The 72089-nt window shown below is 34.3% G+C and overlaps 3 protein-coding genes and 3 pseudogenes across 4 annotated transcripts; 5 read left to right on the top strand and 1 right to left on the bottom strand.

Annotated features, from left to right (window-relative positions):
• Positions 1-34459: 34459 nt before the first annotated feature.
• LOC116107728 lies at positions 34460-35584 on the top strand (annotated as a pseudogene).
• A 3152-nt stretch (positions 35585-38736) lies between these two features.
• Positions 38737-39858, top strand: LOC116107729 (annotated as a pseudogene).
• A 1557-nt stretch (positions 39859-41415) lies between these two features.
• Positions 41416-42674, top strand: LOC116107709. The gene is made up of 3 exons (XM_031393998.1): positions 41416-41511; positions 41618-41832; positions 42473-42674. Exons 1-3 carry the CDS (start codon positions 41416-41418, stop codon positions 42672-42674), a joined length of 513 nt encoding a protein of 170 aa, XP_031249858.1.
• Positions 42675-43677: 1003 nt separating this feature from the next.
• Positions 43678-44697, top strand: LOC116107727 (annotated as a pseudogene).
• Positions 44698-50443: 5746 nt separating this feature from the next.
• On the top strand, positions 50444-53710 carry LOC116107726 (probable rhamnogalacturonate lyase B). 2 transcript variants are annotated; one of them, XM_031394026.1, is made up of 14 exons: positions 50444-50565; positions 50654-50704; positions 50788-50907; positions 50999-51118; positions 51204-51339; positions 51474-51644; positions 51744-51902; positions 51997-52103; positions 52191-52281; positions 52389-52530; positions 52726-52885; positions 52980-53096; positions 53185-53311; positions 53400-53710. In XM_031394026.1, exons 1-14 carry the CDS (start codon positions 50450-50452, stop codon positions 53661-53663), a joined length of 1881 nt encoding a protein of 626 aa, XP_031249886.1. In that variant the 5' UTR covers positions 50444-50449; the 3' UTR covers positions 53664-53710. The 2 variants fall into 2 exon arrangements, with proteins under 2 accessions (XP_031249886.1, XP_031249888.1); XM_031394028.1 differs by lacking the exons at positions 50788-50907; positions 50999-51118.
• Positions 53711-58066: 4356 nt separating this feature from the next.
• On the bottom strand, positions 58067-62578 carry LOC116107725 (calcium/calmodulin-regulated receptor-like kinase 1). The gene is made up of 8 exons (XM_031394025.1): positions 62301-62578; positions 60818-61180; positions 60419-60572; positions 60125-60251; positions 59642-59727; positions 59454-59525; positions 58995-59198; positions 58067-58668 (listed from the first exon to the last, which is right to left on the bottom strand). The coding sequence occupies exons 2-8, from the start codon at positions 61129-61131 to the stop codon at positions 58336-58338; spliced, it is 1290 nt and encodes a 429-aa protein (XP_031249885.1). The 5' UTR covers positions 61132-61180; positions 62301-62578; the 3' UTR covers positions 58067-58335.
• Between the last annotated feature and the right edge of the window lie 9511 nt (positions 62579-72089).

Raw genomic sequence — 72089 nt, 5'->3', positions numbered from 1 at the left:
GACTAAAACTGATACGATGATGTTTAGCAAACTGACATGACTCACACTCTAATGTAGACACTTTATTAAACTGAGGACACAATCTCTTCAGTGAAGGAAGAGATGGATGGCCCAAACGATAATGTGCTTGAAACAAGGATGCAACACTAGAACAAGCGACAGGTGTAGATTTTGGTCTGTCGAGAATGTATAAACCTCCAAATTCATGTCCTGTACCAATAATCTTGTTCGTCGTAAGATCCTGAAACAAGCAATAATCGGGAAAGAATAAAACACAATAGTTAAGAGCATGAGTAAGTTGGCTAATAGAAATCAAATTGAAAGAAAAATCTGGTAAATGTAAGACATTTGACAAGGGAAGCTGTGGAGTAGGGGTAACTTTGCCAAACCCAAGAACGGAGGATGGTGACCCATCTGCTAAAGTCACATTCGAAAGGGTTTTTGATTGATAAGTAGCAAAGAGACTGGGATTACCTGACATGTGATCTGTTGCACTAAAGTCAATGACGAATTTGGAGGATGAAGAAAAAAGACATGTATTTGACTTACCTGAGTCAGCCATAGCCGTGACAGGAGTAGGTGAAGCCTTTAATGATTCCTGGTACAATGAAAACTTGGCAAATTCATCTGCAGAGATAAGAACTGACTAATCCGAAGTATCATTGGTGGATGCAACATGGGTAGAGGGATTTCTTCTATTTCTGTTCTAAAGCTTTCTACAATCACGCTTCATGTGTCCTGGCTTATGGTAATAGTGACACACAATTCCTCCCATATTACTGTTTGACCCTCCTCCTTTGTTGCCACTCCCAAATTGTGATTGCCCAGATTTATAGTCACTCTTTTGACTGACGAGAGCACTACTAAACTGAACCGGTGGGGTACCTTTTGTGCGAAATACCCTACTAAAGACATGCTACAATGAAGAGATCTCTGGACTGGCTAGAACCTGAGATTTAGCAGTCTCAAATTCAGAAGGAAGACCTGCAAAAAAACTCATTACTGCCATTTGCTCCCGTTGTTTTTGTTGAACTTTGACATTAGCATTGAAGGGTAACAACATGTTCAACACTTCATAAGTCTTCTTAAACTCCATAAAATAAGCTTTAATTGTCTTATCTTGTTTCTCTGCACGGTAGAATGCCTTACACACTTCATAAATATGAGAAACATTCCCTTTTCCAGAATACAGAAACTCCAAATAATCCATCAGTTCTTAAATAAACTCACAATGATTAATTAGGCCAAGTACCTCATCGTCAATAGAGTTTTGTATTTGTAGAATCAACCGAGCATCATCCCGGAGCCATGTCTTTTTCGAATCATCCTTAAGTGGATCATCAGTCATATGATCATCTTTATCAATACTCCGCAAATACAATATAATAGTTTTACGCCAATCATGGTAATTAGTTATACCAATGAGCTTATGTTCTGTAATTTTTGACATCGTCGATATCATTTCCATCACTGGCTTTGTATCAGACATGTCTTAAACAGAGGTTAATCCCAATGCACACCACCAAACGGTTAAAACAAAGCAAACTAACTAAATTTCAGTGACACACCAAATCAATCAACAGTCACCACCAATCAAAGGCCACATCAAGCAAAAAACCAATAACCAAATGAAAACAAAATGCCAAAAGATCACAACTAAGTCCTTAGAAATATCCAAACAAAGAACAGCAATGAACCAGTAAGAGATTACCCAATCCAATATGAAAATGTGCTGTAAAAGTACCGACGAAGCAAACGAAGAGAATCGGAGGAAAAGTCAGCTGTGTATGCACTCTCACGTGCCGGCGCGTGTTATTGTTCACCGGAGTTTTGAGTGGCGCGTGGAGCTCACGCGCGGTGATTCTGAAGGCCGGAACTCAGGGTTTTGCCGATCAGAGGCTTTTGAATCTCCCTTGGGTGGCGGTGTTGAACAAATCTCAATCTAAACATGTTTTCCCAATTTGAAACCCAAACCCCAATTTCCCAATTTTGAAACCTAAACCCTAATTTTCCAAATTTGAGACCCAAACCCTAATTATCTTTTAAGGCTCTGATACCATGTAAAATAAACGTAATGAATATTCATACTTCTTATTATTAGCTTAAAAGGATACATATTTATATACACTTGTAGTGTTCTAAACTAGGTAGGTGATCAATCTAAATTAGGATAGAAGTGATCCCTATAATCAAGGATTTTAATGTGATCCCCATCATCTAGGAAGTCATGTACATCTGTCACATATGTCTATGCATTGATGTTTATATAGTCATGAGATAAAATGATGAAAGACATATGAAATAGAAAGGGAAAAAAAAAAGGGAAAGTATCCCTCGATGTAAAAGATAAGTGGTGTGTTAACAAATATGTTTAAATGAGGGTCAAATAACCCATTTAGAATGCAATGGATCATTCCTTACTGAGTGATTAGCGCTCACCCTTTCATTATTGATTGCTTTGCAGGTAGACCATAAGCGAAGGATGTTAGAGACAGTGGGGCTACACGTGAGGGGAGATGATTTATTGTCATCTTGATGTAAATAATGTAAATAATAAATGTTTGTGAAACACCTTTAGAAGCTTCCACCCTATAAATATGTTTTGATTGTGTAATTTCCAGATAAATTCTTAAAGTTTCTAAATTATAAGTTTGGATCCTGCGTGACATTTTATATGCATGTTTTGGATATTATTATTATTATTATCCTTACATAGATTTTTTCTAAATACAACTTGTTCTCCAGACATGTATCCCCGAGATTCTCATTGAGGGATATTCAGAAGATACCTGACTGGAGGGGGGTTTTACATGTAATGTTTTTCTATATTAAATGTAATGTTTATTTGATTAAATTAGCATAATTTTCAAAGTAATTATTATTTAATAAAAATATCATTCCCAATATTTAATTAATATATACAAAAATAATGAATGAAATAGATTAATTGTTGATTATTACAATAAAAGAAAAAGAAAGAGAATATTCTAGAGAATATTCATTTTAGTGTAATACTTCGTACAATGGGTTAGAGATGCAATAATGTTTCATACCTAATATCACACCAATTTGGTGTGAAACTTGTACCCATTTGATGCAATGGGTTAGAGATGGTCTTATATAATATTGAGCTACCTCTCTGCTCTCTCTACAAGCGAGGACTTGGTGAAATAAGAGTTGACATTGATGGAAGATTTGGATGCAGTTTCTGAATCTCCCGCTCAAACAGAAAAACAAGATGATAAATCAAAGTCACCGGAGACAGAGTTACCACAACCTCCAGATTCTAATCCAACAGGTCAGCCTGCTGAAGCTTAGAAAAGTGGGCTATGTGCTTGCTGCAATAAGCCATGCAATGGTATGCTTACAATGATGTACATATAGCTAATCTACAATGAATTAAGGTTTAAGAGTTGTCATACATAAAGCAATGTTATGCTTACAATTGAATTGTACAATTAAGTCATACAAATGAACAAAAAACAAAGGATGTAATAATTATTTTATATAAATTTTGTGTAATTTTTTTCTGTTTTTATGACTTAATTGTAATTAAAATATTATTGGTCATATATATAACATACCAGATTAAGGTCTTGGGAGTTATCATATAAATGACGTATTAGTTTTTAAAGATGACCAATTCTTAAATTTAGGTCGCAACATGGAACTCAAAAGAGTTAATATCATTTTATAAATATTTAATTTTTTAAGGAGTCAAAAGAGTCAATTTTTTAAGTAATAAACAAAAAAATTGACAGATACCAAACTCTGGATGTATCAATACAACTAGCTGTCCTTATATAATACTGAGCTTCCTCTCTACTCTGTCAAAGTTACCAGAGAGAGTTACCGCAGCCTCCAGAGTCTAATCCAACAGGTCAGCCTGCTGAAGCTTGGAAAAGTGGGCTATGTGCTTGCTGCAATAATCCATGCAATGGTGATACTCTCTCTCTCTCNTTGTCTCTTAGAAGATGCTCCTTTCATCTTCAAAACAAAAACAAGAAAAATTAAATTGTTTTTTAATGTTTCTGAATATACCTCCATATCTCAGTTCAGCTTTGTTTCACAATTCTGAAATTCTGTCAAACACAAAAACAAAAAGACCCTCTTCTAAGATTTCATATATTCGAAATTTATCCTTTTTTCTTTTTTTTTGGGGAGTGGTCTGAAGGCACCGATTAATGGGATTCAAATAACTAGAACCAAACCATCCTTAATTTAGGCTTGGCTTTTATGATTTGGTGGATAATGGGCCAACAATAATAATGAAATCCAGACTCAAAAAAAAAAAAAACAAGTGGGTAATTGAAAAAAGAAGAGCTCATTATGAGCTTTGAACACTGATCTCCATGCAACTTTTGTATTCAACTTTGAGAACACAAAAGGTGGTGAAAAAGAGGCACTTGTTAATTTCATTTTATTTAATTGATTAAACTCATAAATCAAACATTATTATTTCGATACAATCATCCTTAAATTATAAATTCAATCATTTTTTTTTTTTTTAACTAGGGTATTTGAATCAGTTTACACGTAATTCAACTAATCTTTCAAAACCCTGAAACTACTTGTCGAGTAAAAACTCTAATGGTTATTCCCTATTAGCAATTGAGAAGAAACTCAAACTCAGGGCCTCTTAAATAATACACTCAAGAGTCTTATCGAACCACTAAACCACCTAGAAGTAGTTACGAATTCAATCCCTTACATTAACGTGTGCCCACAAATTAGTAAACTTAAATTAAAAAGAAACTATGAATGTAAAATATGACAATTTATGAATCTAAAATAAGGATATAATATTTGGTTTTGTTTTGTTGTCATTTTGTTGTTACACATAAGAAATTGATTAACAAATGAAGCTTATAATAAGAAGAGTGTTGGGATGAAGGCAGATTTAAGGGTGGGACATGTGTTGATGCACCCATTAAACGCAAGCACATGATGGCTTATAACTTGGGTTGCGTCTATCTAGTATGAGCTGGCCTATTAACATAATTCAAACTGAAATTTTTTTTTTTTTATCTTGAAATAAAATAATCAAGGGATTATATTTGGCCCAAATAATCTACAATGACAATCTACTTTCGGCCCAGTTGACTCTATCCTATTTGGGCCACCCCCACTCAAAGTATAAACTTGAATGCAACATCTTAAAATAGTTTTGGACTTTTATATCATTGCTGGGCCTCTCTTCAACTTTGGCTTTGCTTTGAGCTTCCTCTTTCCAGTCGACCTGCTATATTACACCTTACAATTGGGCCGAGCTCATATTACTAAGCCCAAATATTGAACAAAATCCAACTACTGTTCATATAATCACATAATTTATAAAGCTATTCTTTTATAACTTATTTGTCAATAATCTATTTTTCTATTAAAACTCCATAATATATATTCAAAATACTAAAATATCCTTTCAAAATAATACATACTATGTTTGGTACACCACGTTATATTGTATAAGAGCATTACATAGTGTTAAATTAATACAATGCTATGTTTGATTTTGAAATTAATACTGTATTAATTCATACAATGTACAACCTGTCAATGCTATATTATACTCTAAAATATCAAGTAAAAGGGTAGCTAAAGGTTGTATATTATTATTGTTAAAGTTTATAATTTATTTTTTTATCATTATATAGCAAATAATTCATAATTTATTATTTCGTTGATAGATATAATATATTTATTGGTTTATGAAAACTACGGTAGTAATTATATAGAAAACCGTTGATGTCGTTATTGAAAATTTTTTTACGACATTGATTGCGAACAGAGATGACATTGTTGGAACAAGAAAGATGCAACAAAATTGATGCAAGTGGTGGTGAATTTCACAATGCCACTGCCACCGTTTAACGAAGACGAGGTGGACGATTGAACATTCAAAGACACTTTCCCATAGGCACAAAAGAGTGTGTTTTTTATTGAATCCAATACGGTTTTTTTTCTTGCTCTGTCTAGAGCTATAGATAAGGATTCAGTCTTGCTCCTCACGTCGCAATCTTGGATCTGGATCCTTGGATCCCTAGATATAGATATGGCTATATTAGCTACTACAAAGCTTGCTCTCTTGCTTGGAAATCCCTCTAAACGGACTTAAAGCTTGCTGTCTGAGAAGCTCGCTTTTGCTTTTTCAAAAAATCCGAAGAACATAGGAACGAAAGAAAAGTGTCCCTTGTCTAATCTATAGGGCAAAGCAAAGGTCTTAGCTTCGAGACTTCAAACTCTTCTTCCTAGAATCAGCTTATACAAACATTTCAAAATACAACTTTACTACCCAAACAATATGTTTTATTAATAATTTTCATTAAATACAATTATATTCATTGTGAAGACAAAAATACCTCTACCAAAGATCAACCCCAATCGCTAGCAATCGCGAATCAAAGTTTCGCGTGCCTCAACCCAAATTTCCGTCGATTTCGGCATCGAAAATCGACCTTATCACCACCATTCAAATTACCAGCATCCCCCCACCAAAACTCTCTCACCCCCACCCACAATCACTCCCATCTTCTTTTTTTTCATCTCCCCTCCTCCAATCACGACTGCAGTTTTTGTGCCGCCGACTGATTCTGGCTTTATTGCGACTCTTTGTCACCACAATCTTGTTCCCCATGCCTCCCTCATCAAATCCATCTTCCACCATCCTTATCAAATCGTCAGCATCTGCAAGTTTTTTGTGGAAGCGTCGCCACTCTCTCTTGCATGATTCTGATTGACTCTGACCACCACAATCTGACATTCCACCACTAAATGAATCACTAACCATCTCTCTTCAATAGTCCCAACAATATGAATCGTGATAGCTCTCTGATCGCCGACAACCTCTCTTAGGGTTTCTTGTGCAATTTGTGTGTTTGGGTTTCAATTGGAGGTTTTTTTGGAGTGGTTGATTGGTTTGAAGTGTTGTTTTGCGTCGATTGATTGTTTTCTGGCCGTTTCTCCTACCGCCGATGACTCACCAATCGTGCCTACCGACATCACTAGAATCAGGTGTCATTTTTTTAATTAACCATCTTGCCCTCACGTATAATGGACTATTTTCTTATGGGGCATTTTATTAAAAGACCAAATCAAGTTCAAATTTAATTAAAAGGCCATATAGTTTTAAAGTGTTAAGTAAATAGCTTTATTATTGATTAAGGTTAATTAAACATGATTGGTGGTTAATTAAGATTAATGAAGTATTGTGTAACTATGTCCCCAAAAAGCCAAAATTCTTGCAAACAACTTCTCATCAAAAGATAAGGTCAGCACCCTAGCTAGATAGATGGAGACTCCCCACCACCACTACGAGTCTCTTAGATGTCAGAATTGTCTTATTGGCAACCTTTTTTATTCATTATGACATATGCAAGGGCGGAGCCAGTCCAGCCTGGGTGGTCAAATTTCCAAAAGAAAAAATATTTTTTTATAATTCTAAATTCTCTAATTCTCCATTTTTTTATATCAAATTTAGTAGACATTCTGCTTTGGGATATTATCAATTAGGGTACATACTTTTTAGTCTTTTACAGTGTGAGGATAAAAGTTACAAATTAATCAATTAAGGGACAAAAATAAAAAACAATAAAACTAAAAAAGCTAAAAACATCTTCTCCGCCAAAGACCCCCCTCCTCCTCCTTCTGATATTTCATCCAAGTATGTGTATCTCCTCTTTGTATTTTAAATTTTGATTTACAAAGATTTAATGATGGATTATGTTTAGGTTATGATTTTGATTTAGTTGTTTAGGTTGTTGGGTTGTGTTTGATGTAATGCAAGTTCAAAAGAGTGAAATTTGTTGAATATTTTCTTGCATTATGGGTAGTTGCGGGTGGTATCACCAATTATAGGTGGAGATGACTAAAAATGTGTTATTTATCTGATGGATCGCTTAGGCGATCTGGTATACCTGGTTTAATGCAGCAGATGGCAGCTCACTTAAGCTATCAGGTTTATGGCAAAAGATCGCTTAACTGATCTGCTATAAGTCTGGTATATGGCAGTAGATCACTTAAGCGATCAGGTATATGGCATAAAATCGCTTAAGCAATCAAGCTTATTTATACCAGATCGCTTAAGCGATCCAGTAGGCGATATACCAGATCGCTTAAGTGATACACCACATTGCTTAAGCGACTCTAAAGATGCTTTTTAAAATCTGTCAACCCTTAATATATTAGTTAATAATTTTTGTTTTCTTGCATTATAGGTACTTGGCTATTATTAGACATGGGACAAGTGGTTTTGGGTGTTGAATATTTGGTGAGTGGGTGGAGGAAGAAAGTTGCTGAAAGTGGATTGGGAAGAGCAAATAAGTTAAAGCAATTGTTGTGAGTACAAAAGTTAGTTTTGATGAGTTGATTGCTGAAATCATTAGAAGAGGCGGGTTGAGTTGCTCACGTAGTCATATAGTTTTGAAGTATGTTTTAAGTAGAGCTCTTGCAAATTTTAAGATACCCCCTGTTGTATTAATGTTTGATGAAGATGTGAAGTTATTTATGTTTGATGTAGGCGATGATGGTTCGAGGCCGATTTTAACGGCTTCGATTGTGGATAAAGCTTTGGAATTTGCTTCAAGAGTAAGCGGTGATTTGGATAGGGAGAATGCTAGTTTTAATTTTAACTATGAGGGCATTGATTTCTTTGATAAAAAATCAAGACTAGGCGGTGATTTGGGTGGTGAGGAGGACATTGTAGAAGAGGTTAGTCATGTGGGGCAAAATGAAAATGTGGACGAGGAGGACCCCGTACATGTGCCCGTAGATGTAGAGATTCCTATAAATACAAATTATGCAGAAGGTGTAGTTTGTGAGGAAGAGAACACTATGGTCGTTTATACAGGTTCAGAGGCAACAATTGCGGGTAGTAGTGAATCAGCTCATGTTTTTACTGATAGATCAGACTTGCGCATAGGTTATTTATTTGACAGTAAGGAGGAAGTGGCGAGGAAGCTAAAACTTATTGCCGTGAAGGTAATTTTGAGTTCATCACCAAATAGTCTAATTCATTGGTAGTAACGGTTGCATGTCGTGATCGAAAGTACAAGTGGTGGGTTTATTGTAGAAGGTTGGCGGAGTCCAAAAAATTTATTGTTAGCACATATACCCGTGAGCACACATGTGAGTTATGACATATTTCAGGTGAGCATCGACAAGCCTTCGCTAATGTTATTGGACAATTTGTCAAAAGTTAGTTTGTTGAAGGGAAAGGTTCATCTCCTAAGAACATTCAGAGACTTTTGCGCATAGAGTTAGGATGCGATGTTAGTTACTAGAAATGCTGGAAAGGGAGACAACATGCAAAATATTTTGCGAGGGGTATGCCAAAGCACGAGTACGTAGTATTAGAAGCGTACCGTTATATGCTTGAGTTGACAAACCAAGATAGCAAGACAGCTTTGAATTGAGACAAGAATATGAGGTTTAAATATTTTTTTGTTGCTTACGGTGCTGCTATAAGAGGTTTTGTAAACATGAGAAAGGTGTTGGCTGTTGATGGTTAACTTTTTGGTGGGAAAGTACGGAGGTACATTATTGGTGACCACTGCACAAGACAACGAGAATCACACATATTCTGTTGCATGGTGTGTAGTTGACTATGAGAACGACAAGTTGTGGACTTGATTTTTCTAACAATTACTTACAATAGTGTTTGACAATGGCGAGTTTTGCATAATATCTTATAGGCACAACTCTATAAAGAAGAAGATTGCCATTATTTACTCTCAAGCACATCACAGATTCTATATGACGCACCTTGGCAAGAACATAAAACCAAAGTTTAAGTGTGCTGACCTCCTTCAAACATATTATATGGCAGCAAAAGCTTATCAAGTTGATGAGTTTGAGGAGCACTTCTAGCAAATCTGAATCAAGGATGATAGAATTGCTAAGTATCTTGAGCATGATGTTGGTTTCGAGCGATAGAGTAGAGCTTACTTTCCTGGAAGAAGGTTCGATGTCATGACCATAAACATAGCCGAGTCCATAAATTTGAAATTTTTAATAGAAAGAGTTTCCAATTGTTGCCCTTTTGATGCAATCCAGAGGACATTGTCACGATGGTTCCATAAGCATTGTACGGAGTCAGATAATTTAACCACAACCCTTGTTCCATTAGCTGAAAAATTATTGGAACTGTCAATTGCATTGTTTGCCTATCCTCTCAATGCTCAGGAGTTCACCGTGCGTGGCAATGGTTCAGATGCCTTAGTTAACCTTCTTAGTAAAGCTTGCAGCTGTAAAGTGATTGACATTCAATGTTTACCTTATCCTCATGCACTAGTAACACTAAAACACCAACGGAAGCCGAATTTTGGTTCAAGAATTTACATGGAACTTTGCTCTCTTCTCTATATGGCAAACCACTACATGCTGGCTGATTCAGAAATGATATATCTAGTTCCTCCAGAAGAGCAGTGGGTGTTCTTGCCAGAGTTGGTTGATATTATCATCCATCCGCCATTCAAGAAGACAGAAAAGGGGAGAAAAAAGATTAAGCGTATTCCATTAGCCTGTGAGGTTGCCCGGAGGATGAATAAGTGCTTAATTTGCAAGCAACCTGGCCATAAGAGAAGTAGTTGCCAGAATCGATCACTTGCAGATCCAAAAAATTAGGTTTGAATCGATTAAATGCAAGAAAGCAAGCAACCTGCCATGAGAACTATAGATAAGATCAGGTATGGAAGTTGGACTTAGACTTTTGTAGTTTATGTGAAATGCATTTCTTATTGGGTTGTCTTGAATAATTGGATTGTCTTGAATTGGATCAACTGATGTTGTTAGGTGTCAAGCTATTGATACATGAGTTGTGGTGTTATGTATGCTTTGTGACCAAGGCCAATGTTGGATAATGTTGGAAGGGGTGTTGTGGAAGAGGATGAAGAGGTTGTTGTTGTTGTTGCTGCTGATGCTGATGCTGAAGGTGTGCTGGATAATTGTAGAGGATGGGGAAGTGGCTAAAGAGAATGATGAAGAGGGAGGATGGAGGCTGCTGGCGCTCCTTTTATTTTGGGTGTATATAGGACATTTATTTATTATATATAATGTTGTAAATTAATGTAATTGACACATTTTAGATTTGTACAAAAACAATTTAGTATTTCTTTCCCTCTTTTGAGTTTGAGTTTCTTTAGTATTCTTGTTAAATGACATTAATGTGTTGATGCAATTAGGTTGTCAAATTCAAGAGAAAATATGGAATTAATATGTGTTAGTGATTTTAGCTTGTCAAAACTTAGGAGAAAAGTTGGAAAAATATATGTGTTTCCCATGATCGCTTAAACGACTGCATACTATACAAGATCTCTTAAGCGAGACCTTAAATTGCTTCAGCGATCGTGCATTTGTGGTGATCCTTATTCTACCTTAAACTTGATCGCTTAAGAAATCCAACGTCGCTTAAGCGACCAAGGGTAAAAGTAAAGAATCGCTTAAGCGATCGTGCACCTGGGATGATCTTTATTTTGCCTTAGACTTGATCATTTAAACGATCCTAAATCACTTAAGCGAGGAAGGCTAAAAGTGAAGAATCGCTTAAGCGATCGTGCATATGGGATGATCTTGATTGTGCCTTGGACTTGATCGCTTAAGAAATCCGTAATCGCTTAAGCGACCAAGGCTAAACGTAAAGAATTGCTTAAGTGATCTTGACTCTACCCTGGACTTGATTGATTAAGTGACCAAGTGTAAAAGTGTAGAATCGCTTAAGCGAGACCCTAAATCGCTTAAGCGATCGTGCACCTGAGGTGACTTGATTCTGCTTTGAACTTGATCGCTTAAACGATCATGCATCGCTTATGCGACCAAAGGTAAAAGTGAGGAATTGCTTAATTGATTTTGATTCTGGCTTGTACGTGATCGCTTAAGCGATGAATATATTGGATTGTTTAAGCGATACCTGAAATCGCTTAAGCAATCCAGTATATTTGGATAATCTTTGTACTACCTTTGACAAGTTTACTTAAGTGATAACATAAATCGTTTAAGCGACCAAGGCTAAATATACAGGATCGCTTAAGCGAAATCATACATCGCTTAAGCGGAATCATACATCGCTTAAGCAATCAAGGCTAATTTACTTTGGTACTTTGAAAACATTAAAATTTGTATTATATAGAATCATTCTATACTTTAATATTTCTTTTCCATGTTTATCTACACACATAAAAAATATTAGTTTAATTAAAATATAATTTAAAAAAATCAATTAAGTGATATAAATAATCAAATCAATTGACACAAGACAGATAATGGTCCACTAAACTAATCGTATAGTCAAAATTCAAGCTTATTTGAATCTATTCCCCCCACATCGAACAAGATTTGACTGCATTTTGGTCAATAAAAAAAGCACAATAATCATTCTCAAATACACCATCCATATTTGTGAAATGAGATACGTTTCTACTAACGTGTCACTTTAGTACACTATGACATTCATCCATATATCATACAGTTGTAACCTTAATATGTGTTGATGGAATTAGGTTGCAAATAATCCTTCTTAATTGGCCTTAATATATGTTAATAACCGATGTCGCTTAACATTAACGTTAATAATCATGTGATGTTGTGAATGTCCGAAGTTCATATTAATGTCAATTAATATGGGGTTGACAACCTATTCCCACCCTTCCCCCCCCTAAAAAAAAAAGGGATGTGTTTATAAGCCTTCGTCGTTTAAGCGATCTTGTGAAAGATATAATAAAGATCATCCAGTATATTTAGCCTTAGTCACTTAAGTGATGCACAGTCACTTAAGCGATCACGTACAAGGCAGAATCAAGATCACTTGAGCGATTCTTCACTTTTACAAGTGCAAGGCAGAATCAAGATCATCCCAGATGCACAATCGCTTAAACGATTTAAGGTATCTCTTAAGCGATTCTTCACTTTTACACTTGATCGCTTAAGCGATCTAAGATCCCTTAAGCGATCAAGTCCAAAGCAGAATCAAGATCACTTAAGCGATTCGCTTAAGCAACCAAGTGCAAGACAGAATCAAGATCATCCCAGATGCACGATTGCTTAAGCGATTCTTTACTTTTACACTTGGTCGCTTAAGCGATCAAGTCCAAGGCAAACTCAAGATCACTTAAGTGATTCTTCACTTTTAGCCTTGGTTGCTTAAGTGATTCATGATTGCTTAAGCGATCAATTTCAAGGCAGAATCAAGATCATGACAAATGCATAATCTCTTAAGCAATTTATGTATCACTTAAGCGATTCTTCATGTTTAGCCTTAATCGCTTAAGCGATCAAGTCCAAGGTAGAATCAAGATCATCCCAGATGCACGATTACTTAAGCGATTCTTCACTTTTAGCCTTGGTCGCTTAAGCGATTTAGGATCGTTTAAGTGATCAAGTCTAAGGCAGAATCAAGATCATCCCAAATGCACGATCGCTTAAGCAATTTAAGTATCACTTAAGGAATTCTTCACTTTTAGCCTTTCTTGTATAAGCAATTTACGATCACTTAAGCGATCAAGTCCAAGGTAGAATGAAGATCATCCTAGGTGCATGATCGCTTAAGCGATTTAACGTCTTACTTAAGTGATTCTTCACTTTTACCCTTGGTCGCTTAAGCAATGTTGGATCGCTTAAGCGATCAAGTTTAAGATAGAATGAGGATCACTCAAAGTGCACGATTGCTTAAGCGATTTAAGGTCTCACTTAAGCGATCCTGTATAAAAAACCCTTGATCGCTTAAGCGATATATATAGTTGCTTAAGTGATCATGGGCAACACATATTTTTTCTAGCTTTTCTCCTGAGTTTTGACAAACTAAAATTACCAACACATATTAATTCCACCTTTTCTCCTGAATTTGACAACCTAATTGCATCAACACAATAATGACATTTAAAAAAAATACTAAATAAACTCAAAACTCAAAAGAGGGAAAGAAATATTGAATTGCTTTTGTACAAATCTGAAATGTGTCAATTACATTAAATTACAACATTATATACAACAAATAAATGTCCTATATATACAAAAAATAAAGCAGCGTCGACAGCTTCCATCCTCCCTCTTCTTCATTCTCTCCAACCACTTCTCCATCCTCCACAATTATCTAACACACCTCAGTAGCCTCTTCGTCTTCTTCTACAGCACCCCTTCCAACGTTATCCAACCTTGACCTTGGCCACAAAGCATACATAACACCACAACCCAAGTATCAACAACCTGACGCCTAACAACACCAACTGATCCAATTCAAGACAATCCAATTATTCAAGACAACCGAATAAGAAATGCATTCCACATAAACTACAAAACTCTAAGTCCAACTTCTATACCTTTTGATGACAGAATCAACAATGACTTGGATTGGGTTCTGCTCAGTCAAAAGGGATCCATATGCTCATGGAAGCAGTCAACAACCAACTGCTCCAAAAAGATGTTCATTGTTTCGTCATTCAACCTGTCCATTAGGGTGTTGGTCATGTCAAACTCTAATTTTTAGTGCATATGCCCCACAATCAGCACTACAATAGGAGGAAGACATTAGCATTAGAATCAGTTTATAGAACAATTATATTATGTAAGTTTTATACAAAATTTACCTTGAGTCGTTTATCGAGACGGGAAGGCACTTGAGTGGCCATTTTCCCGTCAGTAGTTCATTACCCAAGTGCTGAAACATCCCGCTGTCGCACAAAAGCTACATGAACAATATACACAATGGCTACAACTCCATCTCCAACTGTCTTTCTCGACAAATACTCGAGTTACAATCAAGGATCTGCGGCAAACCCTCCTTTAGTAGCCAAACGATGGTTATCCAATGCATATCCTTGATGTTCATGATGCAATATACTCTTTTAACGTTTGCCTAACTGTTGTCATATTTGGGTCTTTCCCTCCGTACATACTGCATTATCCTCTCATCAAACCGAAAATCATCAAAGACATAGTCGAAGTCATCTGTGGCCAATATTTTCCGCTTGTTACCCCTTGTTGCACCTCCACCATTGGCCTTTTTCATTAAAGTGTCATATATAGTTACTAGCCTTTGGCCAAAGACCACATCGGTGATGGCACATTGCGGATACAAAATATCACAATTACTGCTCTGTCGTAGCCTTATAAGTGTCAATATCTCATCAATGTGTTGCATCAAATAAAAACTACATGATAAGTATACAATACCTCATGGAAAACATAAGCAAAAATAAGGGAAAATAACTCACCAAGTCGTCGAGCCACCTGCCCATTGTCAACATTTTTTCAAATGCATTTCACACGCCCATCACTTCTAGAATCATTATAATAGGCATAGAAGAGTTTTTTCTTTTCCTCATCTATTGGCCTATACAAATCGACATTTAACTCCTCCATTTTCACTTGTCCACTTCCTCTGCCTTCCTCCTCACGCTCCTCCATTTTCACTTCCCCACTTCCTTCACATCCCGCCTCACCCTCCTCCATTTTCACTTCCTTACTTCCTCTTTACCCTCCTCCATTTTTTCTTCTCCACTTTCATGGACTTCCTCATTTTTTTTTCTTCATTTTCCTCTTCTTTCCATACGTTACTGCCGTGCAAGGAGATTTTACATGTTTACTCTTTCGGCTCTCTCTTTTATGCTTAAGTAGCACTTCAACCACTTTCAATACCCCACCAACTTCCTCCTCCACCCTACCAACTTTCTCCTCCACCCTACAACTTTCTCCCCCACCTTTTTCATTCGCTCTTCCATCTTCTCAAACCTCTCATAAACGGCGTTTGTAAAACTGTCAAACAGACTGTTTATAAGGTCAACCACCTCATTCTCCTGACCTCGACGCCTCGGCAAAGCGATACTTGTTGTACTGGTTCACCAATTGGGTAAAGGAGTACGAACCTCTTCATCCTCCTCCTCCTCCCTCCCGCCAATTGGAGCTTTATCACTCTCGGCCTCAACAACATTCTTAAGCAGTAGCCCTGCAACTGCACTCACATCCTTGACCCTTTCTAGGTTTCGCATTAGGCGGTCTATCCCTTCATCTGCTACATCGTCCAATGCTCTGAACGATGTAACATACTCCTCTCCTGCTTCACCCCTAGTAGGGGTGAGGAAGGTGTAAGTTTTAAAAGGGTTACCAAGTGATTAAAACTTTTGCTGAATGGGTTACTTGTTCAATTTAATGCGTGACCCCTTCTAGGTTTCGTATTAGGCGGTATATCCCTTCATCTACTACATCGTCCAGTGCTCTGAACAATGTAACATACTCCTTTCCTGCTTCACCCCTAGTAGGGGTGAGGAAGGTGTAAGTTTTAAAGGGGTTACCAAGTGATTAAAACTTGTGCTGAATAGGTTACTTGTTCAATTTAATGCAAATGAGTTCAGAATAACTGAATTAAAACATACATAAAAATAAGTAAAGAACATGCTCATTTTTACATGGTTCAGAATTAAAGCTTACATCTATGGGACCATGTCCAGAAGAAGCAATTCACTATGAAATACTTATGAGTTCAAATACAAAGCAAGATAACCACAGTAGTAAAACACCCCTTGTTTGCTACATAGCGATTCAATCTTCTTTGGTTGAACTTCAAGCCATCACAGCAAGCTTCACGTGCACAGCCATCGTCATGTTGAAGAAGAGTTCCTCTCAAGGCTCAATAATGAAGATAGGATAATAGCTTACACTCAAGCTCTTCTCACAAGGAAAAAACAACAAGCTATGATATCACGGAAGGGTAGGTGATGAAGGTAATTTAAAGCCTACCAAGGTATAGAAGAAACCTTAACAAAAACAAGAACCTTAGAGAATATTCAGAGAGGTAGAAAATGTAATATGGTTTCTTGTCAAACAATAAAGATACGGCAGAATATATAGGATCAACACGTTAAAGGGTGGGGGACAAAAAAGTTAAACTTTAACTTTTATGTCTTTCTTTTTGCACAAGACATTGTGGGACCACAGACAAGAAAAATATTCATTTTCTTATTCAACAAATAAACAGGAGACAAGTGTAAAGAATAAGTCAGAGAATCAATCAAGGAATAATTCTGTCCAAAACATAAACAAATACATGAGGTGTGATTTGAAGAAAAATATCTGCCAGAATGATGTGAACACTCATAGGCAAAGGTGCTCACACTTGTGAAGGTGGTTACCTTTAGAAGTGTGTGCACAAGGGATCATAAGATGACAAAAGCACTAACAGAAGGGACGGATGACTCTCTACAATAAGAAAAAAAATCAATAAAATTTAAGCCACATTTAAAAGCAAGTGCATATTCAAAAGATTAATCCTTTAATCTTACCCAAGCCGCTTGAATTTCCATTTCTATTTTGTTGTAATCCCAATGGATACACTTCTCGATGTGCCACTGCAACATCCTAGGAAATTGCGATCACTCATCCGAAGTCTTCTCCCCTCCCCCCCCTCCCCGCCTTAGCTAGGACAGGGACAACCTCATACATCCAAGCCTACATTGTAAAAAATAGTCCATATCATAATTAAAACAGATATAATACAAAAAATATAACAAAAAGCTATTAATATTTACCTGTGTTGCCCATGGGAAGCCAAACAAGTTGTACGTGCTCAGTCTATCCTTTTCGACAGCTTGGCGATGCTTTATCGCCATGTCTTTTCCACGCAGGGAGTCAATGGTAAGCTGAAATGGTACATGTCCCCACTGATAGGCATTAAAGAAGTCCATGTTGCTTGCAAACTTCACCTAATCCATATTAACTACTTTTGTTGAGTCAGAAGCCATTAGGATTGAATGCACAAACCATACCAAGCACATCTTTCTCTTAAGAGGTATACCTTCCCTCTCCTATCCCCTCCTCTAAATCACGTCCCATAATAGACGCCTTCCTCCCCAAAACCTTTTTAGCCAAGTTATCAGTTGCCCTACTCTTCGTTAGTCTCTCTTGCTTTTCTGAATCTAGAAATGCCCACATCTTAAGCCTATCATTAAGGCATATTCCATCATCCCAAAACATAGTGGCTTCCCATCCACCACGAACCACATTTCATTTTTTTTTTTTTTGCTTTTAACTGAGTGCAGCAACATATAATGCACTCTCTGCCCCTAAAATTCCAATTTTCTCTAATGTCTGCAAAATGACCGAAACAACTCTCTTTGAATCAATCTATAACCTTCTTTTGTTCCTCTAAAATCTCCAACTCAACCTAACTATCACCCTTATGGGGAAGTATGGTATGTTATCACTTACAAACTCTAACCCATATTCTTTATAATTTACGCTCTAGAAAATCTACATAATCGATATAAACTAAATATTAGTAAAAAAAGAAACCAAAACAACCAATAGGCTACCAATTTGGGGGATATAGGCTTTGAGGGCATCAGGGAGTGGGTGTTTTTGGCTTCGAGAGGATCGGGGAAGCCAATATAGGCCCTATAGAGGCTACTGTGGCAGGTTCTATGACTGGAGATGGCTGAGGATGGCAGGAGGTGGTAGAATAGGGGGGCTGGAGGGATGCCCGTATTCCGCCACCTCCTCCTATTCCTAGCCCTCCAACATCCCACAAACAACCTCCCTCGGACCTCTCTTGCTTTCCCCCCTCTGAAACCCAAATAAAGCTATTCCCCCAATGCCCGCCAACTACTCAACAAAACGCCACAACCATCGTAACAATAAAACCAACTACATATCCCCCAAATTCGCACAAAGCAATCAAATTCAAAACCACTAGTAAAAAACGTACCCTTTCTTCATCGGCGTCTTCTTCCTCGCTTGAATTCTCGTCGACGTCCTCCTCTTCAAAACCTTATTCTAATTCTTTTCTCTGTTCTTGTGCTGCCGTTGTCTCCTCTGCCTCTGGACCACCTTCCCTCATCAGATGATCCACTAAAGCATCTTCTTCGACAACCTTTGAATAGCCGCTGCCGCCAGAGTCTAGGATTTGGAGTGGGATTGGGTTTTCCTCCTCTTTGTGAATATTAGCCATGATTTTGTGTAATGAAGTTTTGGGATCGAATATTGGCCAGAAATAGGAAACTTTTGTCATCGGAAATCGCAAATAAATCGAAGGTGTTTCGTCGATCATTTTTTGGGTATACTACTCGATTAAGCGATTTTGAAGGGAGGGAGTCGTTTTTAATTTTCAAAATTTAAACAAACTTCTGTTAATTATAATATTACCCACATATGTTTAAATCCTTTTAGTTTAACCCGTTTTACATGTTTAATGAATCCTAAGTGTGCCAGTTTTTCTAACTTAAAAAAAATTGCAAAATTTTTTCAGGGTTATTTTTTTAAATGCAAACTTGGGAGGTTTGGCGAGTTAAATTTCCTCTTATCTTGTCACCTCTAGTTTTAGAAAGAAAAAAAATCAATAAACCCCCTCAAATACTGTTGTTAGTGTTTTTTTTGTTAATTTAAGGGTGTGTTTGGTTGGTGGTAACAGAAGATTACTGAGGTAATGCCATTTTATATTATTTAATTACCACGTTTGGTTGTCAAGTAATATCAGATTTCGATAATTTTCCAAAAACAATAGTAATTACTATTGGTAATATAGGAGATAATCTGATTACCTCAATTTTTTTTAAGTATTTTAAGATTATTTGATAATCTTATTTTTGTTACAATTTTACCCTTAACTATTTGATTTTTTTGACAATAATGCCCTTAATTTGAAAACAATTTACAAATGTATTCATGGACTATTTTATTCTTATATACAAAATTTTTAAGACACAGATACCCCTAAACTTTAAAAAAATTGCCCATGGGTGGTGGCCAAATCTCACCACTACTGCCAGCGGCTGACAGTCACCAACCGGGGCCGGAAAGGCACATAACTGGCTGCATCTAGCTAGTCGTGCATCGATATCACCATTTTCGGCCAAATCTACTGCTTCTGGCCATTAACGATGGCCAATTCTGGCCATAGATCTAGCTATCATGGATCTGGCCAGAAATGGCCATATCGGCGCACGGTTGGCTGTATCCAGCTGATCGTGCACCATTATGGCCATTGTCAATGCTACCATCAGTGGTGACAAGTAGTCGACAGTAATATCATCCTATGCTACAATCAATTGAGAAAGAATTAAAAAACAAAATTCAAGTGGTTGTTGAAAAAGGAACACATTTTCATTTTCTTTATTCGCCAAACAATAGACCCAATATCCCTCCTCTTTTGTAACCCATTTTCACTTCATCCTCCTTATTCATCCAACAATAAACCCAATATCCGTAATCCTTAACCTCAAAATTCGTAATGAGAAATTCTTCATCAGCCATTCAGCCTTTTATCCTTCTTGCTCCCTTTGATTAAACCACCAAACTGTCTCCTCTCCACTCTTACCCAATTTTACAGTGTGGTCATTCATAATTAGTCCTTTAAACTCCTTAAAGTCAAACAAAGACTTGAGTACAAAAGGAAAGGTATCGTTTGTAAGGCAAATCGAGTTTTTGAGCATGAGGGTGTGTATAGTATAAGGAATGTAAAGGGTTTGGGAATGAGAAAGGGCTCTAATGAAATAGTTGCAAACGAAAACATGGGATCGATGGAGTTGGATGATCCCTATCTAATTTATTAATCCATGAGCACAACAATCACAATAAAGATGGTTTTCATCACACAAATCCTTACAAAGACTGAACAGTAAATTGTTACAGATTGGATAGAGACCCTAGTCTTTAGGGGGCTTGTCAGGAGCACGTGGGCTGGGTCAATGAAAATAGGGCCCTTATTTATCTTTATTTGCTTTTATGTTCTTATTTACCTTTATGTGATAGAGTCTGGTATGTGTTAGTGGGTCACGATGGCTTAGTGGGTTAGTTTATTTGTATGTGGGTCAATTCCTAATTTAGGGGGGTAGTATGGTTGAGTCCGTTGGTCACCATTTGACCAAGTCTACCTGTAAGTCACTATAAGTATTTCATCATTTAGTTCATACAAATATTGGTTACAAATTGGAGGACCAGGACCCTCGAAGTGCCTACACAAATTACACATTAATTTCCAGCAACTATAACAGTGGTATCAAAGCCGCATTCCTGCACCATGGCTGAGGGTACACGCCATGCCCAATTGGGAAAAGTAGTTTCCATGTTGAAGGGGGAATCCGTGCACCTAAGAACAAGACAAGCAAAAACACATGCTAGAAGAAGTGTTGCAGCAGCTCAACAACTTGGCAGCCAATTATGAACAATTGGCAGTTCAAGCAAATAATCAACAAATAGGAGAGGCATCTACCAATCCAAAAGGTCATTAATCATAATCCTTTGTTTGAAGGGAATGGGGGTATTCATGCTAGGACTCTTAGGCTGGACTTTCCCATGTTTAATGGAGAGGAACCCATGGAGTGGATTCTTAAAGCTCAACAGTTTTTTGCCTACTTTAATACACCCAAGGACCAAAAATGGCAGATTTCCTTCTTCCACATGGAAGGAAAGACATTATCTTGGTATTGTTGGTTAATGGATTCTGGGCCTATTAGAGGATGGGATGAATTTATTTCAGCACTTAAGGTGCGTTTTGGACCCTCTACTTATGAAGATCCAATGGGAGCATTTACTAAGTTAAGGCAAACAGCTACTGTAGAAGAATACCAAACCTAATTTGAGGCCTTATCCAATAAGATTAATGGGCTTACGGAGGACTTTCGTATTCGCACTTTTATTAGTGGTTTAAGGGATGACCTAGGAATTATGGTAACTATGCTTAAGCCTAATACTATTTCAGCTGCGTTTGGTTTAGCAAAGTTGCAAGAGGAGGAGGTGACTAGGAGAAATAAGGGGATACCGAATAGAGCATACAACCAAATTGTTCCCTCAAATACTTACCTTTCCAAACTTCCCACACCCACACCTCTAATGAGGTTACCACCACCACCACCACTTAACCCAGAAAATAGAAACTGTTCCCCTATCCACAACCTAAACAGAAATACCCCTACCCAAATGCAAGAAAGAAGAGAAAGGGGGCTTTGTTACTATTGTGATGAGAAGTTCCATTTTGGGCATAAGTGTAGCCGACCCATGATTTTTCTATTGGAAGGATTAGAGGAGGAGGAAGAAGAGGAAGTTGAAACAAGTGAAAGGAAGCTGGCTGTAATGCCCAATATGGAGGTACATGATTTAAATTATGTTTTATAGCCCTTAGTTGATTTTTATTAGAATTATTTTAAGAGAATATGAAGAAACTGCCTTAACACTTGCATTAAGGGTAAAATGGTCTTTTCACTTAAAATTGGTTGAAAAAGTGGGGAGTGAAAAGAGAGAATTTCATGTAAATGCAATAAAAATGAGGGCATTATGGTAATTGACTAAGGGACATAGATTGAATTTCCAAGAAAGTGTAAGGGCAAAATGGGAAAGTATGTTTATAAAATAAGATGTTAAGGGTTTGTAACCCTTATTTCTCTCCTTCCACCGCCACTCTCCTTTTCTATTTTCACTCAATTTTCCAAGGATTTTGAAGGCTTTTGAGTGGAATTTAATAAGGTTTTGATCCTAGACAACAAGGGGTAAGAATTCTTGCTTTATATATATGATTTATTTGTGTAAAAGTTGAGTTCTTATGAAGTTTATGCTTAGGGTTAAGAGAAGGTTTGAATCCAACAAGAGTAGAGAGCTTAGTAGAGATTACTCAAGTATAAGGTAAGTAAATTCCACTCAAAATCCAACTTAAATTAAAGTTTAAGAAATCAAGTGAGTAGAGATTTCTTTTAAGCATGCATATGTTAAGATTATTGAGAAATTGAGATGAGATTGATGATTATTTATGCTTGTTGTTGGATATATTTGAGTATGAGAAGTGTATGTGATGGTATGATGATGGGTTGAAATTGGAAGAATTGGAGAAAACTCTTGGGAGTGTTTTTGCCGTGTAAGTATGGTGATGATACAAGAGAGTTTTTCTCTCAATTTAGATAGTTTAAGAAACAAATAGAATGATAATTAAATTAGGGTTTGTATATGCACATTTATTGTTTGATGAAAGGCCTAAGAGAATCATGAGTATGAGTAGAAACCTTAATTTTATGCAACATTGCATAATTGCATTTCATGAGTGCATTTAAGTAAGAATTTTAAGCATGAGCCATCCATATGCATATATTTATATATGTGTAATAATTTAAGAAAGAATGAAGAATTTTTAGAATAAAACACTTTAAGAGTGAAGAGAAAGAAAGAATAAGCATTAAAGAAAGGAAAAAATGGTAAAGAAGAGAAAAGAATAGGTTGGTGTGATGGGGAACCGTGAGAGTGTTAAGAAGAAATTCTCACATACACACCACCTTAATTGAGTGGCATAAGAAGAAGAAGAATTGTACGACCCGTAAGAGTGTATGTAGATGAGGGTTGTACCAAGTAGAATTTCCTACATGCACGCCACCTTAATTGAGTGGCCTAAGAAGAAAAAAGAATTTGTACGGTCCGCAAGAGTGCATGTAGATGAGGATTGTACTCACTTACACGGGCAAGGTTCCAAATCCATGCATCAACTGAGTCCGATCGGTAAAGAATAAGAAAAGAAAGAATAAGAATAAGAAAGAATGAGAAGGCTTGAACAAGAAAAGAAAAACAAGAAAGAAAAGAGAAGCTTGGGCAAGCAAGACAAGAAAGAAAGAAAAGAAAAGAAAATAGAAAGAAGAAATAGAAAGAAGAAAGAAGAAAGAAAATGCATTTTTATGCATTATTGCTTGTGCATTTCATTCATGCATATTACCATGAATTTCATCATGGTTAGAAAGAATAGAAAGAAAGAAGAAGAGAATTAAATAAGGAAAGAACCAAAGAAGGAGAAGAGTTAAGGGATTTACTTACTGAGCATTTTTATGTTCACCCCGTTGTTTTTCCATGTTTTTACAGGAAATAGGTGAGCAGCGGTCAAAAGGGAGTCATCAAGCGGAGAGAATTGGCATTACTGTCCACCGTTACTAAGTTTTTGTACTTGTTATTTTAGTATATGTAAAGAATTATATTTTATAAGTAAAGAAAAATTTGGGCCCAACTATTTTCATATGCTAAGTATGTATGATTTTATTGTATATATTCTAAAGTATACTAGTAGAAAGAAGTCATTACACTGGCCATTATCCAATCAGGGGAATCTGAAAAGGAGGAAAATGAGTTAGGGGAACTACTAGGCATATCATTGCATGCCATGGCAGGTTCACTATCACTTAAGACCATGAGGGTTGAGGGTTTTATTAATCATCACAAGGTTTTAATTCTTGTTCACATAGGTAGTACACATAGCTTTGTGGATCCATATGTAGCAAAGAGATCTAAGTTGCCAATAAGAGAGAGCCATATGACAGTCAAAGTGGCTAATGGAGACAGCCTTCCTTGCCAAGGTTACTGTAAGGCAGTTCCTATTCAACTACAAAATTTAAGGGTTAAAGCTAATCTTTATCTGTTGACTTTGGGAGGTTGTGATGTGGTGTTAGGCGTAGATTAGCTAAGAAGTCTCGGGTCCATTCTATGGAATTTCACTGATTTAACCATGCAGTTTAATTTTAGGGACAGTGAGTTTAAATTACAGGGGATGCAGCCACCCCGAGAGTCTTTAGAAGAAGAAGAACATATTCCAAAGCTAAACAAGGGGTCTGCTAAGGGGGTCTGGTTACATTTAATTGGAGGAGAAGTGAGGACAGTTGAAGGGTCCAATATACCAGCAGTGTTAAAAATAGTGTAGAATTTTGGGGCTATGTTTTCAGAACCTAGTGGTCTACCTCTGCCTCGGAGTCATGATCATAAAATTGTGTTGCAGGAGGCTTCAAAACCAGCTTGTGTTCGACCTTATAGGTATCCATACTACCAGAAAACAGAAATAGAAAGATTGGTGTCTGAGATGTTGAGAAGTGGGATCATAAGAGGAAGTCAAAGTCCCTATTCATCTCCAGTGTTGCCTGTTAGGAAGGCAGATGGGAGTTGGAGAATGTGTGTGGATTACCGTGCCCTCAATAAAGACACTGTGAAAGATAAGTATCATATCCCTAATATTGATGAGTTATTGGATGAACTTAATGGGGCTGAAATATTTTCTAAATTGGATTTGCGTTCTGGTTACCATCAAATCAGAATGTATGAATCGGATATACCCAAGACAACCTTTAGGACCCATGAGGGTCACTATGAGTTTTTGGTAATGCCTTTTGGGCTTACCAATGCCCCTTCTACGTTCCAAGGATTGATGAATGAGATATTTCAACCTTATTTGAGAAAGTTTGTTTTGGTTTTCTTTGATGACATATTAATTTGTAGTAAGTCATTAGAAGACCACTTACAGCATTTGCAGATTGTTCTAGATACGTTAAAGTCTCATCAATTGTTTGCAAAACAATCTAAATGTGTATTTGGTTGTACTGAGGTGGATTACCTTGGTCACTTGATTTCTAAGCATGGAGTTAAAGCTGACCCCCACAAGATTATAGCTATGTAGAGTTGGCCATTGCCCAAAATTTAAAGGCCTTAAGGAGATTTTTGGGTCTCACTGGTTATTACAGAAAGTTTGTGCAAGGTTATGGCATCATAACATCACCCTTAACAGCTCTGCTTAAGAAAAAACTCTTTTGTGTGGTTTGACAAGGCTCAACCAGCCTTTGAAAGATTGAAAGAAGCCATGGTTAGTCCTCCAGTTTTAACATTACCTGATTTCACTAAGAATTTTGTGGTGGAATGTGATGCCTCAGGTTAAGGGTTGGGAGCTGTGTTAATGTAGGAAGGAAGACCTATTGCCTATATAAGTCAAGGTTTGAAAGGTAAAGTCTTATGCTTTCTACTTATGAGAAAGAACTATTGGCCTTAGTGATGACCATACGAAAATGGAGACACTGTCTAGTGGGGCAGCATTTCAAGGTCCGCACTGATCAACAGCTTGAAATACCTTTTGGAGCAAAGAATGGGTTCTCCTGCCCAACAAAAACGGGTATCTAAGTGGTTAGGCTATGATTTCTCGATGGAATATAAAAGTGGAAAAACCAACAAAGTGGCAGATGCCCTATCCAGCTTACCTTACACAGACAAACCAGAACCAACAACTAACCCAAACACCAAACTAGAATCCAACCCTTCCACCCAAACAGAACACCAATAGCCCATCCTCCATAACAACTAGACCATTCAACCACAAGTACAAGCCATAAGCATCATGCAAACCCAATGGATAGAAGAGCTTAAAAAGACTTACCCTTAAGATTCCCAGTTGCAGGAGCTGATGAGCAACTACCATCAGGGAATCTTGGACCAAACTCAGTACCAAATTCGCAATAACCTACTCTTTTACAAGGTGAGGTTCCATCTAGGAAACTTGGTGCCATTCCAGCAAGAGATCTTGCAACAATTCCATAACAGTCCATTAGGGGGCCACATAGGAGTATATAAAACATATGCTCAAATAAAAAAAGAATTTTACTGGCCTGGTATGCGAAGGGATGTTCAAGCCTTCATCCGAGCTTGTGATATATGCCAAAGAAACAAGGTGGAAACAATTCAACCCACAGGCCTACTCCAGCCTTTGTCGATTCCCACCATAAATTGGCAGGATATAAGCATGGATTTCATTGAAGGGTTACCACCTTTAGGAGGGCATACAGTGATCATGGTGTGATAGACAGATTGAGCAAATATGCTCACTTCATGTTTCTTTCACATCCATATACAACAGTAACAGTAGCACGTGTCTTTCTGGACAATGTATTTAAATTGCATGGGTTTCCACTAACCATTGTTAGTGACAGGGATCCAATCTTTACAAGCCAATTTTGGAGAGAACTGTTTCAAATCAGTGGCACAGAACTACTACTGAGTTCAGCATACTACCCTTAAACTGACGGCCAAACAGAGGTGATGAATAAAGGACTGGAGGGCTACTTACGATGTTTTTCAGGAGATAGACCACGTGATTGGGCACGATGGTTGACTCTGGCTGAGTATGCTTATAACACATCTGAGCATACCTCAACTAGAATTTCCCTATATGAAGTAGTCTACGGGCAACCGCCCCCAAGGATGTTGTCGTATGAGCCAGGCTCCACAAGGGTTCACGCTGTAGATGAGGAGCTCAAAAACAAAGAGCTTATCAATAAATTAGTCCAGGAAAACTTGAAGGAAGCATAAGCCAATATGAAGTTATATACAGATCGAAAGCGGACTGACAGGGAGTTTCAAGTAGGAGATAGAGTTTACCTAAGGTTGCGTCCATACCAGCAAATGTCCGTTGTGATGAGGAGGAACCTCAAACTGTCACCGAGATATTATGGGTCGTACACGGTGGTACAAAAAATAGGAAAAGTTGCATACAAACTTGATCTACCACAAAACTCACAGATCTACCCTATTTTTCATGTATCTTGTTTAAAAAAGACAGTGGGAGAACACATAAGGCCACTTACCGAGCTGCCGAAGGTAACGACAAAAGGAACTCTAGAACCTGAGCGCGAGATGATATTGAAAGAAGGATGATTAAGAAGGGAAATAGAGCTGGAGTAGAGATGTTAGTACAGTGGAAAGGAATAGCTAGCGAAGATGCCACCTGGGTGGATCGTGATGAGCTCAAACGGCGCTTTCCTACGCTTGAGGGCAAGCTTTTCTGAAGTGGAGAGATATGTTACGGATTGGAAAGAGACTCTAGTCTTTAAGGGGCTTGTTAGGAGCACGTGGGCTGGGTCAATGAAAATGGGGCCCTTATTTATCTTTATTTGCTTTTATGTTCTTATTTATCTTTATGTGATAGAGTCTGGTATGTGTTAGTGGGTCACGATGGCTTAGTGGGTTAGTTTATTTATACGTGGGTCAGTTCCTAATTTAGTGGGGTAGTATGGTTGAGTCCGTTGGTCACCATTTGACCAAGTCTATCTATAAGTATTTCATCATTTCATCAGTAATGAGAATATTCTGTTCATACAAATATTGGTAACAAATTGGAGGACCAACCCCTTGAAGTGCCTACACAAATTACACATTAATTTCCAGCAACTATAACTAGGGATGAGCACGGGTAGAGGGTAGAACCGGAACCTGGGGGTAGAATCGAAACCGGAACCAGAACCTACCAGGAATCGACACTGTGCGGGTAGGTTCTGGTTCCGGTTCCGGTTCCGGTTCTTGTGTGTGGAGGAACTGGAACCGGAACTGGAACCTGGAAAAAGAACCTAAAAAGGGTACCCTGTTTGGAACCTGTAACGGGTACCTGGTTTGGAACCGATTTTGGAACCTGTTTGGAACCTGTTTTGGAATCTGGACTGCAATGAAATATTTATGAAATGTGAATAATGGGGGGTTTCTAGTATTTTACATATAAAAAAATTTAAAATTGAAAAAATTAAATTTTTAGAATAACCTAATTAAATAAATATACTATACATTAAGATTAATATGGAAATTACACCATATTAAAAACTTTAATATATTATAATAATTAATATTAAGTTTTCATTAATTAAGTGATAATTGAAATTATGATCCAATCAAAAGTGTTTTAAATTTTTAATGTTATTAAAAGAACTATTTTTAATAAATAGTATATTGATGATGATAATATAATTAGTTATTTACTTTAATTATCAAGTTAGTATATCTATAATAAATTAGCAATTAATTAATTATATATGATAGATTGATAAACATTAATAAATTTAATTACTAGTTAAATATCATATTAATCATTATAAGTTTATAATATTACATATAGTTAAATGATTACTTAATAATTATAATTTATAACATTACTTAATTGATTATAGATAATAATTATAGCATTACATTAATGTAATACTTAATTAATTGCTTATAAGTTATAACATGTTATACTTAATTAAATAATAGAAATTTAATTAATTATAACATTACATTATAGATTTATAATATAATATTAATCAATTATAATTCATTATAAACATTAATACCAACTTAATTAATGATTAAAAATTTAATTAATTATAATATATAAATATTATAGTATGATTACTTAATTCACACTATACATTACATTACAGTTATATTAATAATTAATTATACATTACTGCATTAGGGCATTATATAATTAAATGGTTACTTAATTGATTATGGCATTTATTATAATATTAATAATTACTAATTTATTACATAAACATTAGCAATTTAACATAATACTTAATCAAATTATTAGAAATTTAATTATTACAACATTGCATTATAAATTTATAATACGATTACGTAATTAATTGTAACATTACATTATAATTAAATATTAAATTATTATAATATTTATTATAAACAAATTAATTATAAATAAATATAAAAATTTATTATATGATTATTCTTATATAACATTTCAATATTTTATTAATATGATTAGTTGAGCATAATTAATTATAACATTATATAATTAGATGATTATTTAATTGTTATGACATTATATTATAAACATTAATTATAACTTACATTATAAACAGATGATTACTTAATATTATTAGAAATTAATTAATTATATTACATATAGTTAAATAATTACTTAATTAAATATAAAATATTACATTACATTATATTATGATCACTTAATTAATTATGTATTATATAGTTAAATGATTACTTAATTGGTTATAAATTTACAACATTAATAAAACATTAGTAATTTACTATTATTATTATTACATTACTTAATTAATGATTAAAATTTAATTAATTATAATATTACATTAAAGATCTATAATCTGATTACTTAATTCACTATAAACTACATTATAGTATGATCACATTATAATTATAACATTGCATAATAAATAATACTTAATTGATTATGAATTATGAATTTATTATAAACATTAGTAATTACTAATTTACTATATAAACATTAGCACAATACTTAATTAATGATTAGAAATTTAATAATATACATTACCTTATAAACATTACATTATAAATATTAATAGCATTACTATAGTTAAATGATATATCAATTAAATTATAACATTATATATTACATTATTTTATGATCACTACTTAATTATAGCATTACATAGTTAAATAATTACATAATTAGTATGAATTTATAACATTATATTATAAACATTAGTAATTACATGTTATTACATACTTATTAAACAATTAAAAATTAATTAATTATAACATTACCTTATATATTTATAATATGATTACTTAATCAATTTAACATTTCATTATAAACATTAGTATATTAATTAATGATTAGAAATTAATATTATATATTAAATTATGATTTATGTATGATTACTTAATTCATTAAAACTATAACATTACATTAACTATTATAGTATGATCATATAATTAATATAACATTACTAATTAAAATATTAAATGATTACTTAATTGATTATGACATTATATTATAACATTAGTAATTTATATTTACACATACTTAATTAAATGATTAGAATTTTATTAATATTAACATTACAATATAAATTATAGTATGATTACTTAATTAATTATAACCTATTATAAACAATTTACAATACTTAATTAAATGATTAACAATTTAATTAATTATAATATTACATTATAATTAAATAGTTATTACTTAATTAATTATAACATTACACAATTAAATGATTACAATAATTATGAATTATTATAAACATTAAACATAAGTAATTAATTAAATTATTATAAATTTAATTGATTATAACATATTTATTGTTAAATAACTCTTAAATATTATAAATATTATCACATATTATTAGTATGATCATTTAAAATTATAAAAACATTATAATTTAAAATATAATGTGATGTTTGAATGATTTTGGTGAAGTTATTTGACGTGAATTGTGATGAATAATCGTTTGGTGTTTGGTTTTGATTGACGAATTTTTGTGAATTGTGATGAATTGATGAATTCAAGTGTTTCCTAGAAATTACAGGTTATGAGTTACATTGGACACAAATGAATGAATATCAGGGGTGTTATGTAAACTTTTAAAGTATTTTTATATTTTTTAAACTAATAGGGGTAATTGATTTTATAGGATACCAGGAAAGGAACCGGAACCTGTATTTTAGGTTTTGGTTCCTTGAATGAAGAACTTGCATGTAAGGTTCCGGTTCTGATTTCTTTTTTAGAACTTGCACTATGCGGTTCTGATTCGATTCTTCTGAAAAGTGTAAGGTATAGAGAAGCTCATCCCAACATAACAACACATTTCCGAAGTTACTTGGTGGCTGTAAGAGGAAGGGCATATCATTTCTAGGCCCTATGCCCCATGCGTCGAGGCAAGTTTCAAAAGAATACTGATTTAGCTTTAGTGCTGCCTGAGCCGTAAGAGGAAGGGTATCATTTCTCTTTCTTTTTCTGTTTTAAAGTAAGGTTTAATTTTTAATTAAATTTCTTTTTGTCTTTTCTGGAATTTTTGTGGTGGCTGTTTACTTGTCATCCTTACCTGATTTTAGAAATAATTGTTTTGACCTTTTCTACTGCAACACAATAGTAAACTTTTTGTTACACTTTCTTTGGTTTTAAAACACACAAATATTAGTGAGTTATCACTTATAACTTTATATTAATTTTATAGAACAAACTATTTTTCTCTTCAAAACTTATTTCTCAAAATGTAATATGAAATGATACCAAACGAATTCCCAAGGAGAAGACAAATTTTCACCAGACAAAAAAAATATTGATTTTGGACTTAATATAAGGGGTTGGATGATGAAACATAAAAATCATGGATGCTGCAAAATATCTTGTTGCAATAAAATGCTAAGTCCACAATCCAATCTTATAACCCTCTCTCACAAAACTCAAGTGGTAATTGTAATTGGTCAGATAGACAGACCCAACAAGTAGACGTGATCTATTGTGAACTGATCAATTATGAGCCGTTACGTGGGAGTTGTGAGAGAATGTTGTAGATTGAATGTAACCTAATATTTTTCTTATTGCAGAAGTGTGAATAAATCACATGACTTGCATAAATTTACAATATTATCTATCTCCATGTGTACCAAAGTAAGAAGAATCTATTTACTGAACAGAATCTCATTCAACAAAAGCAAAAACAAACAACGATATCATAGAACTTGAAATGCAAAGCAATAACAAAACAATAGTCGGTGAGCTTGTTATAAATTTACTTTAAGAAGATGTGATGACAAAATAAGGGTGACAGTTCTTTTTCACATATCAATTGCTTTATACATAAAAAGAAATTCCCCATTACTGGTGTCAATAATACACGCATACCCAGTTAAGCTTTTGAACTCTGAAATGAAAAAACAATATTTCTCTTAAATTAAGCAGCTCGTATCTGTGTTTCTTTCTTCTCTTCTTCTCCATTTGTTACTCTAAAAATTGCAGAGATGGGTAGGCTGGAGCTCTTATTTGTCTAATAATAGTTGCAGTTGATGTTGTTGCTGGTACTTTGGGATCAAAGCGGAAATAAATTCAAACACGGTACACATTCTTTAAGTATGATTAGTATGTCGAGAACATGAACTTAATATAATCAAACGCGGGTTAAGTTCTTCATTAACCATTCTGGTTTAATTTAATGAACAGGTAACACATATGAGGCTGAGGAGTTCTTCTAATTATGGGTGTAAAGAGCGGAGCCATGAAGCGTTTAAACTGGGATTGTTGCGGCAACGCTGCAAGCTATCTCTCACATTGCTGTAATTTGCTGGGGGGATGCATGTGCATTGTGCACGGAGGAGGTTGAAAGATCGGCTTCCAACAGGCAGTTATGGTTCGCTTGTCTCATCTCTCGTGGTAGGTGTGTTGTGCATATAGTCAAATTTAGATAAACTTTTACTCTATTAATAATAATACAAGTTACTTTAATTTAACATACTTTGTATTAATGAATTGGCTTGAACATTTAGTTAAGTGATGACTTGTTTCAAGAATTGACAACAAAAAAAAAGGTCAAAATTAGAAGACTTGGGCTTGACGCTTTGTCAATCAACTTTTTTGATGTTGCATAAATTGAGAAAAAGGATTCACATTACCAATCTTGTACTTAAGATTGCGAGATGGAAGTCTACCATTAATTTAATTATATCTTGTTGGTCTGGATGGGGGTCGAGCCTGTTAAATTGGTTTGAGTCCATGGATCGTTTCGATGTGGATAATTGAAAAGTCAAATAAGGTCCAATAGATTTGGCTGAAGACTGACCCGAATGACCCAATATGTCTAATTTCCATAATGTCGAAACATGTAATTTGTTTAGCCATAGTTCACTTCTAATGCAATCATTATTGTATAATTATGATATTGATGGATAAGTTATCAGCTCTGGAAATTTGGTGGATTGATATGTATAGTATCAGATTAATAAAATCATGTTAAGAAATGTGTTATCTTAATATTTCAGGATTGTGGTAGCTTACGGATTCCTCTGTTGATCATAGGGATGTTAGAGAACTCAAAATCAGAAGGGCCATGTGGGATAATCCATAGCCATTTTTGTGTGATTGGTGGGTTTTTATGCTTTGTTCATGGATTCTTCTGCATTGCACTCTATGTTTCTGCAGCTGCAGCTTGGACATGAAAGCAGTATATCATCCTTGATACTTCAAAGATGTTGCAATTTCAGTCTTCAACACAATCATCCCCGTTAGTTTTGTAGAATTGGGTTGGAATTTCAGCCTGAGTAAGTCCAAAATCTGTGAGGAAAATAAAATTGCAAGTTCCATGTCATTACCATTTAATTTGATATTAGCTTTTTGTAACATTAAGTATATTAGATTTTGTATAATTATTTACAACCATAGATAATTTGGGAAAAAAAAGTTTCCAGTTTAATGCAATTAAGTAAGAATAATAAGTAAAATCTCATAATTTTTTATTCCAAATAATGAAAATAAAAAGTTGATTTATAATTCGAGTCACTTGATGCTAAAAGAGCAGGTGGAAGTCTAACATAATCTCTTAAGTTCGAGTTTTATGATTGTTAATAAAAGTAATCAAGGATTCTTATCTGATTGGTAGTTTCAAGATCTTGGGAGATTAGTTGAAATACGTGTAAACTGACATAAATGACTTAATCATAAAAAAAAAAAAATTAATATATCAACATTACATAAAAATATATATTTACTCGAATGTTAAACATTTGTTATAATTACATATTTTGTGTAATTATAGAAAATGAAAACAAATTCATGTTAAAAAAAATAATTTACTTTTGTATGGTGAAACTAACAAGCAAATTCAATCACAACAATTAATCAGAAGCTCTTACAAAATTCGAATATATTCCACACTCGTCGTAATTACCAAAAAAAAAAAAATCGAATATGAGGGCAATTTGTAAAATCGTTAAAATTGCATCGATCGTCACGTACACACAACAATTTGAACAAACACTAGCGTCAAGCCGTCAACTAAGCGCAAACTCAAAAGCGGTTAGCGAAAATAAAAACAAATCCTGACCCTTCTTCAATTCCCAATCTAACGGTCACACTCTCGATCCGCGTATCTCTCTCATTGTCAGCTCTCAACCTCCCACCTCTCTATATATACCCTTAGCCCCAATTCGTTTGCACATTAAAACACACGTTAAGACTTCTACCTCTCTCTCTTTCTATTTGAAAAATTCTTTTCGTTCGTTAAAAGAGTTTCTTCTGTTGAGATGGCGGGTCGGGGCAAAACTCTCGGATCCGGGGCGTCCAAGAAGGCCACGTCAAGGAGTAGCAAGGCGGTCTCCAGTTTCCCTCGGTCGTATTGTCGGTTCCTCAAGGCTGGCAAGTACGCCGAGCGTGTCGGCGCGGTGCCCCTGTTTACCTCGCGCGTCCTGAAACCTCGCTGCTGAGGTAATTTTTTCTTCCGGTCTTCTTTATCTTTTAATTTCAATTACAATTTAATCTGTTTGATGAGATATGATGGATCGAGTTGAGAAAATTGCTATTTCTGGATCTAGGGTTACGTCCTGTTACGCTATGTCTAATTTTATATTTTGAAAGTGAAACTAATGAAAACCTAGTTTTTTTGGATCTGGTTTTTTATTTTATTTGAAATTTTGATTTTATGGTCTGGGTATGATTTTTTTATTGCTTTTTTTTTTTTTTTGTGGTGTGTGGTGTATTGATGCGAATTAGGGATATTATGGATCTGTGTGCTTTATTTATCTCAAGTAGAGAAGAAAAAGGGGCTTTTAACGTTTCTTAGTGGAAATTGCATTTGACTGAGGGTATGTGATTGTGTGTTCTCACTCAGGTTCTTGAATTAGGAAATGCGCACGAGACAACAAGAAAACTGCATTGTCCCACGACACATTCAATTGGCCGTCAGAAATGATGAGGAGCTCGCAGACTTCTCGGAGATGTCACAATTGCCAACGGTGGTGTCATGCCTAACATCCACAATCTCCTCCTCCCAAGAAGGGTGGAACTTCAGGCTCTAAGGTGGTGCTGATGACGACAGTTGATTCATTTATTGAGTAGAGATAAATGAAATTTAAATGAGATGAACCCTTTATGTTAATGTTATCTTCTAATGCAATTGTCTTCAATTAGTGTAGTTCATTGTTTTTTTGAGTTTCAAAATTAGGGTTCTGAGCCACTCTGTGTTGTAGTAGCCCTTTGTAGTGGTTAGGTTGTCAAAATAGTATTTGTGTATATGATCATCTTCTGCTAGTTGCTCAATAGAAGAATTGAGTTCTCAATCTTATTTTGTTTCTCGGTGTTAATTTTGGTTATATGAATGCGATTCAAATTCAATTTTTTTTTTTTTTTTTTGGTTCTTCCCTTTTTACTATTAAATGCGTATCTGAGGCGCCCAACTCATTGTTTGCAGATCTGTTATTAAATATTTGGGCTATCCTGATTCCAAAATTTACTGGATAGATGGATTATTGTGACTGTTTCTAACCAAGTGCAGTTTTACTAATTGGGAAGTCAGGATGGGATAGTGTGTGCATTTATGAATAAGTCTATTTTTATAAAGAAGGGCAGCAGAGAAAGAGAGAGAGAAATGACGAAGATGAAAGGTGGAGATTGTTTTGTATATTTAGGTTTTTTTATAAGACTAACACTGTTGATGTATTTATACGTCCTAAAACAGTTGCAATTTTTTTAACATCAATGTATGAATCAATGATACTTGCACACTACATTAACTAATCTTTTTATATGCCAACTTACCAACTAAGAAACAATGGGTCAAATACTAAAATGGCCATCCGTGCCACCGTTCTATTATCAAGAGATAAATTCGTTAAACAGACAAGAAAGACTATGCCTCACTTCTTTTTTTGAGATTCTTCTCCGTGCTAAAAACTCTACAATCTATTAAAACCAATAATTAACACTTGATTATAATGCTATAATATAAATTTTAAATTATCACGATAATAATAAACTGATATGACAAATAATATGGGAAATCATTGACTTAATGTTATATTAGTTGTTAGTAATACAATTTAGAAAATTAAAAAAATAATAATTCTAAATTACACAAATTTATAGAATAATCATGAAGTAAAAAATCATGGTTTAGACTTAATTCCAATGTTTTAATAAGCAACCTAGGGTCAAATCGGGTGTCCAAAAGTTTAAAATTTAGCAAATATACTTCTAAAAATTATAGTTACGTTCCTACAGTTTGAAATTTAGTAAACACACTCAAATACAAATCGGCGGTCGACTGGTTGACAATGGTGACACACCAAATGCAATTTCAATTATCCTTTGAGCTATTTCCCATAAAATCTACCTAAGATCCGGCCAAAATCAATTCTATTTTGGCCAGATCTCACCACCGTCGGTGTTGACAACCCTCCCTATCACCACGTAAATACTCCCCTTAGCCTCTTGACCAAAACCTATCCCACCCCACCCCTGTTCGCCTCGCCAATCGTCAGCTGTTGCTGTTGCTGGTTATTTTCGATTTCCAGTTGATTCACTCACCGGAAATCACCTATGTCGCTACCATTGTACTCACCAACCCTTTCTATTCAAAACCCTCAACATCTTGACCTTCAATTTTTTGCAGATAATCATCCCAATTTCTAGAGTTTTTGGTAAATAGGAAAATTGGTAACCCAACCCAGTGAAGGCCTCGAGTCTCGATTGAACTGATTCAACCAGTTTGGTCGAGCTGAGTTTTAAAACATTGCATAATCTAATTATGCATGACTTGGTTGCCCACCTTATATTTGATTGGCTATTGATAGCTAAAAGTGTTTCTGCCTTATAAAAAATCACATTGCAAGTTCAAAGCCACCATCTCAACCAACAAAAACCGAGTTTCCCTTCTTCTTTTTTCTCTCCAAGAAATCACACACACCCTCATCCACAAATCAAATTTTGTCAAACAATGTCTACCGGAGAAGAAAGAGAATCCTCACCAGCTTCTCTCCCCAACCCCATCCCTTCGTTTCCAAAGGTTCTAAAGAAATGCAGCGTGACTTAGTTGAGTTAAGGAACAAACCTGACTTGTTTTGCAACAAACCTTGCGAACTAATGGCCAATCTTATTGTTAATTATGATATTGATGGAATAAAGTTATCACCTCTGGAAATTTGTGGATTGATATAAGTACAGATTTAATAAATCATGTTAAGAAATGTGTTATCTTAATATTTCAGGATTGTGTTAGCTATCGGATTCCCTATGTTAGCATAGGGATGTTAGAGAACTCAAAATCAGAAGGGCATGTGGGATAATCCATAGCCATTTTTTGTTGATTGGTGGGTTTTATATGCTTTGTCATGATTCTTCTGCATTGCACTCTATGTTCTGCAGCTCAGCTTTGGACATGAAAGCAGTAATATTCATCCTTGATATCTTCCAAAGATGTTGCAATTTCAGTCTTCAACACAATCATCCCCGTTAGTTTTGTAGAATTGGGTTGGAATTTCAGCCATGAGTAAGTCCAAAATCTTGAAGGAAAATAAAAATTTGCAAGTCCATAGTCATTACCATTTAATTTGATATTGCTTTTTGTAACATTAAGTATATTAGATTTTGTATAATTTTTACAACCATAGATATTTGGGAAAAAAAGTTTCCAGTTTAATGCATTAAGTAAGAATAATAAGTAAAATCTCATAATTTTTTATTCCAAATAATGAAAATAAAATTGATTTATAATTCGAGTCCACTTGATGCTAAAAGAGCGGTGGAAGTCTTAACATAATCTCTTAAGTTCGAGTTTTATGATTGTAATAAAAGTAATCATTAGATTCTTATCTGATTGGTAGTTTCAAGATCTTGGAGATTAGTTGAAATACGTGTAAACTGACATAAATGCACTTAATCATAAAAAAAAAAAATTAATATATCAACATTACATAAAAATATATATTTTTACTCGAATGTTAAACATTTGTTTAATTACATTATTTGTGTAATTATAGAAAATGAAACAAAAATTCATGTTAAAAAAAAATAATTTACTTTTGTATGGTGAAACTAACAACAAATTCAATCACAACAATTAATCAGAAGCTCTTACAAAAATTTCGAATATTATTCCACACTCGTCGTAATTACCAAAAAAAAAAAAATCGAATATGAGGCAATTTTGTAAAATCGTTAAATTTCATCGATCGTCACGTACCACAATCCAATTTGAACCCAAACACTAGCGTCAAGCCGTCAACTAAGCGCTAAACTCAAAAGCGGTAAGCGAAAATAAAAACAAATCCTGACCCTCTTCATTCCCAACTAACGTTCACCATCTCGATCCGCGTACTTCTCTCTCATTTGTCAGCTCTCAACCTCTCCACCTCTCTATATATACCCTTAGCCCCAATTCGTGCACATTAAAACACACGTTAAGACTTCATACCCTCTCTCTTTCTATTTGAAAATTCTTTTCGTTCGTTAAAAGAGTTTCTTCTGTTGAGATGGCGGGTCGGGGCAAAACTCCGGATCCGGGGCGCAAGAAGGCCACGTCAGGATACAAGGCCGGTCTCCAGTTTCCCGTCGGTCGTATTGCTCGGTTCCTCAAGGCTGCAAGTACGCCACGTGTCGGCGCCGGTGCCCTGTTTACCTCGCCGCCGTCCTTGAATACCTCGCTGCTGAGGAATTTTTCTTTCCGGTCTTCTTTATCTTTTTTAATTTCAATTTCAATTTAATCTGTTCTATGAGAATAATGATGTATCGAGTTGAGAACTTGCTATTTCTGGATCTAGGGTACGATCCTGTTACGCTATAGTCTAATAATTTAATATTTGAAAGCTGAAACTAATGAAAACCTAGTTTTTTTGGATCTGGTTTTTTATCTTATTTGAAATTTTGTGATTTTATGGATCTGGGTATGATTTTTTTATTGCTTTTTTTTTTTTTTTTGGGGTGGTTTGCGTGTATGATGCCGAATTAGGGATATTATGGATCTGTGTGCTTTATTTATCTCAAGTAGAGAAGAAAAATTGGGGCTTTTAACGTTTCTTAGTGGAAATTGCATTTGACTGAGGCTATGTGATTGTGTGTTCTCACTCAGTTCTTGATTAGCTGGAAATGCTGCAGAGACACAAGAAAACAGAAACTCGCATTGTCCCACGACACATTCAATTGGCGTCAGAAATGATGAGGAGCTCAGCAAGCTTCTCGGAGATGTCACAATTGCCAACGGTGGTGTCATGCCTAACATCCACAATCTCCTCCTCCCCAGAAGCTGGAACTTCAGGCTCTAAGGCTGGTGCTGATGACGACAGTTATTCATTTATTGAGTGAATAAATGAAATTGAAAATGAGATGAACCCTTTATGTTAATGTTTCTTCTAATGCAATTTAGTGTCTTCAATTAGTGTAGTTCATTGTTTTTTTGAGTTTCAAATTAGGGTTCTGAGCCATCTGTGTTTGTAGTAGCCCTTGTAGTGGTTAGAGTTGTCAATAGTATTTGTGTATATGATCATCTTCTGCTAGTTGCTCAATAGAAAATTGAGTTCTCAAATCTTATTTTGTTTCTCGGTGTTTAATTTTGGTTATATGAATGCTGGATTCAAATTCAACTTCTTTGTGATGAATTGATTGAATTCAAGTGTTTCCTAGAAATTACAGGTTATGAGTTACATTGGACACAAATGAATGAATAATCAGGGGTGTATTTGTAAACTTTTAAAGTATTTTTATCATTTTTTAAACTAATAGGGGGTAATTGATTTTTTATAGGATACCCAGGAAAGGAACCGGAACCTGTATTTTAGGTTTTGGTTCCTTGAATTGAAGAACTTGCACTGTAAGGTTCCGGTTCTGATTTCTTTTTTTAGGAACTTGCACTATGCGGTTCTGATTCCGATTCTTCTGAAAAGTGTAAGGTATAGAGAACCGCTCATCCCTAACTATAACACAAATTTCCGAAGTTACCTTGCCTGAGCTGTAAGAGGAAGGGCATCATTTCATTTCTAGGCCCTATGCCCCATTGCTCGAGGCAAGTTTCAAAAGAATACTGATTTTAGCTTTAGTGCCTTGCCTGAGCCGTAAGAGGAAGGGTATCATTTCTCTTTCTTTTTTCTGTTTTAAAAGTAAGGTTTAATTTTTTTTAATTAAATTTCTTTTTGTCTTTTCTGGAATTTTTGTGGTGGCTGTTTACTTGTCATCCTTTACCTGATTTTAGTAAAATAATTGTTTTGACCTTTTTTCTACTGCAACACAATAGTAAACTTTTTGTTACACTTTTCTTTGGTTTTAAAAACCACATAATATTAGTTGAGTTATTCACTTATAACTTTATATTAATTTTATAGAACAAACTATTTTTTCTCTTCAAAACTTATTTCTCAAAATGTAATATGAAAATGATACCAAACGAATTCCCAAGGAGAAGACAAATTTTCACCAATGGACAAAAAATATATATTGATTTTGGACTTAATATAAGGGGTTGGATGATGAAACATAAAATCATGGATGCTGCAAAATATCTTGTTGCAATAATAATGCTAAGTCCACAATCCAATCTTATAACCTTCTCTCACAACCCTCAATGTGGTAATTCGTAATTGGTCAGATAGACAGACCCATAACAAGTAGACGTGATCTATTTGTGAACTGATCAATTATGAGCCGTTACGTGGGAGTTGTGAGAGAATGTTGTAAGATTGAATTGTAACCCTAATATTTTTCTTATTGCAGAAGCTGTGAATAAAATCACATGACTTGCATAAATTTACAATATTATCTATCTCCATGTGTATCCAACGTAAGAAGAATCTATTTACTGAACAGAAATCTCATTCAAATCAAAGCAAAAACAAACACCGAATATCAATAGAACTTGAAATGCAAATGCAATAACAAAAACAATAGTCGGTGAGCTTGTTATAAATTTACTTTAAGAAGATTGTGATGACAAAATAAGGTGACAGTTCTTTTTCACATATCAATTCGCTTTATACATAAAAAGAAATTCCCCATTACTGGTGTCAAATAAGTACACGCATACCCAGTTAAGCTCTTTGAACTCTGAAATGAAAAAAACAATATTTCTCTTAAATTAAGCAGCTCGTATCTGTGTTTTCTTCTTCTTCTTCTTCTTCTCCCATTTTGTTACTCTAAAAATTGCAGAGATGGGAAGAGCTGGAGCTCTTATTTGTCTAATAATAGTTGCAGTTGATGTTGTTGCTGGTACTTTTGGGATCAAAGCGGAAATAAATTCAAAAAAGGTACCCATTCTTTAAGTATGATTAGTATGTCGAGAACATGAACTTAATATAATCACACGCGGTTTTAAGTTCTTCATTAACCATTCTGGTTTAATTTAATGAACAGGTAACACATATGAGGCTGAGGAGTTCTTCAAATTATGGGTGTAAAGAGCGGAGCCATGAAGCGTTTAAACTGGGATTAGTTGCGGCAACGCTGCAAGCTATCTCTCACATTGCTGCTAATTTGCTGGGTGGATGCATGTGCATTTGCTGCACGGAGGAGCTTGAAAGATCGGCTTCCAACAGGCAGTTATGGTTCGCTTGTCTCATCCTCTCGTGGTAGGTGTGTTGTGCATTATAGTCAAATTTAGATAAACTTTTACTCTATTAATTAATAATACAAGTTCACTTTAATTTAACATACTTTGTATTAATTGAATTGCGTTGAACACATTTAGTTAAGTGATGACTTGTTTCAAGAAATTGACAAACAAAAAAAAGGTCAAAATTAGAAGACTTGGGCTTGACGCTTTGTCAATCAACTTTTTTGAATGTTGCATAAATTGAGAAAAGGGATTCATCATTACCAAATCTTGTACTTAAGATTGGGAGATGAAAGTCTACCATTAATTTAATTATAATCTTGTTGGACTGGACTGGGCTTCGAGCCTGTTAAATTGGTTTGAGTCCATGGATCGTTTCGATGTGGATAATTGAAAAAGTCAAATAAGGTCCAATAGATTTGGGCTGAAGACTGACCCGAAATGACCCAATATGTCTAATTTCCATAATGTACATGAAACATGTTAATTTGTTTAGCCCATAGTTCATCTTCTAATGCAATCAACAATAAACCATTATTGTATAATTATGATATTGATGGAATAAAGTTATCAGCTCTGGAAATTTGGTGGATTGATATGTATAGTATCAGATTTAATAAAATCATGTTAAGAAATGTGTTATCTTAATATTTCAGGATTGTGGTAGCTATCGGATTCCCTATGTTGATCATAGGGATGTTAGAGAACTCAAAATCAGAAGGATCATGTGGGATAATCCATAGCCATTTTTTGTTGACTGGTGGGTTATTATGCTTTGTTCATGGATTCTTCTGCATTGCACTCTATGTTTCTGCAGCTGTCAGCTTTGGACATGAAAGCAGTAATATTCATCCTTGATATCTTCCAAAGATGTTGCAATTTCAGTCTTCAACACAATCATCACCGTTAGTTTTGTAGAATTGGGTTGGAATTTCAGCCATGAGTAAGTCCAAAATCTTGAAGGAAAATAAAAATTTGCAAGTTCCATAGTCATTACCATTTCAATTTGATATTAGCTTTTTGTAGCATTAAGTATATTAGATTTTGTATAATTATTTATAACCATAGATAATTTAGGGAAAAAAAAGTTTCCAGTTTAATGCAATTAAGTAAGAATAATAAGTAAAATCTCATAATTTTTTATTCCAAATAATGAAAATAAAAAGTTGATTTATAATTCGAGTCCACTTGATGCTAAAAGAGCAGGTGGAAGTCTTAACATAATCTCTTAAGTTCGAGTTTTTATGATTGTTAATAAAAGTAATCATTAGGATTCTTATCTGATTGGTAGTTTCAAGATCTTGGGAGATTAGTTGAAATACGTGTAAACTGACATAAATGCACTTAATCATAAAAAAAAAAAAATTAATATATCAACATTACATAAAAATATATATTTTTACTCGAATGTTAAACATTTGTTATAATTACATTATTTGTGTAATTATAGAAAATGAAAACAAAAATTCATGTTAAAAAAAAAATTAATTTACTTTTGTATGGTGAAACTAACAAGCAAATTCAATCACAACAATTAATCAGAAGCTCTTACAAAAATTTCGAATATTATTCCACACTCGTCGTAATTACCAAAAAAAAAAAAATCGAATATGAGGGCAATTTTGTAAAATCGTTAAACTTGCATCGATCGTCACGTACACACAATCCAATTTGAACCCAAACACTAGCGTCAAGCCGTCAACTAAGCGCTAAACTCAAAAGCGGTAAGCGAAAATAAAAACAAATCCTGACCCTTCTTCAATTCCCAATCTAACGGTTCACCATCTCGATCCCCGTACTTCTCTCTCATTTGTCAGCTCTCAACCCCTCCATCTCTCTATATATACCCTTAGCCCCAATTCGTTTGCACATTAAAACACACGTTAACACTTCATACCTCTCTCTCTTTCTATTTTAAAAATTCTTTTCGTTCGTTAAAAGAGTTTCTTCTGTTGAGATGGCTGGTCGGGGCAAAACTCTCGGATCCGGGGCGTCCAAGAAGGCCACGTCAAGGAGTAGCAAGGCCGGTCTCCAGTTTCCCGTCGGTCGTATTGCTCGGTTCCTCAAGGCTGGCAAGTACGCCGAGCGTGTCGGCGCCGGTGCCCCTGTTTACCTCGCCGCCGTCCTTGAATACCTCGCTGCCGAGGTAATTTTTTCTTTCCGGTCTGTCTTTATTTTTTTTTTATTTCAATTTACAATTTAATCTGTTCTGATGAGAATAATGATGTATCGAGTTGAGAAACTTGCTATTTCTGGATCTAGGGTTACGATCCTGTTACGCTATAGTCTATAATTTTATATTTTGAAAGCTGAAACTAATGAAAACCTAGTTTTTTTGGATCTGGTTTTTTATCTTATTTGAAATTTTGTGATTTTATGGATCTGGGTATGATTTTTTTATTGCTTTTTTTTTTTTTTTATTTTGGGGGTGTGTGCGTGTATTGATGCCGAATTAGGGATATTATGGATCTGTGTGCTTTATTTACTCAAGTAGAGAAGAAAAATTGGGGCTTTTAACGTTCTTAGTGGAAATTGCATTTGACTGAGGCTATGTGATTGTGTGTTCTCAATCAGGTTCTTGAATTAGCTGGAAATGCTGCACGAGACAACAAGAAAACTGCATTGTCCCACGACACATTCAATTGGCAGTCAGAAATGATGAGGAGCTCAGCAAGCTTCTCGGAGATGTCACAATTGCCAACGGTGGTGTCATGCTAACATCCACAATCTCCCCTCCCCAGAAAGGCTGGAACTTCAGGCTCTAAGGCTGGTGCTGATGACGACAGTTGATTCATTTATTGAGTAGAGTAAATGAAATTTAAAATGAGATGAACCCTTTATGTTAATGTTATCTTCTAATGCAATTTAGTGTCTTCAATTAGTGTAGTTCATTGTTTTTTTGAGTTTCAAAATTAGGGTTCTGATCTTGTTTGTAGTAGCCCTTTGTAGTGGTTAGAGTTGTCAAAATAGTATTTGTGTATATGTCACTTCGCAGTTGCCATAGAAGAATTGAGTTCTCAAATCTTATTTTGTTTCTCGGTGTTTAATTTTGGTTATATGAATGCGATTCAAATTCAACTTCTTTTTTTTTTTTTTTTGGTTCTTCCTTTTTACTATTAAATGCGTATGAGGCGCCCAATCATGTTTGCAGATCGTTATTAAATATTTGGGCTATCCTGATTCCAAAATTTACTGGATAGATGGATTATTGTGACTGTTTCTAACCAAGTGCAGTTCTAATTGGAAGTCAGGATGGGATAGTGTGTGCATTTTGAATAAGTCTATTTATAAAGAAGGGCAGCAAGAGAGAGAGAAATGACGAAGATGAAAGGTGGAGATTGTTTGTATATTTAGGTTTTTTTATAAGCTAACACTTGTGAGTATTTATACGTCCTAAAACAGTTGCAATTCTTTTAACATCAGTGTATGAATCAATGATACTTGCAGACTACATTAACTAATCTTTTTATATGCAACTTACCAACTAAGAAACATGGGTCAAATACTAAAATGGCCATCCGTGCCACCGTTCTATTATCAAGGAAAATTCGTTTAACAGACAAGAAAGACTATGCTCACTTCTTTTTTTGAGATTCTCTCCGTGCTAAAAAACTCTACCATCTATTAAAACCAATAATTAACACTTGATTATAATGCTATAATATAAATTTTAAATTATCACGATAATAATAAAATGATATGACAAATAATATGGGAAATCATTGACTTAATGTTATATTAGTTGTTAGTAATACAATTAGAAAATTAAAAAATAATAATTCTAAATTACACAATTTATAGAATAATCATGAAGTAAAAAATCATGGTTTAGACTTAATTCCAATGTTTTAATAAGCAACCTAGGGTCAAATGGGTGTCCAAAAGTTAAAATTTAGCAAATTACTTTAAAAATTATAGTTACTTCCACAGTTGAAATTTAGTAAACACACTCAAATACAAATCGGCGGTCGACTGGTTGACAATGGTGACACACAAATGCAATTTCAATTATCCTTTGAGCTATTTCCCATAAAATCTACCTAAGACGGCCAAATCAATTCTATTTGGCCAGATCTCACCACCGTCGGGTTGACAACCCTCCCTATCACCACGTAAATACTCCCCTTAGCCTTGACCAAAACCTATCCCACCACCCTGTTCGCCTCGCCCATCGTCAGCTGTTGCTGTTGCTGGTTTTTCGATTCCAGTTGATTCACTCACGGAAATCACCTATGTCGCTACCATGTACTCACCAACCCTTTCTATTCAAAAACAAAATCTTGACCTTCAATTTTTTGCAGATAATCATCCCAATTCTAGAGGTTTGGTAAATAGGAAAATTGGTAACCCAACCAGTGAAGGCCGAGTCTCGATTGAACTGATTCAACCAGTTTGGTCGAGCTGAGTTTTAAACATTGCATAATCTAATATGCATGACTTGTTGCCCACCTTATATTTGATGGCTATTGATAGCTAAAAGTGTTTCTGCCTTATAAAAAATCACATTGCAAGTTCAAAGCCACCATCTCAACCAACAAAAACCGAGTTTCCCTTCTTCTTTTTCTCTCCAAGAAATCACACCACACCCTCATCCACAAATCAAATTTTGTCAACATGTCTACCGGAGAAGAAAGAGAATCCTCACCAGTTCTCTCCCCAACCCCATCCCTTGTTTCCAAAGGTTCTAAAGAAATGCAGCGTGACTTAGCTGAGTTAGTAAGAACAAACCTGACTTGTTTTGCAACAAACCTTGCGAATAGAGCCCTCCTCGACCACTATAGCCCTCTAACAAAAGAAATGAACTGGTGAGGTAATCTAGGGAAAAGAACCAATGGCTGGTTTTGAGGGCGAAATGGAAAACTTGAAATCTAAAATTTCGTCTATGAAGATTTCGACGAGGGTTCAGTTGAAAGTTTGATAGATGTAAGTTTTTAATTAAATTTTGTATGATCTTGCATTTCTTGCAATGTATATTGATCTCTTGCAATTATTTAACTATTGTAGCATTCAACGATTTAGTCTTCCATATAGAGAAGAAAAGCCGAATTGATGTGGGCTTATAGAAAGAAAGGGCGAAAATTCTAAGAAATCATATAGGTGACAAATTGTGCTTTTAATTTAAGTTGAAATTAGGTTTTTTCAGTTTTGTATTCATTTGTTTTCTAATTGTAGGAGCTGAATTGATTAAAAAATGATTTTTTTTTTTTTTTTTGAGGAGCCGCATACTCTTTTTTGTCATTTGTGGCTTTATGGATGTTTCCTATTCTGATTGAGACTTTTTGTCTTCGCTTGGGGAATGCCCCTCGTATATTTGTACATTGTTTTATTCATTATTTAATTATTACTTATTAAAAAAACAAAAAAAATTCAGAGATTTCAAATGGGTCTAGCAAACCACTATGAAGTTTTATGTTTGAATATGTTTTATATTAGATAATTTATTTTTAATAACGACAAAAATGTGCACAATGTATGCAAGATGTGCACGCATAATTTAATTGTTTTATTTATAAAAAAAAATGAGATAAAATGATTTGACATCTCTATTATGAACCAACACAATTGTATGAAAAGTTACTTAATTATTCTAATTAACCACCATTAATATTTACTTAATTAATTAAACTTATTATCTCAATCTTATATTGTCTTTCGATTATTTTGGTTTAACTCTTCCGGTTTGCTTTTCATGTCGTGTTTGAAAAAACTATACGTAGTTCTTTTTGTTGAATTATGGATTTTGGATAAATATACGTATACCCATCAAGCCTTCTTTGCAATCGCAAAGACAACGTGGGAGATATACTTCTACGTATACCCATCAGACCTTCTTTGTAATCGCAAAGGCAATGTGGGATATATACTTTAGTTCTTTGCAATTGCAAGAGTTAGTATTTAATATTATTTATTCTTGTAATTAAATTAAATTAGCCTTTTAACTCAAATGTAATATATTTGAAATTTAATTTAGAAAGAGAGTTAGAGAATTTTACTGTAGTGAATGATTCCAAGGTAATTAATTACAATTACAAATTAGCACTAATTTTATATTAATTATTAATTATTGTAACTAATTCATTTTATTTATATTCCAAGTCCTCTTTATAATCTTTTTACAAATCAGGTTGCGTGTCAACCTTCTGCTATCTTGATTTAAAATTTTGCCTCTTGTCTATTCACGTCATCTTTCATTATTTGTTAGCGTTTCAAATTAATTTCGGTGTTTTTGTTCATCGCCATAGTTGATCATATTGCCCTAAGTAGGCTAAGTTAAATTTTGATAGGACTAATTTGATTTTGATTAAATATTTAGAGAACTAGGACTATACGAGTTAAATTTTGATAATGGTGATTTTATTTAGAATAAACATTTAAAAAGCCGAAGCATGAGTTCAATTTTGATGAGGGTAAGTGTAATTTTATTTCGATTAAAGATCAATTTTTAGGGTTTTCGGTGAATAGGAAAATTGGTAACTCAGTCCAGTGAAGGCTCGGGTCCCAATTCAACCGACTGGGTTTTAAAACATTACTTAATTCAATTATGCATGACTTGGTTGCCCACCTTATATTTGATTGGCTACTTGATAACTAAAAGTGTCTCTGCCTTTTAAAAAATCACATTGCAAGTACAAAGCCACCATCTCAACCAACAAAAACAAAGATTCCCTCTTTTTTTTTTTTTCTTGTCCAAGAAATCACACACAAACCCTCAGCCATGAAATCGAATTTTGTCAAACAATGTCTACCGGTGAAGAAAGAGAATCTTCACTTGCTTCTCTCCCTATGCCCCATCCCCTTGTCTCCGAAGGTTTTAAAGAATTGCAGCATGACTAAGTTGAGTCAGGGAACAAACCTAACTTGTTTTGCAACAAACCTTGAGAATAGAGCCCTCCTTGACCACTATAGCCCTCTAACAAAATAAATGAATCAGTGATGGCAATCTTGACGACAAATACTGCCAACTCTAGTAAGGGAAAAGAACCAATGGCTGGTTTTAAGGCCAAAATGGAAAACTTGAAATTTGAAATTTCCTCTACTAAAGATTTCGACGAGGGTTTGGCTGGAAAGTTTGATAGATGAAAGTTTTTAATTAAATTTTGCACGATCTTTCGTTTCTTGTAATGTATATTGATCATTCTTTGCAAAGTACTTTGCCTCTTTGTGGCATTCAGTGATTTAGAATAAACAATTGAAAAGGCCGAACCATGAGTTTAGTTTTGATAAGTGTAAAGGTAATCTTACTTTGGTTAGAGAATCACATACCCAACCTTTGCTTGGGGATTGGCGACATGTTGATAGTTCTAATTTGTCTAAAAATCATATTATGGTGCCAAATACTATGATGAATGCAAATCTGACATTAATCAAATCTAGTACGTAAATCTAACGGGTTTACGTGTCATCCCTGGGTTCAAGGAACAAAAAATTGATTAATATGTTACTAACTTCTTTGGTACATAATGTTTTGGACAATTTTCCATGTATTCCAAAAAGTTTTAACCTTACCCAGCTAAAATTTGGTGTAACAAAAACTACCTCCTGTGGGCTGTCCACAACTTTAGAATCCATTGTCAACTTCAGTTCACAATAAATTACTGTTTATCATCAATTATCGAGTAAAACAGAAAAGCAAACCTGAATTAACTACCTATTATCGATTTATGGATTAGGACAGAAGGGAAACCCCCCCAACATTAGATGAACAATTTAACTCAAGAAAATTCGGTGGTTACACACCAAAGAATTCACTTCTATAAGTACTTGACATTTATCATTCTAATCATTCATCAAGATTTTTATAATTAATTTTGCAAACATAAAATCTTTCACAGAATACTTTGAGTTTTAAAAAGGCAACAAGATTTATCAAGGTATATGTTACTATTTCCTTAGAATCTTTACTGGATTTTCTTTTATGAGATTCTATATTAATTGCTATATTTAATTTATATACTTTCCTATTTGAGTTTTCCTTTTATCGGCTTCTTTAATTTGTTTCTACTTTCTGTCCGGCCATTTTTATCATAAGTTGAGTTTATCATAAGTTGAGTTCATCTTTCCTGAAAGAGTCTTTCTATTTTATCTATACTTTTAGTGCAGGTTTTGCCCATCAAGAGAACGGAGATGACAAGGTGGAATGTCAAATGGAGTTGGGTTTTTGCGTTGCTAGCATTACTTATTCAGTTGCGTTTCTTCACCGGAGTCTGTTCTAAGAGCGAGAACACCCTGTTTAGGTTCTTCCTTGTCTCCCTCTTGCTCTTTCCTTTCATCTTTTCTTCTCCTTTTGTGTTTGAAAGAGAATCAATGAAATATGCCATAAATTTTTGGCATATTTCATCTTTTAAATATGGAAAACATTCACTTCGCCTTGAGATAAATTTTATTATTTCCTTTTTTTTTTGGGTTTGGTTGTTCGGTAACGTTCGGTTTTGCCGAACCTTTTTTTTTTTTTTTTTTTGTTTGTTTGCAGAAAAGTTCTGGGGAGTATCAATGAGAGAGAACTTAAGGCGTCTCTTGATGTCAAATTGAATACCGAAAAGCGTAGACAAGTAAAACCCACGCTTTCCCAATCTTCATTTGCCAGCTTCAATTTAATGATAAAAAATATACTAAATCTATTGTTTCAGGTGGTAATGAGTAATGGGTTAGTCCAAGTGACTCTGTCGAACCCAGATGGTGAAGTCATAGGAATAAACTACAATGGAATTGATAATGTGTTAGAAACAGATAATGATCAAGATAATCGAGGGTATGAATACACTTAATTAAATTAATTAGCTTACCTTCTCCGAATGCTACACTAAATTCTCTGTGATTGACAAAATTACAAATTATAGGTACTGGGACGTGGTTTGGTATAAGCCAGGAGATGAAGAAACCATCGACAAGTAAATAAATTCTCTCTTGAATTTGTATTTACAAAAACTATATAATGTGTCGTTGATTATATCGAAATCGTCTATATATGCAGATTAGAAGGAACAAACTTTAAGGTGATTATGGCAGATGAAGACCAAGTAGAGGTTTCATTCTCAAAAAAATGGAATAGTTCCCTACATGGATCTAACGTTCCCTTAAATGTAGACAAAAGGTTAAGTGTAAGACTTCACTTTCTTAAAAATGAAGATCAAAGGAAACAAAGAATTCTGGTTGATTTACATCAGTTTAATTGAAGTCCACAGGTATATAATGCGGCGTGGTGTATCTGGATTATATGCGTATGCCATAATGGAACGAGAACCAGGCTGGCCCGATGTCGACATGGATCAAATTAGAGCTGTTTTCAAGCTCCAAAAAGACAAGTAGATAAACAAAATTTGTTAAATTTTTAGGAATTTAATTATCAAAGAGACTAATTTTATTTTAACGAAAATTAATATCCATTAGGTTCCATTACATGGCAATATCGGAGGAGAGGCAAAGAGTAATGCCAATGCCGGAAGACCGTGCAACGGGTCAGCCTCTTGCCTACCCCGAGGCTGTTCTCTTGACCAAACCAACAAATCCAGAATTAAGAGGAGAGGTATACCTTCAATGGTTTCTTGAAGCTTCAATTAATAAATTTAGGAAAAGGGTTGATTAGAGCTTTAGTGCTTTTAAAGAAATAGGAAGTTGGATGTTGAAGTCCCCTGAATACTTTTTTTTATTGTGGGTCAGGTGGATGACAAGTACCAGTACTCGATGGAAAGCAAAGATACTGAATTACACGGGTGGATATCATCTGATCCGCCTGTGGGTTTCTGGATGATCACACCCAGTGCCGAGTTCCGATCATCTGGCCCGATCAAGCAAGATCTCACCTCCCATGTTGGCCCTACGGTTCTCTCTGTAAGTCTCACCACATCTAATCTTTTTTCCTAGTTTATATGCAGAAAACTAATACTACAACATATAGTGTTTCTGAAAGTTGGTAATGTTGATTGGCAGATGTTTACTAGTATACATTATGGTGGGAAGGATATAGATACAGAGTATCGGAATGGAGAGCCCTGGAAAAAAGTAATGGGTCCTGTTCTTGTCTATCTAAACTCAGTTTCATCTGATAAAGATACCTATGCAGATCTTTGGAAAGATGCTAAAAAACAGGTTTATATTAGGAAGCTCAAGCATTCATTCTTATTAATTGTTATAGTTTTACTAGTAAAATTTTATCAACTCACTCTTTGGTTCTTCTTACTAGATGCGGGAAGAAATTAAAAGCTGGCCATATGATTTCCCTCAGTCAAAAGATTTTCCTAAATCCCATCAAAGGGGAAACGTTTCCGGTCAATTACAAGTCGATGACCGGTACTCATGTTACAAAAATTATTGCAATAAGGGTTTCTTTTATTTTTCTTAAAATTATGCATAAATATTTTACTTTTTTTTTTTCAGATATATCAATTCGAGTATAATAGGGGCAAAATTTGGATATGTGGGGTTGGCAGCACCTGGAGAAGTGGGATCATGGCAAACTGAAACGAAGGTTAATTTGATGCTTTTTTTTTTATTATTATTTATTATTCTATATTTTCTTTTTGTTCTTAAAAGTGAAATGAGGAACTAACGATTTTGTATGAAATTATTTACCAGTGTTATCAGTTCTGGACACAGACCGACGGGAAAGGGAGTTTCTTCATAAAAAATGTTCGAGAAGGGAACTATAATTTATATGCATGGGTCCCTGGATTTGTTGGAGATTACAAGCATAACATTAATATTACTGTCAAAGCAGGTAAATATAATTTTGATTTTAAAATTGGAAGGAAGAAGAGAAAAATTGAACAATGAACCTTTATGAGCCGGACTAAATTATTGGCAAATCAAAAACTAAACAGGCTGTATAGTTAGTAATTAAAATGAGAAGTTGGCCTATCACTGTTTTCCTTCTTTCATGTGACTAATAGCTTCTTTAACATGCTTAACACAGGATCGGAGTTCAAGTTGGGAGCCATTGTGTATAGGCCTCCCAGAAGTGGTCCTACATTGTGGGAGATTGGTGTTCCGGATCGCTCCGCTGCTGAATTTTTCGTGCCAGACCCCTATCCGACACTCATGAACCGACTGTACACTAACCACACCACTGACAAGTAGCTCTCCAATACCATACTAAAACTTAGGTGTTACATATTAAGTCTTCCTCTATATTGAGCATGATTCCGAATAAATTCGTATGACCTGCAGGTTTAGGCAATACGGATTATGGACAAGATATGCAGATATATATCGTAATGGTGATCTCAAGTACACCGTCGGCGTTAGTGATTATACTCGAGACTGGTTTTTTGCTCATGTTACCAGGTATTTATTCCATCTATTACCTTTTACGGGGTCTGGAATACTTAATTTTTCAGGGCATGGTTCTAAATTTCTAGTATTTGCATTGCAGGGATATAGGAAATAGGACATTTCAAGCAACCACACGGCAGATTATGTTTGAGCTTCCATATGTTGATAATCCAGGAAATTACACACTTCAAGTGGCCTTAGCATCAGCCTCCGACTCTGAATTTCAGGTATAACACATCTTTTTCTGTCACTAATAAAACCAATTCATCTCAATGTTAATTCTTCTTCTAATGAACTTCTACAATGGTGTTATAGGTTCGAATCAACGACGCAAATGCCGTTAAACCTCATTTCTCAACAGGGCTAATCGGAAGGGACAATGCCATAGCCAGACATGGAATTCATGGGTTGTACAGGTTTTACAGTATTAAAGTTCCAAGCAATAAACTCTACAGAGGAAACAACACAATCTATCTAACTCAGTCAAGAAGCAAAAGCCCCTTCCAAGGGATATTGTATGACTACATTCGCTTAGAAGGCCCCTGTGCCGTGAAACTTGGTGAAGCCAAAACGCTGTAGTATAAATTTTACATTGCTTGTATTTATTGTAAATGTTTTAAGCATTAATGAGCTAATCTCTTCTTGTGATTAGCCTTAAAAGGAGATAAACAGTGCAATAGATATAATTAAATTCCTTCCTTTATCATCCATTGTTATTCAATCTTGCTCATTCTTTGGTTTGGAAATGCTTATATGGATTTAAGAGATGTATCAATAATCTTGTACCAGACAACTGTAGTACAAGGGTACTACATTTCTAGCTATTCCATTGGAAATAAAGCTTACCCTACAATAAACAAGAAGATGACAGGGTCTTTTAATATTAGTCGATGCAAACTCAAATTTCCAAATTCATATACGAAAAGTTGAGAAATTTAAACAATAAAATGTTCACCAACGTTTGTACTTTGTTAAGAAGTAGCTGGTTGAATGAGAATCTAAAAAGTTAATCATTTGTGTTGTATAGGAATTCTTTTGTGTTTTAAAGGCAAATACTCTTGAAAACACAAAAGGACTACTTATATGAGTAAAGTTATTTGTACAAATTCTCATACAAAAAAAGTTTATACAAACAAATATTGCACGTTACATAACATGCCATGTGACATTGAAAGCTATATAACTTAATGTCACATCAATATCATATAAACTATCATGTCACATAATACTCACGTGATGTGTCACGTTAATTTGTACAAACTCTCTTTATAATAGAGTTATAAAAATAGATTTATCCTTACTTATATAGAATAACAAAATTACACTTTTATCCATTTGAGTTGAAACTTTTTTTCTTTTTTTTTAACAAACAAAATACATTCAAAATGTTAATTAATTTCTAATTAACCAAAAATCTTAATAGACACTCAAAATGTTAAGAAGAAAAATATTAACAACAAAGGCATGATCTTCAAATAACTATCTCTGGGTGGTCGAGTGGTTCGATAGAAACTCTTAGGTGTATTACTCAAAAAGTCCTAAGTTCGATCCTTCATTGGTTTGCTAATACGGGTAACCACTAAAGCTCTTATCTGACCAATAGTTTCAGGTTCTAGAGAATTAGTTAAGGTATACGTAAACTGGTCTAGAAACCCTCGGTCATAAAAATAAATAAATAAATAAATAAAATAAAATAAAAATGCATCTTCAAATGCCGAATTGCTAATCAATTGTTACTGTGTTGATCAAATTCAAATATAAATCTAGCAAGAAACTCCAAATGAAAAAAAAAAAAAAAATGTTTTACTGAAATTAATTGAAAATTGGCTGATAAACTTGCCAAAATAAGCATCATTAAAATGGTTTTACCGGAATTAATATTAAAAATAAAATAATTATATTAGTGCAAGTTATTAAGCGTGTTAGTTAAGTCTATACTTTACCAAATCTTATATTTGCTATCCTGTATATCACTAACCCAATTGAAGATTAATGGCCAACTTAAATTACATGTAAAAGGGGGTTGCTTTAACACTAAAATTTTGTTAATAGAAGAAAGCTAATTAAATTTAAACGTTTTCAAGTACTCATTTCACAGTGTTCAAGAACCAATAACATTATCTATCCAATACAAGAGAAGGAATAAAATCAATTAATATCTTAAAATTATAGCACAAAATGTAGTTCAAGATAGTATCGATAAAAGAATGGATATTAATGTCAAAGAATCATCAAATCGATAGAGAGAATAAAGAGAAGAAAATACTAACAATGATAACAAATCTGCAATTACATGTAAATTGGCATCCCATTGCTCTTCATCTTCATCCACCAAACAGATGGATTTGTGCCTTCATGAGCTCTAGCAATCACGATCTGCTTATCAATGGAGAACAATTCCACCAATCTCTTCTAAAATATTCATCTTCTAAATAGCAACTAAAGCTTAAAATGCAACTACAAAGTTGTACATTATGAAAGAGTCGACGGAAAATCTTTCTAGTGCCCTCAAAATGTATAACAGGCATGCTTATAAATAGCAACTAAAACTTATGTCCTTTACTCGAACAAGATTTTCGATTATTAAACCTGTGTCAGTATATGATAAATGAAAACCAGGCATGTCAAGAGTGTAGCAGTTTCTGCCAATTTCTTCCACAAATTGATGAAAATGTTTATATTCAACATTTCCAAGATGCATAGACGTAATGTTTTTTCCAATTAAGTATTGCTTAATTGCTCAACAACATCCTTGATAACACTCAAATCAAGCACAAATTGTTTACCTGGAACAAGAAGTGCCAACAGATTAATTGCCATGATCTGCATACTAAGGTGACATTGCGAGATAAATCAGATAACGGTACACTACTGAATATCTTCACAAGAATATCAAAATGTAAATCCTCCCATTTTCTAAATTCCCCTGACCAAGATCCTTCCATTCCTTCACCGCTATTCTTATTTAGCTTCAGCCACTGTGTTGATCTGAAACGTCAAACCAGATTTTGTTAAACTAACTAGATAATTTGAGATTAACCACTCTGATTTTAGATGACTTTCAATATTGTGATCTCTAAACAATTTTCAAAAATTAAGACTATATATTTAATATTCAAAAACACATAAATTGGTTGTCTGCTGAAACCTGTTTATAAAGACAATATTCGTATATTCTAAGATATAAAAATCCCCGCAAATAAACCTCAATGCTATAGAACTTCAAACCCTTCACATAAATCTCATTCTAAAGATGAAAAAGTTAAAATCAATTAAATTTGAGTTGCTTCATGACACAAGTTCAAGTTATTATATCTTCAAACCCTTAATTGAAATTCACTCAAAATCGCAATATTCCAAACATATTAAGGCAATCAACACTCCTTGAATACTTTTGCGGGAAATCATTAAATTATATGTATATATTATATAAGCATAGAAGATCTTACCGAGTTTTTTATCTCTTCTTTTGCGTTTCCATGGCTTTTCACGCTGACTAGACTTGGGCAGCACCAAAAAGTTTGTGCATTTATATAGTTGAGGCAAGGTTCTGAAAACCGGACCAGATTCTAAATCGGACAAGAGCCCAATTTCCGATTTGAACGATTGGACCGGTCGGTCGAACCAATGATGTCATCATACTGATGCCAACATGTTAACGTCATCATAACATCGTGCTAACGTCAGCTTGAACATCCAAAAAAAAAATATCATATTAAAAAAAAAAAAAAAACCTATTTTAATCCGAGGTCACAATAGTTCTTACTGTTGGAGTTGTCGACTACTTTAGCAGTAATGGGTAACGCAGATGCATTCGGGGGTCCTGCTGCCCGGTCAGTGGGCGGGGGTCATAGGGGGACTCTAGAACTGGAAAGCACCCAAAAAGACCAGCCATGTTTCCAATGTCAAGCTATTTATTGGATGGTTTAACAACCTCTAGACCTGATCAATCCCTCGTGCATTCTGCACATAAGAGACAAATCCTTGGTATAGGTTTAACATTTCTCTTTCTTGAAGGTGAGTTTTTTTTTTTTTCTTTTTTTTTGGGTAATCGGGGTATTTGGACCAACTTACATGTATCTCAACTAATCCTCAAGGTTTATTTAATATTGTACAAGTCTAAAAGATTAGGTAAGTCACAATGTTATTGTGATAGGTGGCTTCAACGTTTAAACTTAAAAACTCAAGGAAGGGAATAAACCTATTTAACTGTCAGACCAATCTAATAACTCAAAGAAGATTAGTCTTTTCCAAACAATAATTTTTTCAGGGAATGAAACCAGCTTAACCAATTGTAGGAGGGACTGTTCGTTAAAGAAATGAAATTGGTTTAAGTCATAGAATGTCATGGACGACGTGGCTGAATGATGGAGTCAAATTGGGTCCAATGGATTCAATTTGGGCATCAAAAAAATGGACCTGACCAACCCAAAGTTTTGGAAGTAAACAAGGCCCATTCCCTTGTGTAATCAGCTAAGTGAATATGGTCTGAGGTGTAATCAGCCCATTCCCTTGGAAGGGAAGGGGTATCCCATTCCCTTCCAAACTTTGGAGGAGTTCGCATTGCCGGAGTGGGGGGACGATATGAATTTTCGTCCTTGCCACTGTTCAATTTTTTCTTACCATTTACGCTTAAAACAATTTATTTCAATTTGATTTATTTTATAATTAATAATAATTAAATTTAAAAAATTAATTTACTATTCTACCCTCCACCACTATTGCCAACACAGCCACGCTACTGCCACTGTTGCCTGACTCACGTTGTCGGCATCACCACCGGCTCGACCGCTGCATGTTATCTCACCTCCGCTGTCTTCAACAGCTGAAATCTGTCCAAATCAACAGATAATCAGGAAATCGTTCACGTGTTTTATTAATAAGGTTTTTAAAGGCACATTTGATTTTTGATTGGTTCATTCTTGATATTAAATGATAAATACAATTAAGTTTTAAGGCCAATTACGGAGTTGCAGAAAAAATTCAGTAAATTTTTTCATCCATTTCATTGTTGAAAGTGTTAATATACAAAATTAGGACGATGCAATATACAAAATTAGGATAACGCCATTTCAAGGGGGAAAAAAAAAACAGATGGGACCTATATATATTACAAACAGCAATCCTCTCTCCTAACACCATCAGAAATCAAAACTACTTGGGTGTCCTAGCTCCTGTAAGCTGCAATTATATCACAAAGCAAAACCAAAATCAAGGAATTTAATGAACAAAAAAATGGAAACTACGTAGTCTACACTTCATATGTATCAGCTGCACTATCAATGGACTCCTCCCGCCGGTGTTCAGGGATTGGCGTCTTTGTTCCTTGTTCCAGATCAACAGAAACGTCATCTGCAGTGGCAGAATGAGATTTCCTGTGATGCCTCCTACTGTGCCTCATTTTAAGGATTTTTGACAGCACTTGTACAATGTCTCTCATAGAAGGTCGTTTTCTAGGGTTACGGTTGACACATCTATATGCAAGCGCTGCCACTTCATTGAGCTCTTGCACATCAAAGTTCCCATCCAAACGAGAATCTCCAATTTCCTCCCATCCAGTTTTCCCCTCGGTGTCCATTGCAGCCTGCTTATCACATGACAGATGATATTAACTTGAAAAAGAAATACCAAACATATGACTGGGAAAATCATGCACTTAATCAAGACAAGGCACTAAATATAAGGATTTAATTTCAGTTTCCCTTCATATTTTCAGAAATGATGAAGACTATTCATTATAACCATCACCACATTTTCTTTCACTCTATTATCAGAGTGACATGTAGAAACTAAGAATAATTTTGGTTTTGAAGAATCTATTTTTTGCATAAATAGCAGCATTTCTCTTCAGTTGCCTTTACTATCAGTTTGTTAAATTCTACCTGAGAGATATAGAGAAAGATATCTTACAAGCTCAACATATTCCATGAGACCCTGTGAAGGGTTTCTGCCAGCTATAAGTTCAAAGAGCAACACTCCAAAGCTATAAACATCACTTTTCTTGGTGAAATTCCTTGTAGATACATACTCAGGGTCAAGATATCCAAATGTTCCCCGTATATTGGCCGCATGTTTGTCTACCATCTCTTCTCTTGAAAGCCCGAAATCTGCTACCTGGTTAAAGCAGAATAATAAGGTGCAATGGATTAAAAGCTAACCATTATAAGATTTCACTATATAATCCAAAAACAGATATTCAAGGAAATGATTCAAAGCCTTTTTCATACAACTATATTATTCATTTGAATCTTCTAGATAAAGAAATCAAATGAAACAATTCAAACCACAAAGCGATAAGGTCAGTTAGATCTTTAGTTTGTGTATTCCTCTCAAAACATAAATAATTAACAATCAACCTATGAAGCATACCCTGGCTCTCATGGAATGATCCAACAGAATATTGGAAGATTTAATGTCCCTATGTATAACCGGAGGAACAGCCTGAAATAAATATATGAATTCAGTTAAAGGAGAGAGACACTCAGCATAAAACACAGTAAGTGTGTGCACAAACACACATACAGTTGTATAGGTTGTCCAAATGAGAAAAAGCTTACCCCATCATGTAGATACTCCAATCCCCTTGCTACATCTAAAGCAGTATAAACCCTCAAATCCCAGCTTAATGGTTCATGATTTTCACCTGCAAACCAAGTCATTTTCATAATGTTAATGCATATGAACTGGGATAATTGTTCAGAGATCAGAGGTTACTATGAGAGAATAAAAGCAGCAATAATATGGTTTGGATGAATGACAATAGCCTATCAAACAGGGGAATTATGGATATAGATAGAAGAGAAAATAACTATAACTATAGACAGATGCTTTAGTTACTGAATCCTCAATTGTGCCAGAGGTCTACAATTGATGCATTTGAAAAGAACATTATGCCCATAGTTGACACTTGACAGTACCAATCAACATAGAACTTTTTGAATTCCGTAGGATTGCATAAGATATCTAGTCAACAACTGGTCTTAGAAAATAAATTAATCATCCTACCAAACTTAAGCTGATAGAGTTGATTGCCAGCTTACTGTACAAATGAGAAGCCAAGCTGCCTTTACTCATGTAGACATATATAAGCATGTGCTGGCCCTTTTCTGCGCAATATCCAACTAAATTCACCAGGTTTCTATGATGCAGCCTTCCTAATAACATGACCTGAAAATGTTTATAATGGCAAAACATTAAGATAAACAGAGAGAGCAAATGAGAATTATTAAATATATATTCTATGACACAAAACAATGTTGATACAATATTACGAAGCTATATTTGTCAGTGGATTTATTAATCAATATAAGCTATTAACCACTCAACATCACTACCTCTGTCTGGAATTCCTTCTCTCCTTGCTTAGAATCAGTTGCAAGCACTTTAACAGCAACAGTCTCACCAGTTGACATCTGAGCTTTGTAGACAGGACCAAATGCACCTTGCCCTATTAATGTTGTAAAATTGTATGTTGCCTTCTGCAAATCCCTGCATTCATATAACAAGGACAGAGTTAATTGATAGAAAGGGTAAGAAGATGGAGACTTTCAAATTAACAAAACCTGCAAATAGATTGAAAGATATTATAAGATTTAAAGCAATTTCCAGTCTGACCAGACTGTCTCACATTTCAAAGAAGAAAAATTCACTATATCTCATTAATTCCTTAACTTTACTATCTTCACATGTAAGTTAACAACAAAACAATGCAACAGCTTATAAGGAAATCATACTTATAAGAATACTCGGGTATTCCAGACGCTGACACCACATTGCTCCTCTTAAACCCTTCAAGCCACATGGACTTGCCATTCCGTCCAGATTTCACTGGTGACTCTGGACCAATGGTCGAGTCTGATAATACACTACAAGAATCAGCACCATTTGCACGAATAGGAATATTAGCCGCCCTTCGGGAACTACTATTCCCTATCTGGGATCGTTTCCTATGGTACCTAATGCAAAACAGTGCAGAAATAGCCAAAACCACTCCAATCACCACTCCTATAGAGATCCCAACTATCAACCCGGATGACTCTCCTTTCATTTCTGTGCTTTTGATTTTTTCTATTCAAGCCTCCAATCCATTTACACAGCTGCAACATACACACCGGTCAAATTCTGCTTATTGAATCTTATTTTAGAGCTGATACTAGAAGGTCAAATTTAGAACTTTAAATCAAGCTCCGTTATGAAATTGATAAAACAAAGTCAAATTTGGAACCTTTCGAAGAAATTCAAGGCCTGAAGGCCATGAATTAAGTCAAACTTGAGATATACTTATCAAATTCACATCCACACTAAACAACAATTTAGACTTAAATAAAAGCCCAATCATTCATGATTACAATATAAACTTAACTCAACCTTGTAACCTACAATCACTTGATCTGATTTCCATTAATAAAAAGCTGACTAAAATCAGATTTATCTACAAACTAAAATTATCATATAATAAAAATCCTCTATCTTCATATAAAAAAAAATAAAATAAATAAAAAATGAAATACGTTAAATCATTTTTACAACATAAAGAAAAAAATGGATCTGTTCTATGAAAACAAAAACAAGAGGAAGAAAATTAAAGTTATGAATCTTAAAAGGATTTGAATGAAAAAATAAAAAGATTTACACAAATTAAAACAGGAATAACTTTTCATTGAGTTGATAAAAAGNGCCCAATCATTCATGATTACAATATAAACTTAACTCAACCTTGTAACCTACAATCACTTGATCTGATTTCCGTTAATAAAAAGCTGACTAAAATCAGATTTATCTACAAACTAAAATTATCATATAATAAAAATCCTCTATCTTCATATAAAAAATAAATAAATAAAAAATGAAATACGTTAAATCATTTTTACAACATAAAGAAAAAAATGGATCTGTTCTACGAAAACAAAAACAAGAGGAAGAAAATTAAAGTTATGAATCTTAAAAGGATTTGAATGAAAAAATAAAAAGATTTACACAAATTAAAACAGGAATAACTTTTCATTGAGTTGATAAAAAGTTTTCACTTGCTATTCTATTCTTTTCTCTTTCTAAGCTTTCTTTGCAACCAAACAGAGTGTGAAAGAAGAAACAAAGCGGAAACTAAACGAACTCGAGTTCTCAGATCAAAGCATGAAAGCAAGAGGAACTATTTGAAGCAACAAGAAAACCGCAACGTATTGATGAAACCAACACATTAACTCTCAAGTCAAGTACCTGTCAACGGTTGAAACAGTTACATGTATTTTGGAAGCAAAAACACACAAAAAAACTGTCGCAAAATGCTTCTGCGAGATTCGAAAGATGAAACAGAAACTGAAAAACTGGAATCTGACGATAAAAGAGAGAAAAAGAGATACGATCTGCTTCAAGGAAACAGAGAAAAGAAATAAATAAACGAAAGGTATTGTTTTGTTTGTTCTAGTGGTAGTACAAATGGAAGAGAAATGAAAACAGATGTTTTTGTTTTTCTGTTTTTTGCAGCAATTTATTTAAATTCCATGAATGGCCGTTTGTTTGCTTAAAATAAAATCGCGCCTCTCATACGTTGGGCTTTGGAGAAAAGCGTATTTTAAGTTTCCCAAAATAGCCTCGGGATATTTGGAAGTGACGAATATTTCCTTGAAGAATTTATGTTGGAAGATTTTTCTGGTTTTGCTTGGATGTTTGATGGTACAAAAATTGGATGAACCAACTGGCCACGTGGGGCCTGTAGAGCTAGCTAGAAATTGAAGTCTTTTAATTATAATTGGACAAGGATTTTGGCATTATAAAGAATAAATAAAGTTAACCCAAATAATAAAAAATTATATTACATAGAAATCATACCATGTATCACATTACAATATGACTTGGCATGATAGCAACATGATTAAATTTCAAATATCATTTGGTGTTAATTCAACACATCTATTAATCAAAATTGACATGAATCCATATCATATTGAATTATATATTTAATAAATAATAAAGAAAAGAAAAATTGAAGTAAAGTGAAGTGAAGGGGTGGTTGATGTTGGAAGTTAATAGGTAGGAAATTTTGTGATTGGTAGTGTGGAACTATCAACCCAACACACCTAATTTATTTGAGAAATTTATATAAACCATTAAATCAATAGTAATAATCTTACCCCACTTCAAATTGACACATATAAAATCCCGCCACCCCATTTATGTCATCAATATCTAAAAGTCAAAACTACTTCATCATCTCATTTGACCTTTTAATATTGAAACTAATTTTTTTATTTACTCATGACAAGACCACATATATAGTTGGAGAAAATATAATAATATTAATTGGAAACTGTATTTATAGAAATGCTTGCCACGACTTTATAATATCAAGGGTTAAATAAGTCTTTTAGACTAAACTGAAATTTTGATATTTAATATATGAGTCAATCTGGTAAATTACATAATAAAAGAAAAAACGTTTTTAATTAATTAAATGAATTATCACTTGGTGACTTTTAGATAGTATATGGAAAGCTATGACCGTAATTATCCTTTAATTAAACCAACAAAATGAAGATAAGACAAAAGTTAATTAAGAGATTAAAAGTAAGACCTGATGAAATGTTTAAGTTTATGGGGTTTGGTGAAATTACTTTTTGAAATTATCAAAATATTGGGATCACCAACTCCGTTAGGAGAGCTTCATATTGATTTATCATTACAACAAACGGTCAAATGAGATCAAAACATGGCTCAAGGCTCAAAAAGTTGCTTTATTTATGTGGAAAACGGTAGCGTTTGGCCCCAGCCTACAACTGGAAAGTCTCAAAAGCTTAAATTGATTTCATAAAATAGAAGTGTTTTTGCTTTGCATTTCAATGTATTGACTTCAAATTATTTGGTGGAATAGATTTTTTTTTTTTTTCTTTTTATCTCTTTTTTCCATAGAAGATTATTTTTCTTCACGTTGAAAGTAGTTAAATGGTCTATTCTCAGGAAAGTTAAATGCATTGACAATGGTGTTTTATCTCTCGTTTAGTGTTAATTTCATGAATGCAAACTTTTAGTTCAAATATGCATTTCATGAAAAGTAAATCAAATTATTCTTAGGGTATTTTTGAGTATATTTTGTCATTTTTTTATTGAAATAATTTTTTTGTTCTTTTTTAAAACTTATCAAAGCATTTATGATAACATTACTTTCCCATATAATGAATGAAAATGCATGAATCATAATAAAGTGGGGCCCCTAAAATATAATAGTCAATAATCCACCGTTTGAAATACGGTATTTAAAATTGTTGCCATCCCTGTAGTAATCATATATATATGTGTGTGTGTGTGTGTGTGTGTGTTTTTCTTATTATGACTTTTTCACAAGGTGGAGAAGCAAATAAAGCACCACTCCTCCACATGAAAACAGATAATGCCCATATTTATTATTTCCACTATTGATTGATTGTGCTCATGCTAGCTTGGAGGTAAAGCTACTATAAAATTTATGTTATGGTATTTATGGTCGCATCAGCTTCAAGCAAACCCAACCTTTCCCACTTGTGATTTGTATTACAGGGTCCATGTGACTACCTCATGTCTCACCATGTGCATTTGTTCTCTCCACCCCACACTCAACACTTGACCCCAGCCAAATCATCCTCACACCCTACCAAGGGCAAGAATCTGGCCGCCGACCGGCATCATAAAATACATAAACACTTAGCTTTGGTGATGTATCATGTACATGACTTACACATATGATCACATATAAGTAAAGTTAACAACACAAACAAAGCTTATATATAGACAAAGGATATATACCCCTTCATCCCTCAGGTTTGGAGCCTGTTGCAGTTTGCCTCAATATCATATATCATAGGAATACACTTTAGTCTTTTCAAATGATTAATATTAAGTTGTTAGCCCACACTCTGTTTTAAAACCCGGACCGAACTGGTCGGTTGGACCAGTTTGACTGAGATCTGATAGTCTTTTTAGTCTGATTCAGGTTCTAGGGGTTTTTTCAAATTTGTAGGGACTCGTTAAATTTTTAGGGGTTTTTGCAATATTTCCAAATGTTAGGTTAAAATTTCAGGGACTAATTTAAAATTTATTAGGGATATTTTAATATACTAAAATTGAAGGGACTAATTAACAAATTTTTAAGAATATTTTCGTTGCTTAGGTCACTAATCAACTCATGACCTGGTCACCTTGCCAGGTCGCACAAGAAGTTGAGTTTTAAAACAATGAGCCCACACCATAAAAGGTCTTTGAAGTGTAAGTTTGGTCAATATGTCAAATTTACCTCAAAAGTGTTAAGGAAGTGGGTCAACAAAATTGATGTCAGTCATTTAATAGGACTAAAGTGTTTATATCGCATAGTACTGAGGCAAGATGAACTAGGCATGACAATGGGGCGGCGGGGCAGGGATCTCAGTCACCCTACCCATCCTCACTCCCCACCCCCGCCCCATCCCTGTTACGATAATGATAGGAGTTCTCGTTCCCCGGCCCAAAGGAGAATATTGAAGGCTCATCCTCGTCCTGTTAATTTTACATAAATATAAATTAATTTGAGCATTACCAAACATAATAGTTAATTCTCGTCCACATGAGAAACATTAAATTAATTGTTTAAACATAGTTAATTTTACATAAATATGGGTTAGAGGTTGTTCTTGGTCAATTGTTTAGGGTGAGGAAAATAGGGAAAATATAAGTTTATATAGGTAAGATAATTGTGTAATTATGTGAAATATAAAAGAATTAGTGAAAAACATATATATATAATTTTTAATTTTATATATTATATACAGCGCGGGGCAAGGGAAAGACATCACTCACCCCCACCCCATCCTCGAGGATGGGGATTAAAACGCCCTCCACTCTCGCCCCTATCCCCCAAAAAATTAGGGCTTTCCCACCCCATATGGGACAGGACGGGATGAGTCCCCAAAATTCGGGAGAACATTGCCATGCCTAGGATGAACATACATGCGTACGTAAATATCCCGGCAAACAAGTAAAGATTGAAGAACTGAAGATGGGTTTCATTTTTTATGGGCAGTTGCCTGCCCACACCTGGTAGCCCAAGGCCTTGAACTAAAAACTAGCGAAGAAATAATGATGGGCTTGGTTATATTGGGCTTTAACGAAAGTGGGCTTGGCAGGATTGACATGGAATTTATGAAGTGGCTCCAAAGTTTATTGGAAAAATACATTGGGTATTGCAAAAGTGGTTTAGGCAATTTTTAGCTTTACTCATATAGTGACAATCTAGGTTCTAGATAACAAAGATTGTGATCAATGTTTCATTAGTCGAATACAGAAGTAGTTGAGTAATATGATTTGAAGAACAAAATCATCCAAATCTTCTAAGTTTGACCCAGATTGCTTTCCTTTCTTCGTCATTCTTAATATTCTTTCATGCATTTTTATGTTACTCATGTTATAACAGTGTCTTGCTTAGTTAAACAAGTTTGACTTATCCCAATTAACGACCTTTACCTTAACCTAACTTGTGGTTTCACATTAATCTTATCAAAACACGCCATAAAGGTACTATTAAAATGACTTTCGTAAGATTCAAGATGCAACGTAAAAACGTTATTTAACCTTTTATATTTTCTTGGTCATAAGTCATAGCAGCATTAGAATTTTGCCATGCAACCTATACGGTAAAGATTTTCTTGCAGTACGGGCGGACCTACATACCACACCGGCCCCACAAATTATTTTCTAGCTCCGCCCCTGTTTCAGCCCGTTGTTTTTTGCGCAAAAGGTGATTGATTTGCTATTAATTAGGTTGACAATCCTAATCGTTGATCAACAGAACAACATCAGCCAATGGCATTGTCAAACTCTGATGTCCACGTGTCAGAATCACAACCATGTTTCACTTTTGACTTTATCGAATCACCTCTGCAGAGCTCCATTTTTTACACGAGGACCCGCTTATCATTCTTGTATCACGAATATTCACATGAACTCTTATTTTTTTAATTTAAATCAATTTAATAAATTACTAAATATTACTTATACCCATTAAATAAAAAATATACTGTATAAGTTTTCCTAGAGGTCCGTTGTTTCTTGCGAGAGAGTGAATATTTTGGTATTAATTAGGCTCACAATCCAACTCATTGGTCGGTCAACTGACTCAACTCAACATCACCCAACGCATCCTCAAACAATAAATCTACGTGTCAGAACCACAGCCATGTTTGACTTTGTCAAATCGCCTCCATTTTGTACACAGGACCCGCTTTTTAATTCCGGGCCCTCCATATGGGTCCCATAAAATGACTTGGCATCCATTTAAGAAATTTTCGTCCACACGTGTATATGGCACATTTGTTTTTGTATAAACGAAGTGAGAAATGAGAACACACCTTCGGAGTTTGGATTACGGCTATAAAAAACGCACGTGACGAATTATAACTATCAATCTGTGGTATTTGATATAACTATGATATAGATATTTACAATTAATTTGATTAAGTTTTCTAATTTCATTTACCGACTCAACAGTCAAGCTGCCGTCTAGTTAAACACGTGCAAGTGATTTTAATTATGTGATAAACTATAAAATTAAGGATTTAATTAGTGAAATATGACTGAACAAAGACGATGCCTTCGAAATTTAGAACTTTCCTTTTCAAACTTTATTCGTGGATTCTTGTGCGGAGCTATTTATAAGAATAAAGTTGAAAGTGCCTTTGGATTTTGCTTCCATAAATATAACAAAAGCTTTTGTCACATTTAATAAGGTAAACAAAAATACTACGTTACTATATTAAGAAAACAACATGAAATATAAATATATAAAAGAAAAATACTAATTAAAAGAAGTTTTGTTAGGTATTACTTAATGAATTATACATTTTAATAAACATAAATTAATAAAAAATTATAAATTCATCATATAAAGTTTATGTTCAAGTAAATAATACTTTAAGCCAAAGTGAGCAAGCACGTATACTAAATAATAATGTTGAGTTGAATTTTTTCTTTTCTTTTTTTTTTTTTTTTGGTATGGATATATTAAATTTAAAACATTTAAAAAAAATTATGTGTTTTTGGTAACAATAAGCTCAAATAAATAAGAACGTGTAACTCAAATAGAAAGATTGATTTTATTATATCATAATTTATGTGTACATGAGAAATTTTTGCAAGTGAATGTAGTGTGATTTTTTCTATAAATATAGCCGCACTGGCGGATCCAATGAATGACAAATGGGGGCCACGGTCTCCGCATCCTATTGTTTTTATCCATATTCCCAATCCTATTTTTCAAATGTTGTTTGGCACGTTATTCCCAAAATATTAGTCTATTTTTTTAATTACATTGAGACCCGATAAGTTTATTAATTTCATTAAACAGCCCTAGAAAAAAGTTTAAAAACTAACAAAAACACCCTCACCCACCAATACTTGCTAGATTCCGACAATCGCCGGTGATAGCCGAAATCTATCACAATAGTCACACAGCCACCGGAAATAGCCGGTAATGGCCAGATCTGGCCTTTTCCGGGCAGATCCACAATGGATCTGGTCGGAAAAGGCTAGATCTGCTGTCAACGACGGCCAAAGATGGCCGTCGTTTCAGCCTTTTTCGGCCATCGCAGCAACAGTAGTTCGTAGATCTGGCATTTTTCGGCCAGATCCATGGTGGATCTGGCCGAAAAATGCCATAACGATGCGTTACGACACAGATCCGACCGATTTGTGTCGTAATAAAATTTTTCGACCAGATTCCGGCAGTGGTGGCCGGAATCTGGAACTGCAGGTAGTGGGGGTGTTTTTGTCATTTTATATATTAGGGTCTTTAATTAAATTAGTAAACCTAAGGGCTTTTTCATAAATTTTTAAATTTTACCTCGTAATACTCCCATATCCAATATCCCAATACTATCCCCAAAATCCTATCCAAAATAATAAACCAAATGCACCCTTAAATTTTGCCTCTATAGAATTTGAAATTTTGGGAATTGAATGACCCTCATGGTAAGTTTGGATTTTACTTTTGTAAAACCCTATTTTTAATCCTAATATATATATTACATATTTTTTGTGATTTTTATTTTCATGCAAGGGGATCTGTTAGTTTTTAAAGGTTTTATAAGAAGTGAAAATGAAAGGAATAATATCTTTTGTGTTTGCATGTAACTGGGGGGAAAAATCTGAGCATTTTTACAATAGAAAGTTGATATGGTGGGGTCATTGTGAGAATAAGAGAATTTTATGGTAGTTTCATAATTCAAAAAAATTGCTTTATATATAAACAGGATTGTTCCCCAAAATGAAGAAGAGAGAAAAACTCATAAAGAAGAAATGAAGAAGAAGCAAAGGAAAAGGAAAAAGAGAAGAGAGGGAAGAATGAATTTGGCCAGTTTTATCCATATGATTTTTATGCACTTGAGTTGATGGTACTTAAGAACAAGGCTGAGATTTATGTTATTGACATGCATTCTTGTGATAAATTTGTTGAGTTACAAGGAATTGGTGATTTGGCTAAGAATTTAGTTCGGTTTAAAAAATACATTTTGTATCTGTTGGTATATAAGCTTGTTAAACTTGCATTGATTTTACCAGTTGTAATTGTGACCATTGAAAGAGTTTTTTCTGCAATAAATCTTGTGTAAAGTCGGTTACANCCTATTTTTAATCCTAATATATATATTACATATTTTTTGTGATTTTTATTTTCATGCAAGGGGATCTGTTAGTTTTTAAAGGTTTTATAAGAAGTGAAAATGAAAGGAATAAGAACTGTTGTGTTTGCATGTAACTGGGGGGAAAAATCTGAGCATTTTTACAATAGAAAGTTGATATGGTGGGGTCATTGTGAGAATAAGAGAATTTTATGGTAGTTTCATAATTCAAAAAAATTGCTTTATATATAAACAGGGTTGTTCACCAAAATGAAGAAGAGAGAAAAACCCATAAAGAATAAATGAAGAAGAAGCAAAGGAAAAGGAAAAAGAGAAGAGAGGGAAGAATGAGTTTGACCAGTTTTATCCATATGATTTTTCTGTATTTGAGTTGATGGTACTTAAGAACAAGGCTGAGATTTATGTTATTGACATGCGTTATTGTGATAAATTTGTTGAGCTACAAGGAATTGGTGATTTGACTAAGAATTTAGTTCGGTTTAAAAAATACATTTTGTATCCATTGGTATATAAGCTTGTTAAACTTGCATTGATTTTACCAATTGCAATTGTGACCATTGAAAGAGCTTTTTCTGCAATAAATCTTGTGTAAAATCCGTTACGCAATCGAATGGGAGATCAATAGATGAATAATTGTTTGGTCATCTATATTGAGAAAAATGTATTTGATACAATTAATGATGAGATAATTATCTAACGTTTTCAGAATATGAAAACTCGTCAAGGACAATTGTAGAAAAAATTGTTTTATTTTTACAAAAATTGTGTCTTTTCAAGATATTTATTTGTATTTTGTAACTTTTTGTTGAAACTGATCTAATGAAAAAAAAAAAGTATAGTTATGATTGGTTTTAATTTTAATTTTTTTTTTAATTTTTTACCCCTATCGAATGAAATTCCTGGATCCGTCACTGAATATAAGTATTCTTTTAGAGTTCAATTAAAAAAAAAATCATATACTTTATCATATATAAAATAATTAAATCTTTATTCACCAATAAGACCATACAATAGTCACTTTTTCTCAAGATATTACTCCCTCTTTCATATTTCTTTTCTAGAAAAAAGGATACACGTGTGAATGCAGAAGGTTCAAAGAACGTTGAAAGTTTTATGATAAGCATGCATCAGCATCCACCTCTTATTAACAGAACTATAAAAGCAAAGGCCACTAAGCGCTTCCTTTGTACTAACAAATCCAAACAAAAAGCGCTTCTAGATAGGAATAGCCTAATAGGACAACTCTTTAAACAAATAATCTTTTTCTAGATGTGAATGATTCCTAAAGCCAAATTTAATCCCATTTTCCCTCCACTTGTATGCCCCATATCTTATTTTAATTATTTCATCATATGCCAAAAGCACAATTGACCCTATCAATTTGATTCCATTCCCTTGATTTGACTCCTGCTTAACAATTAAACATTATTAGTTTTTATATATATATATATTAGATGGGTATTTTTAGAAAATTTGAGAAAATTATTGTTAGTAAAAAATAATTAATATTTTTTTTATCATCGGGGGTGTTCGGTCCAATTTATACGCATCTCAATTAATTCATTAAGATCTTGAAACTATCGATCGGATAAAAGTTTTAATAACTACTCTTATTGGTGCTTTGAGGAATTCGAACGTGTGAGCTCATATAATCTTTTTTTGCTCCTTTACTAGTAGACCATCCAATTGCGGTTAAATTTTTATTTTTCTAAATGAATAATCAGTTTTAAAGTATAAAGTGCTTTTGCCTATTGTAATTAGTATGATGGAGTCAAATCATCCTAATGCATCTCCTCTAAATTCATTTTTCACGCCAAATCACGTTAAATCATCAAACAAAGTAAGGAGAGCGTGACAAATCACATTATTTATGTTGGGTTAGAATTTTTTTCTTATTAAGATGTTGATTTAAAGAGAGGACCGATGTATTCCTAACAAAACTATCATGATTTGTAGCAATGAATAACATTCTCATTTTTTCAAATTTTTATATTGCCACACGTGTGTTTGGATGAGGACTTTTTTAAATTCAATTAAATATTTGCTTGGAGTTTATCCAATTATACAAAAAAATGTTACATAATGGATGATATCATGATATTCTCATTTTTTTTAAAATCTTTTTATAAAGTTGATCGAGTTGGATTCACATTAATATCATCATGAAATACGTGTAACATTATATTATTAATCTTATATTATCAAACTGTTATCATTAAAATAAAATTAAAAATCTAATATTGATAATGTATATGGTATTCAACAAACACTTTTATATTATGAATCAGTGCTTTTGAGTTTTGACTAATAGATTCTGATAATGTTTGATTACATACCATGTATATAAGCACAATGTGATGTAAATAGAGTA

This window comes from Pistacia vera, unplaced genomic scaffold (genome assembly GCF_008641045.1).
Source record: "Pistacia vera cultivar Batoury unplaced genomic scaffold, PisVer_v2 Contig546, whole genome shotgun sequence".
Taxonomy (NCBI): Eukaryota; Viridiplantae; Streptophyta; class Magnoliopsida; order Sapindales; family Anacardiaceae; genus Pistacia; species Pistacia vera.
This window is presented reverse-complemented; position numbering and strand designations above follow the sequence as displayed.

Bases quoted from the DNA above. Each gene is read 5' to 3' on its own strand.
- LOC116107725 (XM_031394025.1), bottom strand. From the start codon at position 61,131: ATGAAAGGAGAGTCATCCGGGTTGATAGTTGGGATCTCTATAGGAGTG. The intron at 60,573-60,817 runs GTATGATTTCCT...ATATGAATGCAG, and splicing joins ATACCCGAGTATTCTTATAA to GGATTTGCAGAAGGCAACAT. The intron at 60,252-60,418 runs GTAGTGATGTTG...AAACATTTTCAG, and splicing joins AGAAGGAATTCCAGACAGAG to GTCATGTTATTAGGAAGGCT.
- LOC116107726 (XM_031394026.1), top strand. From the start codon at position 50,450: ATGAGTAATGGGTTAGTCCAAGTGACTCTGTCGAACCCAGATGGTGAA. The intron at 51,645-51,743 runs GTAAGTCTCACC...GTTGATTGGCAG, and splicing joins TTGGCCCTACGGTTCTCTCT to ATGTTTACTAGTATACATTA. The intron at 53,097-53,184 runs GTATTTATTCCA...TTTGCATTGCAG, and splicing joins TTTTTTGCTCATGTTACCAG to GGATATAGGAAATAGGACAT.
- LOC116107709 (XM_031393998.1), top strand. From the start codon at position 41,416: ATGGGAAGAGCTGGAGCTCTTATTTGTCTAATAATAGTTGCAGTTGAT. The intron at 41,512-41,617 runs GTACCCATTCTT...TTTAATGAACAG, and splicing joins CGGAAATAAATTCAAAAAAG to GTAACACATATGAGGCTGAG. The intron at 41,833-42,472 runs GTAGGTGTGTTG...TTAATATTTCAG, and splicing joins GCTTGTCTCATCCTCTCGTG to GATTGTGGTAGCTATCGGAT.